At 41.2% G+C, this 72,089-nt stretch overlaps 1 protein-coding gene across 1 annotated transcript; it reads right to left on the reverse strand.

Annotated features, from left to right (window-relative positions):
* Positions 1-8,423: 8,423 nt before the first annotated feature.
* On the reverse strand, positions 8,424-53,033 carry LRIG3 (leucine rich repeats and immunoglobulin like domains 3). The gene is made up of 19 exons (XM_014844052.3): positions 52,653-53,033; positions 46,824-46,895; positions 46,546-46,620; positions 26,771-26,902; positions 26,092-26,235; positions 24,914-25,057; positions 24,451-24,594; positions 23,905-24,048; positions 22,882-22,962; positions 21,954-22,025; positions 19,386-19,457; positions 18,720-18,883; positions 16,455-16,775; positions 15,023-15,304; positions 13,352-13,804; positions 12,416-12,574; positions 10,632-10,775; positions 10,263-10,538; positions 8,424-9,078 (listed from the first exon to the last, which is right to left on the reverse strand). Exons 1-19 carry the CDS (start codon positions 52,895-52,897, stop codon positions 8,834-8,836), a joined length of 3,369 nt encoding a protein of 1,122 aa, XP_014699538.3. The 5' UTR covers positions 52,898-53,033; the 3' UTR covers positions 8,424-8,833.
* Between the last annotated feature and the right edge of the window lie 19,056 nt (positions 53,034-72,089).

Genomic DNA, 72,089 nt, shown 5'->3' on the forward strand with positions numbered 1-72,089 from the left:
TGTGGCTGAGTGGTTAAGTTCGTGCGCTCCTCTGCAGGCGGCCCAGTGTTTCATTGGTTTGAATCTTGGGCACAGACATGGCACTGCTCATCAAACCATGCTGATGCAGCATCCCACATGCCACAACTAGAAGGACCCACAGCGAAGAATATACAACTATTTACCGGGGGGCTTTGGGGAGAAAAAGGAAAAAATAAAATCCTTAAAAAAAAAAAAAAAAAGAAACAGAAGAAAGAAAGAGGAGAGAGAGAGAGGAGAGAGATAAATGTCTGTTAAAATTATAGTGGTAACTTCCTAAAGGCATAAAAATATAACCAATAGGTTCCAAATTCGCAAGGGTAAAGAAAAGTGAACAAGAAAAATTTCAGCAGTATAACACAAGTCAGGGACAAAAATTTAAAAAGCAAAGAAAAAGGATGGGGAACGGAACAAAATAAAATGGCAGAAATAATTCCAAATATATTAGCAATCTCAAATGGTAACAGCTTGAACTCCTCTATTAAAAACTAAAGACTACCTAAACCACAATCATTTCTCATGTGCACTTCTAACTAAATGGACCGACTTAACCAAAGTAATTTAGAATATCAGTGGCCATTGTGAAGAACTTTGAACTCCCCAAACTTACGTTTCTTAAAACTGAGTTGAACAACCATAGATCCGAAATCTCCAAAACTGAATGGAACGCCTATTTTGATTGGTATGTTGAGGAGTCTATGAGGAGTTATCAGGAGTCTAAAATCGCCTCTTTGCAAAATAAAATTTTAAGATTAACTGAGGCAAACAAACAATTGAGGAAAGCAAGTGGTTGGGGGGCGGTTACCACCCCTGCTGGACTCGCCCCACACTTTGCTGGGCTGAACGTGGAGCTGGGAAGGCGCCGAGACCTAGCTGCTCATGAAGGTCAACATTTACCATGTTGGGAAAAATTTCAGGAACATTCTGATTATAACATACACCTTTTTTTTGTTGTGGTAAAAAAGACACATAACCACCCATCTACTTTCTGTTTCTATGAATTTGATTACTCTAGATACTTCATTTATATAAAATTATACTTCAAAAATCACACCGAAAGATTGAAAATGACAGGATTGGAAAAAATCCATCAAGCAAATGAAAAATCAAGTTGGTGTAGGATGTATTGACATCAGACACTCCATGGGGTGAATCCCTTAGCAACACTGCTTTGTAAGGAATGGGCCGTGAAAGAAGCATCAATTAAGGACACTAAGGAAAAAGGATCAGTAAAACCTGAGTAGAACCAGAAGAATGCAGAGATTCAGAAAGAAAGGAGGATGCAAGAACATATTAGCCCAGTCTAAGGACTGTAAACACACAATCAAATTTGGAAGTTAGGAGTATTTCTGATCTCCAATGGCGATCTTGGCAAAAGCAATTTCAGTTGAATTTGAGCAAATTCTTATCTCCCAAGTTGAAGAGGAGTTATGCTTTCGAGAAGTTCGAATGAGAAAAATAGGAGAGAGGACAGTCTATAGGTGAGGTTAAGGGAAGACGAAGATTGCTTTATAGGACTCCTATAGCCATATTTATAGGTTGAGAACAAAAAGATTAAGACGGAGGGGCAGCAAATTTTCTCTCTAGCTACATCTCGTTAGTCCCCACATCAATCACATTCTCTTTTACGTGGGACCACTCAGTGCTCCCTGAATAAGCCCTACCTTCACCTCTCTTCAACTTTGTTTCCTGTTTCTAGGGCCTAGAATTCCCGTCCCTCTTTGGCTACCTCTTACTCATCCCTTTAGGCTCAGCTCAAATATGTCCTCCTCTGTTAAATCTTCTCTGACATCTCCTAGGAGAACCAAATCCTCATGCCATTGTATTCACTGAGTTTGTAAATACAGTGTGTACTTCTGTACCAAGACAAATGTGTTATTTATATATGGAATATAGTTATTATAAGTGTTTAAACATCGTGTCTACTAATTCTATCATCTGTGTCATTTCTAGGTATGTTTCTAGCTGTGGATTTCCTGCCTCATTATGAGTCATATTTTCCTGCTTCCTTGCATGTCTGGTAATCTTTTATTGTATATCAAATACTGTGAATTTGACCCTGTGGAGTGCTGCATATTTCTGTATTCCTATAAATATTCTTGAGCTTTGTTTTGAAAGACAGTTAAGTTACTGAGAAAGAGCTCGATCCTTTTGAGGTGTTTTTGAAGCCTTTCTAGATGGTTCCAGAGCAGTCTTCAGGGCTAATTTCACCCTACTGCTGAGGCAAAGTCCTCAGGACTCTACTAGTGGCCCCTGGAGCCGTGAGCTTCTCCACTCTGGTTCGTGGGAACAACTACTGCTCCTGTGTGAGCTTTGGGAATTTTAGATGGCTCTTCGCTCCCTGGCCTTGGGTAGTGGCCTCACACGCATGTGCTGATCGGTACTCAACTAAAGGCTCCAGGCGCAGATCTCTGGAATTCTCTGTCTGTGCAGTTCTCTCTTATGTAGCACCCTAGTGTCTTGGTCTTCCCAGATTCCCAGCTCTGTCTCCTTGCCTCAGATAGATAACTGGGCTCTATTTGGTTCCCCGTCCCTGTGCCACAGCCTGGCATCATAGGGCTCACCTGGCATCATAGGGCTCACCTATGGAATGACAGGGCTCACCTGGCATCATAGGACTCGCCTATGGCAGCATAGGACTCACCTGGCATCATAGGGCTCATCTGGAGTCATAGGGCTCACCTCATTTGTTTCCCTTTTCTTGGGGATCACTACCCTGTGATGCCTAATGTCTAATGTCTCAAAACCATTGTTTCAACAATAATTATGTTTAAGAGGAAAATAAGGAGAGGGCTAGGAGCTAGTAGTTTTCAGATTAAAAAAAATAAAGGTCAATAATACTCTTTTAAGTTATAAATGCATAGCTATAAAATTTAAACATTATTGAGTAAATTGTAACTTTTGATCAGAATGAGATTTTGCATAGATTTAATGGCTTTTCTTTTCCTATACTGCTGTTACCACTATTAGCGTAGAGCTTCTTGGATATTAGCATTCGTGTAATATGATATGTAAATTTATGAGGCCACTCAAAGGAGCTATGCTGTGTGGGCAACAGCTTTTTTTTCTGGTAATGATCAGCTTATAACCAGTTGTGTCCAAAGAAAGGCAAATCACATCCACGAATTAAATGACCACATTAATATCTACTTTTATGATGACTTTTACCATAGAAAATCATCACTGTTTCATCAGGGTGTGACTCCCTCAAGGGAAGAACCCTTCTGTGATCCAGGCCATGTCTCATTTGTTTTTGATATCCCGTCTATCACATTGCTGGTGCTCATGTGTTGTTAGGAGTAGAGAGTCCTTGAAACAGTTGTAAAAAGCTTAATGACCAAATATGCTTGGGAAGCCTCCTTTAAACCCGTACCCATGTTCAAGATGGAAATAGGATATTGTAATAGCTGCAGGATGTACTCCTTCAAGAGGGCATTCAGCAAATGCCAGTGAGTCAGCTGCTCAATGACCCGCCTCAACAGTGGAACCAGTGTTAGACATCAGTGTTAGGGCTGCTCACTGAGGCCAAGCTGTTCATTTTAAAAGGGAGCTTAATAAACTAAAAAAGAACAAAGTCAATGAGCATCTTGGGCAATTCTTCACATTAAAATTACTATTTTAAGTTGGGGCAGTACAAACTGTTATAATAAGTACACTTAAAATATAGTGTTCAAGTGCAATAAACACTTTTTCCTCTTTAAGCAAGTAAGGCTTCAAAGCAAATATTCCAGGTTAGTGGGGAGACCATATTCCATACAGTCATTCAGAGACGCAGGCTCTTCTACGGGTGAGTTCGAGGGAAGGTAGCTCTGGGCCATGGCTCTCCAATCAGAGAGCTGCAGGAAAAGGACACGGCGGGTTAGGGGTGGGGGTGGGGGTGGTGTGTGAAGGTTTTGGGGACCAGGCCTGAAAGTAGCCCCTAACACCTTGGTTCACATTCCACTGGGAAGAAACGTCAAACGGTTGCAGACATCCTTAACTGCAAAGTGGTTGAGAAATGAGTAGTAGCTAGGCAGCCATATGGCCCATTCCTACAGGAAAAAAAAGACTCTGTTGACACACCTGGCTACCTATTTGCCTTTAGTAAACTGAACAGGAGTTGATTTTCCTGCTGAGTGCTAGACCAAATCATCTGGTGACTGTTTCAAAAAAACCACAGATCTTTTAACTTCTTTATTTCTTCCTAGAAAATGTCCCATTGACATACAAGTTAACTGCTCTCAGTAGTTTTCATACCAACACATCACACCGGGCTTTGTAACTAATAGCCTCCCTGTGATTTTCTCACAGTGGCCCACATGAAAGGCTATGGGAAATTTGGGATGCTGGGGGTAAAAGGAAACGTTTCGTTTTGAAGTGGAACTGGATTCTACCAGAGGAGAAAAGGGAAAAAGTATTTCAGAGCAATAATTTAGTCACTTGTCCAGGAGTTTCTTGGGGGAAGAATATTTGTTTTAATGGTGTTGTAGCCCAAGCAGTTATGACAGCATCTAGCACAAGAGCCATCAAAAAATGTTTGCTTAACCGAAGACGAGAAAATATGCACAAGGACAACTGACAGTGGGTTGTCACCAAATTTCAACTCTGAGCTGTTCATAAGCCAAAATAAAGCCATAGAGGTGCCCAGGGGCTGGTCAAGGGCTACAGAAAAGCTGGGAGTGGGGCTGGGGAAGGAGTCTGCTTAGAAGGTGAGCTGGGGTCAATGTATGAAAGGTCTTATACACCGTAACTAGGATTTAAAGTTGAGCCATCAAAGGTTTTTAAACAGGAAAGTGACCGATTCTGATCTATTTTAGAAAAATAATGCTGGTCATAGTGAAACAATGAATTGGGTAAGAGACAGACAAGGGACAAGAAGACACTGCTTCAAGAGACAGATGAGGTGTGAACCTGTCTGTGGCAATGGGATAAGAGGGCAGGCACAAACAGCCTGAGAAAATTCAGGTGCAAAATCAACAGGAATGGTGATTACTGATGACTAAACTAGAAAGGGAGTACCAGAACTGGAACAGTTTTGGGATGTGGGTGGAAAAAACCAGAGAATCAGCTTGTTCTAGGACATGCTGAGTGAAGTGCACGTACCATTTCTGGGTCGTTCAGTTAGAATTAGAAACAAAAGGAGTGCCAGCTGCAGGGGCCCTACTAAGCTATGGCATTGAACACATCCTGTTAAGTATCCCCTTATGAATCTTCTGCCTGTCCCTCTGATAATCAGGACCAGGATCATTGTATTCATTTTCACATCACCTATGCAAAATACACAACTAAGTATTTAAAAAATGTTTGACAACCGACAGGGTGTTGTTACTAAATTTCTACTCTGAGCTGTAGGATAGTCAACATAAAGCCATATGCAGAAACATAAAACAACTATCAAAACGAGGACAAGATTCTCATAGAGATATTAGGTGTTATGTTCAAACTTGATTTAAGAAAAAAAAGTTAAAACTGTTAAAAGCCAAAACCAACCATGGAACCGAGCAAAGATGTATGAAAGAGAAAATAATTGTAGAAGAAATCTGAGAATGAATTCTAACAGTTGTGAATTGCTTCGCCTTATTCTTTAAAATGTATTCTCAAAAATTCTATAATTAAAAAAAAGTAATTCTAATAAGCTGCATGTAACATGGGTTATATTTTCTTATGTTCATGAATATCAATCATCATATGGGAGGATACAGAATTCGGAATATAGAATTCAGATCCTTGACATTAAACAGAATAGGAATGGAAAATGAACTTGCAATTCTGCAATAGTAAGACTGCATTTGATAAGCTGTCTATATTTCAATCTATAATTTTGATTTTCTTGTTTTATCTTGATAACATACCTCAAGTAACATCAAACATCTTTATTAAAAGACACTCCACCATTATCAGATTTCTTTAAAAAAACCCCACAAATGTACAAAAATATTGAGATAATTCAGTAAATATAATATGTGGGCAAACTCTCTTTTCTATTAAAAGAAAATACCAACTAAAGTACCTCTGTGCCATTTTAGGTCAAATCTGAAACCTCTTAAGATTGTTTCAGTCTCTTATTATCCATTAGTTTAAGAAATGCCTCATGGAAAAGATAGTTCTGGTAACTGGATATTTCTGGAATATTGAAATTATTCAATTCATGGAGAAACTGTACCCCTCTTTGAAGACTAATGGTTTTTTTGGCAGGACATCGTATCATTCAATGTGTTAATTGAACAGCATCTTAAAAAATAGTGAGTTCTAAATTATCCTATTACACAAGTCCAATTACTGCAGATTCCAAGAGTGGGAGGGAAAGAGAAGGCATTTTGCAATGACATTTGCTTCTCATTCTCTCTGAAAAACACCACTGCCACACATCTACTGTAATGCTGGTTATAAATTACTTCCTATCACACCAAATCTAAAGGACTAAAACCCCTCAAATGGGTACAAGTATCAAATCACTTCTTTTTTCTATCAATCTTTAAAAAATAGTGCCATTGCCTTTATTCTGAGAAATGACTCTTGCTTGCTTTCTACAGGGACACTGTGAAAATAAATCATAAATGTTCCACAGATATTTAACTTTTATAAAATGTTACCATAATTAAGGACTACTTCTTTCTTGATATCTTAAAAAACAGATTATATATACACAGTAACTATCTTATCATTAGTGTCAATAGTGGAATTAAGAAAAAAGATACAAAAGTTGCATGAACATCTATTAAGATACGTTGTACATGAATTGGTCTTGCATCAGAAAGCAGAGGAAGATTAAATTGAAATTTTTAAGCATTTCTCCTCATAAATAAGCCAAGCGATTTGACATTTATCCACATTTTTTTCTACGCTATTTTAGGATATCTTAATACTTACTAGATTTATTTTGCTAATTCAATATGGAGTCACAAATTCTATACACTCTTTTCATGCAAACGTCAAAGAGCAACTGAGCTCTTTCTCTAGACAGCTGAGATCATAAGCAACCCACAAGCTTCAGCACGTAAGCAGGGAAAAGGGGGAAAATCACGTTGACGTAGTGAATCTAAGTTTTGAATTTCAGGCATAAATGATTTAAACCTTTGTACTTAAATCTGGAAAAATTAAATCCTTCACAAGAAGTTCATAACCATTGAATGGGCCTCTATCGAGGCTTGCATCACATCTGGCAATCATGAAGACAAATTAACAAGATTTTGAAAATCTGGCGCTTTGATAAAGCCAAAGCATATGAAATCATTTCTCGGCACTTTGTCACTGGTGGTCCAAGGACGGATCAACTTCCTGTCTCGGACTCTGCTGTCTCAACTGGAGGAAAATCTTACTGCAATCTGGGTTCCAGGCTCCTGGCTCACAAAAAACAAAGCTGTAAACTCAAGAAGCGGAACCTTCCCCCAGCATATTGAATCCTCTGAGAAGGGTCTGCTTCTCTAAGAGCTGCTTTGAATTTAGTTCAAAGACCTGATCATGGCATAAATTCCCACCTTCACCAGGTTAGGAGATTTTAAAGTTTAATGTGCTGTGTTAACTCCTTTTATGCCAATTTATCTCGGGCAAAGAGTTTTTCTTTAAAGTACACATGTGAACAGGATTTACTAAAGAAAAAAGTCCAGTTTCATCATCTGAATTATTAAGCTTAAGTTTGCTTCATTTTATTACTTCACACTGTCACTTAGTTTTGAAAATATGATGATATTCATTTTTGTGTATGTATGTCAGCCATGTAATGGCATTTTCACCTAAACACTATTTAAAGCAAATATTTTAAATAGTTTTGTGTTTGAGTAACAGATTTGATACTCAGTTTTAAAGAAGTAGAACTATGATGACCAAATTAGAAAAATATTTTAATTCTTAATGAATGTTTCAGAACAGTTTAGAAGCATCTTTTCTGAAAGAACTGCTCATCGGCAGAAAATCAAGGACAGTCTATCAGCATCCCATTACACCTGAAGAACGGAGGAAAATCCACCTCTGCTGCAGCCATTCTAACTACAGAAATGGGCAATAAAACACTTTTGTTATAATTAAAGGGGTGGTGAAAGGGAAACGATTTGGAAAAGCACAATGCATGAGACCACGAGGTGTTATCGTAATTAAGGGAACATGGCTTGAGCAGTGACGTAAGCAATGGAGTTGTACCATATTACACCAGATGACAACAACAAATCTTTTTTGGTCGTAGAGTTAGAAATAAATTAACGTATCTTAAATCTCTGTAGCTCCTTCTCGATTACTATGCGCTTTCACAGACACTATCTGATTTGAATCTGCATTACGACAACCCTGGGAGGTAGGCGGAATGCTCCTGTTTTTACATATATTTTAATGCACTGAGTATAATTTTGATCAATTGAGACATGATAATATGAAATGAACCTAGAATGTGTTGAAAACAATAAAAATTGTTATTGTATAGATGGGGCTTGGGGTCAAAATGACATATTTTATTAAATGTAATGTGCAAAATAAAATGAAGTGATCTCTATTCAAAAAAGGTACAAGACAGGTATTATTTAAAATGCTTTAGTACTCGTTTTCAATAAAAAGAAATCTGGCATTATAAAAATACATAAAATAGTCATGAATTTATACTATTAATTTACATAAGATTTTTTTTGCATAAAACAAAGTTATAAAATAGTTTAAAAAGGTATTCTTATATGAAAGTTATTCCCAGTATAAAATTTTTTATAACTTTTTGTAATTTTGGTCCATCTGTATAAATAAGACATTTCCTCCTTTTAAAATTCATAACTCCATTTAAAAACATAGGATTCTCTCTTTTAAATATAAGTCCACTTGAGGTAGCATGTTAGAACTCTCTTTGGTCCCATTCAGTCTATGTGTCTAAGTCGTAAGACTGAAAATTTGGAGTCCTGTGGTGTTCTAAGGTCTGTTTATAGGTACACGTGTGATTTTCTTGCTGAAAATCTGTCCTTTCTTTCCCATCTTTCTCTGACTCAGAGTCCAAGTCCAGGGAAGAACGAGCTTTCAAGTGAAAGGCTCTCGGCTGACAATCCGATAGGTGACCGACACTTGAAAAGGCATCCAGGTGAGGTCTCCCCAGAGGCTTTCCAAATGTTCCTGAAAGAAAGAAACCCCCTGAGCAGACGGGTCCTTTTGCTGGCATGTAAACCAATCAAACACATTTCAAACGAAGGAGCATCTTACCCCATGAACATGAATCAGCATTTTCTACAAGTGCACACTACGGTACTCAGGTATATGTATAACTGTGTTATGGAGAGAGTACTCACAGAAAGGAGCTGAAGATATTTGCACCCCTCTTATTTGTTACCTACTGAATACAAGCTCCATTCTTTATCACTTCTCATGACCTAAAATAATATTAATCATTGAGCAACGACGTCCCCCAATATAAGCTCTCCCAAATCCTGGCTTTAGTATTTGAGATCCCTCAGTGCTCCATGAAGGGCATTTGGATAGTAACGTATGAGTAACTTGTGCTGGAATACAGAAAGTTTCCGCCCAAATATCCTTATGTCTTGCCCTTTCTTTAGTAGCAAAATATTCAATTGACTCAAATTCTTGCCTCAGTTATATAAAAGGTATTTCCACTTTTCAAGAAGGAATAACAGTAATTATACTACGACAAAACATAAAATTTCTTAAAAGCTGAGTAAAATATTTTAAAATTCTATTTTTTTATAAAAGCAAGACCAGTTGTGGTTCATTTTCTCATATCTTAAAGGATCTCCACCCCACTGTCCTCACGCGCTAGACTAAAAAACCCATGAAGGAATCTTAGTGCCAGCGAGTGTCTTCCACTGACGGTGTCCTTTCCGAACGAGGTTCAGCCTGGCTGACGAGCAGCGGTGGCCAGGTAGGACACCGTCCAGCCTCTGACGGCAGGTTCAGTTATGAGCCACCAGACATCCTAAACCACAATTACACAGTGCACACAACTCCAGCCCAAAGCCTGTTCTAGCCCCAAACCACTTTTTCCACACGGCTGGCAGACTGAGCTTCTAAGTCACCCCGAAACTCTCCTGGGTGATGCCACACACAGGGGTACCCAGAAAGCTCCCAAGGCTTATATGGATTAAATCCATAAGCCAGTAGAATCCCCCATGTCTGACTCTGCTTTTAGAAACATGTGTACAAACTAAGAGGATGTCATGACAGCATCATTCAAAACTAATGAACAAAAAACATTTTTTACCAGTTTGGTATTCCAAGCTCTCATCGCTCTCCCACAAGCAACTCAGAATACGAGTCCTGAGTATCTAATCATTTCCTAAACTTACCCAGGAAAGAATTACTCGAAGTAAGTGATGCTGGCTCTGGACCTGGACTGAAATCTACAGAGGACTTGTTCAGACGCACGTTTCTCACTCCGGGTCCTTCACCTTGAGAGCAGGTGGAGCTGACGAACTTCCTCACGTGGGAAGGCCATCCTGCGTCACCGACACCCTGCTCGCAGGACTCTTCTGACGGATGAGGACATGGGTAGCACTCCTTTTTCTTTATGTAACTGGGCTCATAGTGGTCCATTAAAGCTGTTCTCAGGTCAGCACCACAACCTTTTACATTTGGGGACAGCATCAGAAAGAGAGAGAGTTAGAGCTTCTAGGAGTCTGTCCAGGAAACAGAACTCAGAGAAGAGAGCCACATACCTGTAGGATAGGCTTCAAAAGGACCTGAGCCGTGTCCGCTCCCCTTCAAATACACAGGGCCCGAGGATCCCAGAAAGGGACACAGGAACGGGTCCGTGGCAACCTCCACATCAGCTTCACTGCTGTTGTCAACATGGCATGTCCCTTTAAAACAGACACCTCAGTCACTGAGCCCATTTTATTCAAGTACCATTCCATGTTCTCTCCACTTTTGGCATTTTCCATATTTACAGATGAAAATTTTGGATAGAATAACACATAAAAGAAAAAACTGCAGAAATTTATATTAGGGTTTTAAAAAAAATTGTTGAGGCCTATAGATTAGTAATTGAAGAAATTCGAGACCTCTAATAGACTTGAATAACCATTGTACTGGATGTGTGAACCCGGCTGCCGGCCCAAACTGGTTTCCAAGAGAAAATGAACTGTGTGCAAATACTACAGACAAAGCAGCCATGGTTTAAACCACATGATGCCATCAGCACTGCTCCCTTCCTCCACAATGTCACAGATGACCAGGACCAGGGATTGGCACTTAACCAAAAACCTCCTAATGCTCAGCTCATAGAGAAGCTCAGCCAAAAGAAAAACGTCCTATTGTGAGTATCCGAGCTGAACAACCGAGAAATGATAGGCCAGTTAGCAGTGGACACAGCAGGTGAAAGACAAGAGATACTGTAAGGGTTAGAGATGCCATGAGGAACCATGTGCCTCGCAAGCAGGAACTGGGCAGTCGGGGGCGGAGGGGGGGGGGGTCTCCGAGGGAAAGAAAGGTCCCGAATGAGACTTGGAGTGCTGCGGTCTCTAGAGCTGCTCCAAATGCTGACCATCTCCAGCCCAGCATCCGGGCGACACGGCACTATTATACTCCTGCTCTGTCCCTTTAGACTTTTGTAAAGGTCTTTTCAGTAAACCCTGCTACATCTGAACGAGCCTGGTTCTCTGCTCTTTGCAACCTAATGAATCTAACCAGAAGACCCACTTTTATGCTCAGATCTTCTCTTCTATCTCCACACCCTCCATCACTGCCTTACTAAGCACTTTGTAATCATTTATTGAAATTTTTTGTCTCACCACTGATGAAACTGTGAAACAGAAAACAAATATTCTTCCCGCCCAACTGTGGAGTCTGCCACACAGCAGACACTCAAGACATGCTCGTGGGAAAAGATGGCAACATGTTTGAAAATAACGTCAATAGCTTCCACCTGTTGAGCCCACAATGCGTGCCAAACACCAGGTAGTTCTCCATTATCATTTTATTTTTTACAACACCTAATAGGGAAGGACTGTAACTGCCCGAGGATGCGCAGGGAGTGAGTGTCAGAAGTGGTCTTGAACCAGGCCTGTGCTCCTGAATTGTGTCGCCTCTATTATTACTATTCTTAAAACCATACAGTTCTGAAAGCAAGAGTCAGAATTAGATTTCTCTAATAGAATGGTTTTAAATTATTTGACTTCTAAGACTATGCATGAAACCAGTTAATGTCCTTTAAGTAGAGATTGTTCAGGGACAAAGAACATTCACAGGGTAATGGAAATACTACATTGCATGGAGGAATTAAATTTTACTTAACCTACTTGTCTTCTTTTAGTGTCAGAAACAAAGATTTTTCTAGTATTTAAGAGACGTGCAAAAAACTATTTAATTTCAGCTTGGCTACTGATCTTGGGCCAGGTCCTATATATCAGTGTATCAATTTCTTGTGAAAACTAATATTATATTTGAGCCTCCCCTCGGATTATTTCAAAACAATACACCCATCTTCATTTTAAACACTTACCATTACTGTCATGTTGCGGCAAGAAAAATCCGCCTCCTGAAGAAGTGACGAACTGGTGGTGGCTTCCACTTTCGGAGGAGACGTACCCATCCTGTCTGTCAGCTAATGTCCCCTGCGATGATAAATAACTGGGGATATCTGCCGGCAAGTTGGTCTCATCTATAATCAAACAACGGCATTCTGTTAACAAGAAGGATCGTCAACGCCCCACAGCTTCCCTGATGAACGGTATATACTGTTTTGGTTTCCATATAAATCAAATAAATCCATTCCTGCAAAGCCAACTTGATGGGGCAGGATGCAGGTAAGGTGAACCAGGGCTCTGCTGCTCTGGGAAGCATGAGCTGGTTTTCTATTTTATTGCCTGTGAGATGCTCCTCCTGAATTTCAAAAATAACAAATGTTTAAAAAGATAAAGGCTTAGGAATTTTCCTGGCATAGTATATAAGCTCTTGACTTAAGCTTGATTTCGGCCCTGTGCCGACTTAGCATCATTCATCGATATAGGTGTTTGCACATATTAGTCAAGCCATAGCCCCTCTCCCACTAATACTAGCATCCTCTCTACATGCCTGCACACATCTATGCACACACAACAAAACAAAAACTATGGCAGAGGGTGCATCTCATGCCTGAGGGATGGCTCCTGGCTCTCCATCACCATCCTGTGAAGGAGTGTTTTACTCTGATTTGGACTATATCTTACAGCCAACATGATACTCTCATGAGGTTTTAACAAAAAGTATTAACTTTTAAATGTTAGCTTTATTCTGGGCTGGGCTGTTATTTTTAGCTAACCATATTTCTGCAGCTTGAAACAAATGAGTCACGCTTCTGACATGGCCTCAGACTGTGAGACACACATTCTAGAAGAAAATTACCACGAGACCACAAACACACGACTAGCGCACTCGTGCCAAGCTTCTGTTGACACACCTGTGTTGGTAATGCTGCAATCCTCGTTCCTCCGCCTAGTGTGGTAGATGATGACCACCCACACAAGCGAGGTGCCCACCACACAGCAAACCACCGCTATGATCACCACGCCCACAGTGGCCCATCCGTCATCATCTAACGCCGAGGCGGTCATCGGAGGGGAGTCGCAGGTGGGGGTGGGGATCACACTGAGGCGCACGCTGCCTCTCTCGGTGCCGAGCGTATTAGACATTTCACACGTGTATTTCCCAGCATCACTGACATCAGAGTCCACAATGATCAGCAGCTGATTGCCTGCTGCAAAAAAGTGCCTTTCAGTGACCACCAAAGGGCTGTCATCCTTGGTCCAGTTCAGTCTGGGAGGAGGGCTACCTCCCGCGATGCACTGCAGGACAGCCGTTTCTCCCTTGGTTACAGTGCGGTCTAGGAGGGGCCGCAAAAATGAAGGTGTTTCTGAAACGACAAGTTACATTTTGTCTTTTTTTGAGGAAGATTAGCCCTGAGCTAACATCTGCTGCCAATCCTCCTCTTTTTGCTGAGGAAGACTGGCCCTGACCTAACATCCGTGCCCATCTTGCTCTACTTGATATGTGGGATGCCCGCCACAGCATGGCTTGCCAAGCAGTGCCATGTCCACAGCTGGGATTCGAACCAGTGAACCCCAGGCCGCCGAAGTGGAACGTGCGAACTTAACTGCTGCGCCAGCAGGCCGGCCCACGACAAATTACATTTTTAATCTCCTAAATGAAATTAGGTTTTGCATATCACCAAATCTAGCCCCTGACCTTATTCAAACTGGAACTTAAAATTGTATTCTCCCACAATTTATGCACAGGCTTCTTTAAGAGCCTAAACAGGGACTCAACATTTGGGATTTCATTTCATTACCTGGCTGTCATTTACTTATAGTGCCCCTTAAGGATAATATTTACTATTTTTTATCTCAGTCTCCCTCACTCTTGACAAGGCTGGGGGTATGGAGGAAGGATGGCAAAGCAAAACATTTCAATTTTTAGAAATAGAAAATGCACAAAAATAATTTCAAGCACAAAGGTGGGTTGATGGATGAAAAAAAATCAGAACGTCTAAATTTTCAAGGGGAAACTTTCTAGTGTTAGATGACCAGGCCTATATTAAAACCCTGAAAATAATTCACTTTTATTATTTGGTATTCATAGGTTACTCTGATTAACTCTTTCAAAGATACATGTCTGATTAACACGTTCATGTTTTTTAAAAGCATCTGTTTAGGTAAAAGATAAAAGACGAACTCTGATTTTCAGAGTGGCATGGTAGACAAAAAAAGAGAGCAGCTCCCTCCTGCTTTGTTCATATGCTTATTTTCTTCCATATTCTTTATAGTGTCAGGACTATGGGGTAGAGACTGCACAAGGGGAAACACAGAGGACAGTGATTCCCGCAAAGGGAACCCTCAGAGCATCACCTCCCCTCTCTGCCGACGGGGCGGAGCAGAGTCATCTGACTGGACACACAGGAAGACGTAATGCCCTCCCGACTCAAAGCTTCTGAGAAGCCATTTGTTTTCTCCAGGAAACGGCAGTGTCCTACGAATCATCTCTCCCCATCACAGGGTGTGAAACTTAGGGCTCTCGGGTGAGCTAGGATCTTTAAGACAGATTTAGATCCCCGAATCTGAAATTATCCACGTACCCAGGACAGTCAGGGTTGCATTTGCAGAAATGCTTCCCGCGCTATTTTGAGCTGTGCAGCTATACACCCCGATGTCCTCTATCTTCACATCCACGATGAAGAACACGTCATCCTCAGGCATAACGTGCATGCGTCTCTCGCGAGCCGCAGGGAAGTCTGTGCCCCCGTCCTTCTGCCAGGCTATCTGTGGGGCTGGGTGTCCCAGGGCAGCGCACTCCAAGCGTGCCATGGCCCCCGCACGGATGGTAAGGTCCATGGGGGTCTTGGTGAACGAAGGCAGCACTGAAATCCGAAAACAATGTGGGTGTCAGCTATGGAGTTTCGGAGGTTCATTTTCATTCCTCTTTTTGATACTTACAAATGTCCCCGACACAGGTAAGGCAGGGGTCATTTCCGATCCCAAGACAAGGAATCTCACGTTGAGATGGAGAGATCAAGTGACTCCCTCAAGGTTACCCAGGTCCAGAAACGATGGAGTCGGGATGAAACCCAGGTCACCGGATCTGCAGACTGATGGGCTCTCTGCTATTTTCCAGCCACTTTTTAGCTTCCTCGATAATTATCTCTTAGACCCTGGGCAAATCAATTCATCTCTTTGCACCTTGACCATTCACTCCATCTTTTCTGTTTTAAAGTCCCTCCTGGCTCTATCATTCTGTGACTTTAGATATGGGTGCTGTCCTACAATTTTAAATTCAAAATTGTTCTCAGTGTCAGGCCTCAGCATCATTTGCTGAATGAATGCACCAACGAATCACATACAAAATCCTCCACCATGGAAGACACAAATGATTAAGCGATAAAGTGGCAAGGATCCTACTGTGTGGCCTACCTGCCACACAAAGCAAACGATGACATACTTTTATTAACAGTAGCTAACACTTAATGCATTTACTGAGCACTTACTATATGCCAGGCGAACGCCTGAATTCTGCTAAGTCCTTTACACAATTTATTTTACTTAATTATTATCGTACTTTTATAAGGTAGGTGCTACTATTCCTAGTCCTAACTGAATGTTGTGGAAATGGAGGCACAGAGAGGTTAAGTAACTTGCTGAGAGTCACAGAGCCTTGAGTGGAGTGGCAGAATTCAAACCCAGATGTCTGCATGGAGGCGGTGTGCTTTTGACACCATACTTCATGGCTTCCCACATCAGACCAGTACAGTGTGAACTCCCAGAGCTGAAAATATCTGGTTCATCTCTGGTTACGCACCACACTATCGATGGTGTCTTCAACACAGTAACTGCTTGCTTAGACACAAACAACCAAGAATCTTCATTTTGTGGAGTGTGAGGTAGGGAAAGGAAAGGTTAGGTAGAGAATGATGAGAGCAGAGGACGGGGTGAGGAGGAAGAGGAAGAGAGGAAACCAGCCTTCTGTTTCCTAAAGGTGTCTTTAAATGCAAAAGGAGAAGTCAGACCACGTACTATTTACTGTAAGCTTGGCTTTGACAGAGTAGGATGAACCGAAGTGATTGGAGATGACACACTGGTATTTCCCTTCACTGGTGAATTCCACGTTGCGTAGCCGCAGAATGGTGGTGTACTCCATCACCTCGCCGCCTTGGGCCCGGAGGTGTGCGTAGTTCTCCATTTCAGCATCATGCAGGAGCTCATTGTCTTTTTTCCAAGCAAAAGTCATCGGGGAGTCACTGCTGCTGGCAGCCGAGCAGATAAAACTCAAGTTGGAACCTTTTATTGCCGACTGTGTTTCTGGCTGAACCGTGATCTGGGGTTTAGGAAAATCATCTGTTCAAAATGGAGAGGAGGAAAGAAAACGACTTGAAGTCTTGAAAGTCCAAATGCTGCCCAGATTTGAACACCAAGAAACTCAAAACAAACAGCGGCTCAGGGTTTACCCTTGGGTATGTTTCACAGATGGGCCCACGGTCCCAACATTGAGATGATGGCCCCAGAGAGTGTTTATAAAGTAATCCATTCATTTCAAATAGACTGAGACCTACTTATCAATCGTTACCTGAGAGGGGACTATTGTTTTGGAATATAGTTTATTCCAGACCCCTTGTGCTTTTTTTTATATAAATACATGAGAAACCAGAAATTTCCACAAATAAGGAGCAGCAAAATTAAGAAAGAAACATCAGTAATGATAATCAATTATCATTAGGACAGCAATGAACACCCCCATTTCCCAAAAGCAGAAGCCATATTAAAGAGCAGTAATTTTTAGGTAGAGCAAAAAAATAACCCTGTAGTGAAAGAAAAACCATCTCCGAAACTCACAGTGAGCCCCTGGCTTCAGCCCGGAATTCAGAGCGGACAATCAATCAGGCCGCTGGGCTGCACTGTCAGAGCTGCAGTGTAATTAGAGCTTAGCAACTCTTTCATTCCAAACAGTTATTTTTGGTTCTCTGTTACTTTTTGGAAAAGTTACCTTTTTGAACTTCAGTTTCTCAGAGATGATCTAAACCCAGAAGGAAACATCGCAGATCTACTGCAGTGTACCATTTGCGTGCTCTGAAAAAGTGACGTGTGTGTGAACGGGCGTGGCGGATGCTCTGATAACTGCGACGCCAAGCCTGCATGTTACCAGCAACACAGCTGCTGCTTCTGTACGATTATTCTAAAATTCTCATCTGGTAAATCGTCGTTCAGATTCACAACGGAGGGACTGAAAAGTCTATAGATACTATACAAATGTCTCAAAGTTATAGAGTTCATATCTTGGGACCAGAAAACTAAAAGAAGGACCCTGGGAAAGACACAGCTCAGGCCCTTATAGATGGATGCCAAAAGCTTATTTAGATCCAAAAGCTACACCAGATGTTTTGTTTCCAGAAACCGTTGGCACTGTTTAATACTGCAATCTAAAAAAATATATTTTTCTTGTACTTACCAATTGTAGGCAAAACAGACTTAAATAAATTTTTTAAAGGCCAATGTAAAATTAGGTTCTGTAATATTTTAACACATATGCTTAAATTCAAGCATATTTTGATTTCACGTCCTAGATGCACATTTGTTTGTACAGCCGTCTCCACGGCGGTGACCAGGAAGCAGCAGGGTATGTACGAGACAGAAGGCTGCACCGGGAGGTGAGCGCTGGGGTTCAGTCCATGTCTGTTCACCAGCTGGGTGCAGGCTGGGTGAGCAGGTCTGAAATGCTGAGAGGCTTGGATGCTAAGATGATGGACCTTATATGTATTTATAATAAACTCAAACTCTTTATTACTTGTAATGCTTTACCCACCCATAGTAAAATTTTTAGCAGCCTATAAATCACCGGCTAGTAATTGTCTCTTTCTACTCCACATAAACAGCATGTGCACAGGGCTTTGTGAGGTCTCTTCACTGAGCTCACACGAGTCTCTCAACAACCTTCGGAGCTGGGAAGAGCGGAGAGCAGAGCTCCCATTTCACAGGAGCAGAGGCGGAGATTTCAGGGATTTAAGTAGAAGGGCTGGACTGTCCTTCAATCCTCCCAAGACCCAACATCATTCTCTTTCCAGCAAACCACCCTGATGCCAGAACAAAGACGAAAAAATCTTAGAAAACTCTCTTTCTCATCTGTAAAATTAAAACAGTCAGCCAACTACAGATCTATTTTCATCTACCTCTGCAGAAATAAAAGCTTTATTAAGAGAATATAAATTTATTCAAAACCATTATTTGTACAAATGGGAGAAAAAAAAAGAGGCCTTAATAAAAGGCAAAGGCAATAGTTATACTTACCACACACAAAGCCATCTGGGCTAACGGCAAAAATACTCCTTCCCTTCAGCAGCTGAGGATGGGCACAACTGGCACTCACAAAGCTCTGAAAGTTGTTTTCCGCCACCCACTGTGGGAGCCATTTTAGTTGGCAGTCGCACAAAAGGCTTGATGTATTTAAATGCCTGGGGAGAGTAATTACATTCAATTTGTTTTGTATGAAATGCAGATTTCTACAAGTAAACTAAAGTCAAGTAAATATTAACAAAGCAATGAATGTGGAAACCAAATACATACATCCCATGTAATGAATACGCTAGAGTCCATCTTAAAATGAAAGAAATGCAACTCGCACGGCTTGTTGCTGTGGTTCTTACCGACCTACTGAGCTGGAAGTGCTGACATAGCAAAAATACCTGTCTACTGAAAATGTGTCGCTAGGATTAGGCACCGCACTATACTAGGTCCCACAAATTCAAATTGCAAATTCATAACAGAAAGAAAAAGGAACTCCTCTTTTCAGCAAAGAGAGCAAATAACCAACTCCTTTTGCTTTCTGGCATAAAGATTAAGTAATGTTAAGAATATGTTAGACCCTTGTCGTAGATAATCTAGGATGACACACCCCATGATGGTTTCCCCCTCCATGCTTTATTTCAAACTCTTGGAAGGAAAAAAAGAGCTTACAATTGTTGAAGTTTCTTCATTTGTGAAAATGCATTGCCTTGTAATGACATGATTGCATTGTCACTCAGGTCTCTGAAAAACAACCAAATCAAATACATTAGAGCAAATTATGGTCATTGCGTGCCTTCAGGCAAAGCCTGGGCCCACACTGCCAAACCCATTCACCAAATACTCCATGTGCTGAAACACACAAATGGCGTGACTCTGCAAGAACCCATAAGGAAGCCTGGATTGACTGAAGAACAAGGATATCTGTACCCGAGGCTGGCTCTGCTACAGTGAGACGGATTCCCTTCTCATCACCATGGACAGGTTATTTGACGCATAAGGGCCTAAGGTGTTCTGCTGTATTATTTTATTGTATTTCTCATTATTCAAAATAGTAACCATTACTAACTTCTAAATATGCAAATAAAATTCCTCGTAATTATGCTTTTAAAAAACCATCATGTATAAATACCTTTTATGATATGCACTATGCTAAGTGATTCATATTTACATACATATTATTAAATTTAGTCCTCACAGCAACCCAAAAGAAGATGGTATTACTACCTTGCTTGACATGAAAGGAGCAACTAAGATTTGAACTCAATTACTTTCAATTTCAAAACTCATGGGGCCAGCCCAATGGCGTGGCGGTTAAGTTAGCACATTCCACTTTGGTGGCTGGCCTGGGGTTCACCAGTTCGGATCCCGGGTGCAGACATGGCACCACTTGTCAAGCCATGCTGTGGCAGGCGTCCCACATATAAAGTAGAGGAAGATGGGCATGGATGTTAGCTCAAGGCCAGTCTTCCTCAGCAAAAAGAGGAGGATGGGCAGCAGATATTAGCTCAAGGCTAATCTTCCTCAAAAAAAGAAAACCAAAAAACACGCCCTCAGTCACTACTCTATTCTGCCACACACAGGAGAGGCAGTAAGGTGTTCAGACAAGATGTACTTGTTAAAACAAACAAACACTTCAGGCAGGACATTTATAAAATGAGCGAATACTCTGGGCCAATTTTATTTTTAACTAGGAGTTAGAAGCAGTGTGAATGAAAGGACTCTCCACATGATTCCTGCTCTGCTCTTCCTTACCGGGGTCAGAGCACAGAAAGGGATTTTGAGTGAGACAAGTAGCAGAAGACAGAATGAGGTACCAAACGTGGGCAGGGAAAGAGGCTGCCAGAGTCGAGAAAGTTTAGAAAATTGAAGCAGAGGTTAATTCTCCACTGATACACTAATTCCACTTTCCCAGAAATGGAATGGGTCAGATGACAAACCCTTTTGGCTCGTTTCCCTTTGAAAATAATTTGTTTCAGAAAGTCCAGCAATACAGGTCCGCCCTGCCAGTTGCCGCTTTGTAGAGTCATCTCCCCAGCACCTGAACGGCGCACTGTCCGTATGTCTACAATCCCAGCCTCCCTCACACCGACAGGCATGGCAGAACACGACACGAGGGAGCCACAGCTCAGGAGACAACAGCTCAGGCCAGGGTACAAACCAAATACGTATTTTACATGAGACCTTCTTCATCCAAGTTAATAGATATTAAAATCTCTGGCTGCAAGTGTGCCTTAATACAGATGGCCTATGTTTTACATCACTCTGCACCTTCACTGTACAAGTGTAACACACATGCCCAGGGTTCTGAGCAGCTGGCTGGCTCGGTGCTCATGCAGGACTGACTCCTACCGAGGGCGGCTAGCTTGCTCTGCTAGGGGCTGAAAATATTTGAGCCCCTAAATGTCATTTCAAAAATGTGTGCCAGAGTTACCGAGGGGAGCAGGCAGGGCCTGTGAGACCTGAGCTCGCGTGAAGCAGGGACACTGTGAAAGCAGAGGCAGCCCTGGCTTCAGGCTGATCCGGCCAGTTGCTAACCAATGGGTTATCAGCAAAGAGAACAAGAAGAAGAACAAAGGGGTGAGGTTGGTTGTCTGTTTTATAAACAACAGCAACAAAGAACGAACAACAGTTCTCCAGGTAGTGTTAATACCCTCCTAATGTCACAGTCAAGGACTGTGGGAATTGCCTTTTTTTGATCTTTAAAATCTAAGTCTCCTTAAGTGTCCAATGGAATCAACGAACCCTCAGAACGTCCACTTCTTAACTTAAAATAAAGGTAATAATAGCTGTTGAATAGTTTTCTCATGAGGATTAAATGAGACAATACATATAAATACCTGGCATAATGCCTGACATGTGGTAGATGCACAGTAACTCACAGGGTTCTTTCTCAATATATCACTACTTGAGAAAAATAACTAAGGAAAACCCAATAATGCAATGTAGCGATGTCCTTAAATGCAAAGGAAAATATGTAGCTGTATCCTTCCATACAGATGTGGATAGATGGATGGATGGATAGATGGATGGATAGGTAGGTAGATGGATAGATGGATGGATGGGTAGGTAGGTAGGTAGGTAGGTAGGGAGCTAAGTAGGTAGAGGACAGGTAGACGTGTAAATATAATCTATGGTACTGAGAGGATACCAACAAAACTACATTCTAGTTTATCTTTTATCACACAAGTCGATAACAATCTCTAATAACGTTTAGGGTGACTAAATTCAGCTACTCACAGATGTTCCAATGCATCCAAACCAGTGAAGGCTTTTTTGGTAATAGATCGAATCCGGTTTCCCTGGAGGATTCTAGAAAAAAAAGAAAATTACATTGGAACAGTTAAAAAGCCACCCTGAGGTGGAATTCTCATGAAAAGCACTGCTTTTTAAATCCTTTGTGAATCACTTTATTTCCTTCAATTAAACGATACATCCTGTAAAAACGTACCCATGCCGTCCATTTCAGTCATACAGTGCAGCAGGGTTTTCAAAGCATTCAACAGAGAACGCAGCAAAAATAGGTATTCGATAAATTCCTCTGATGGCTAAACTAAGGCACTGATCTTCAGTCTTTTTAGGAGGAGGAAGAAACTTTATTCCAAGAAAGCTGTCTCAGAACTCTAAGAAACAGGCAGATCATGGTGGAGACTCTCTCCTTGCCCTCCCTCCCCCCCACAGGAGTTTAGGGCCATGTGTAACTCAATTGGAAGACCAGAATCCAGTCATCTACGAGGCCATTTTATGGCTAATATAAGCATATTTTTACCCTATATTGCTTGAACCCTACTGCAGTATTATCAGTGGACACTGGATCACCTCATTTAATAATTCCTCTGAGCAGAAGGCAACATCGAAAGTTTCAGAATGTTGAACTTAGTAGGTACATTAACTTTACAAAATGATAATCCCAACAGTCTAAGCACTCAGAACAATTTAAAATTCTCTCGCTATTAAAATAAGCTTAACCTAACCAAAGTGTTGCAGAAAACCACTGTACCCCAGGGAGAAAAGCCATCCTCCTAGACAACAGCTCTCATTTGGGGAAATGACAAAGGGTAGCACCCAGATTAAGCACCTATTTCTAAACTCTTCAAGACATCAACTTGTGGGACTGACTCCAATGACAAAACAAAACGTTTAGGTCAGGGAGTGAGGCCATACTCACAGCCGCCTCAGTTTGTCGAGCCCAGAGAAAGCACCGTTCATGTCTTCAATAGTCCAGGAGATTTCATTGTTCTTCAGGTCCCTAATTAAGAAGAGGAATGTTACTGAAACTAGTACCAGGTACTGAACACAAGACACAAGCCTTCTCTTTAGAGATACGCTCAGAAGCCTAAGATCACCACCCAGGTGGCATATAATTTGTAATAAATTCCTCCTAATTCCCCACATCGTTCCCACCCCTTTCAAAAGAATAGAAAACTCTTTCTCTCTCCAACATACCTCTTACACCCTTGCCCTCCTCCCCCCATAACATTTCAAGGTTTTACCCCAAATCAGGACAGTTGACTCTGGCCCTATTAATTCCTCTATCAACATGACTAAATTCTGAAAGACTTGAATAGTCTGAAAAGTACGTTAAACTTTAAAACCACTGCTCCAACCACACAAGCAGGAGTTGGCCAAAGCATACAGCATGTCCTTCAATTATGTAATGCTTCAAATAGGGAACAGAGCAAAAGTTTCTGACAGTGCAGAAATCAAGGGCCCATTGCACAATATTAAAACGAACATTGGAGAGATTTCTCCAAGGTCAATTAATCCAATTCCCTCTTCTTTCTCAGGACAGAGATCAAGTCTGGATATAACCAGTACGATCAACGGCCATCTTCCTCTGCTGCCCTTTGTATATCATTTCACTTGGGGTAATTTTTAATCTGCATTTTAGAAAGAAAAATTAGTGGATTTGAAACTGCTTCCCTCTTGAGCAGTTACCAACTTCCTGGAGATCCTGAGAAGGCCAACTGTAATCACCCAAACAATCTGATCACTGTCCTTTGTAATCCCTTTAAGAAACACATATGGATGAAATGGACGGATTTTAATCAAACTGATCTGGGAAAGATTAAGACACTACTTCTGAGGCTGCACACATTTCCTTCACAACAAAGGAAATCTGCTGGGAGAAAAGTGGGCACATTTAGGAACCAATTAGGTTCATGGATGGGGAGAAAAATGTGTAACTTACAAAGTCTTTAAACTGGAAAGGCCCCGGAAGGCACAATCAGCGATGTAGCTCACTTTGTTGTTTCCGATGTGCAGTGTATTTAGTAAGCTCAGGCCCAGGAAGCTAGAATCATCCAACCTCGACAAGTGATTGAAAGTTAGGTCCCTGTAAAGAAAAAAGGAACAAAAAACAAATAACAGCTTTTATTTTCCAGTGCAACATACTGGTTTGTTTTCCAAAAAACAGATAATATATGTAAACCACAATAATCCTTATTTTAAGACTGCCTTCTTAATAACACACAGGTAAACATTACTAATCCTGGTAATTAAATAAAAAACATTCTCTTTCTTTGAAAATAACCGTCATTGCTTTAGCCCATGTGCCACAGACCTGAAACAGCAGAGCTGGCTTCAACTTATCACAATAAAAATATGACTGGGTTGCATGTGAAAAGAGCTGTCACCTTGGAAACTTTGTTATGAAAATTTCACAGATTAGTGGCAAGAAGCTCATGCTCTGGCATGATCACAGCTCTCAAACGTGAAGAGAAGAAAGGCAACTCACAGCTCACTGAGTTTCTGGCAGAACTCCCAGGCATCGGGGCTGATCCTGCTGATGGCATTTTGGCTGAGATGAAGCTCCTGCAGCATCAGCAGGCCGTAAAGCCAGCCCTTGGTAACCTCCGTCAGGTTGTTATGGTCCAGCTGCCTACATTTACCATAAGAATCAAAAGCAGGATCAAAAGTTCATTATCCCTTCTCTTCAAAGGGGACACCTGATTACAACCTACTCCATATTCCCATTGTGACTGCTTAGCTTTTGTTACAGAAAGACATCAGCAAAAAAATACCAGGTGCTTATAAATTCTCAGTCACATTAAATAATGAAATAAAACTAAATATTAAATTATAAATAAGATGGTAAATGATGCGATTTTAACATAGAATTTCAAATAAAAGCTATTGAATGTTCACTGAGCCATCTACGATCATACGACCTGAGCAGGAACTGGGAGAACCCAACTTACAAGATTTCCATGTTGCTCAGCCCCCAAAAAGCACCATCCATCAGCTTTGTCACTCCATTTCTTTGCATTTTCAGAGACTTCAGAGCACCAAGCCCTTGGAACGTGAGTCCATCTATATTTTTAATCTTGTTTCGGTTCAGCTCCCTGCATTGAAAATTACAGTTAAACGGTCAGCTTATATGACAAATTCTGGAGGTTAATAAAATGTGACATTACTATAATATAGTTAAACCAGCCAGTGTTAAATTACACAGAATGTTTTGAATTTCTAAACTTTTTTACTGAGAAGCATTTCGATTTATTAGCAGTGTAAATTTCCTTCTGCAAAGTGTGACGTATTTTTGGAATAATAAAATATTGAAACCACACTTTAATTTCTACGCTTTAATTTCTAAACTGGTGTCCATCAGTATAGAAGCAAATGAATTAATATTTGTTTTTAAATTATCCAGCATGAGAATAGTGAAAGTCCCGTTAAAACATGAGGTCTATTCAAGAGTAGGGCTGTCAAGTTTATCCTGTTCCAGCTGCTTACAAAAGGTGGTTCCTCCTTTTCACAATCTTATGTTTAATACTTTCTCTTTAAGGCAGTCGTTCTCAACCTTGGTTGCACACTGGAATCACCTGGGGCATTTTAAAAATTACTGAAGCCTGGCTCTTACCCCCAGAAGGTCTAATATAATTGCTCTAGGGTGTGGCCTGGGCACTGGGATTTTTGAAAGCTCCCCAAGTGTCTGTAATGTGCAGCTGAGGTTGAAAACCACCATACTGCAGGAGCCTGTTCACAGATCATTCTACCATTATTAACGAGACAGTTCTTTACAGCCACTTAAGCTATCAGAGCCTCCTGGAGTTGTCAGTATTATTCTCATAAACCACAGCTGTTCAGAGTCCCCATAATTTCTTCAGTGCCACAATGACGCCTTTGTACGGAGACCGTTCAATGATTACACTGTTGACTCTTTCAGTAACAATCCAACGTGCCTCGTCAGGCAGGAGCCTGCACTAGGTGACTTTCAAAGCTCGTTCTGATTCGGAGATTCCACAACTCCAGCTCTCAAAGGGAAGCCGGCCACGTCCTTGCTTCTAAACTCCTTTTGCCACACTGTAGGTTTTTGGGGACAGACTCCAAATGTTTAGAGGAGGTGAGGAAACATCTAAGAGGGCATTTTACTCACAGGTGCTGCAGCTGGGGCAGTCTAAACATCTTGGGTGGGATGGCTGCGATTCGGTTCCTGTTCAGCTTCAACACCAGGAGCGTGTTGGCCAAATTATCAAAATACCCAGGTTCCATCGACGTGACTCGGTTGCTGTTGATATACCTGTTGGAAGTTTAAAGATGAGCGTCTCTTTCTGGTTTCCTTGGAAGTGGAAGCGCGTGCATTTTCTGTATTATAAAGAATCTCCAGAGAACCTATCATTTGTAACGATGGACACCTAAAATAATTACTCTTTAGGTCCTTGTGGACCAATACTGTATCATCCACACATACCGGAATATTTGAAGGTGACAAACATTTGTTAGAGATACGTATCCACTTTTTATGAAATTCATTTATTAATGAAACACAACTGGCTTAATTTTGATTACTTTTCAAGAAGATGCACTTTTCACCCTATAGTTTTTCTACCAAAGGATGTCTAATTTTTTTTAATTCAAAAGTGTAAGAATAAAATGAAGACTGTAGTTATTCAGGCTTACAGCAAATTACAAGTCAGTAAGATAAGAAAGTCACATTTTTGATCCATCAGCAGTAAAACAGGCAGAGTTTGATATATCTTAAAGTTGATTTTTCTTATTATAACATGGTATTTTCAGCATAGGTGAAAATTTTTGTTAAAGAAAACCTGACTTACAGATATTTGAGTTGTAAAGGTGGAAATGCAGTTTTAAGCTCTGAAATATTATTGCTGCTCAGGTCCAAAGTTTCGAGGGATTGAAATTGTTTCAGATGTTCAGGTAATATTTCGACAATCCTGTTTCCAGCTCTGGAATTGAAGGATAGCACAGGTCACAACAGGGTTCATGGTACAACAATCCAAAACATGAAAAATATTTTCTATTCCTCACTTGTTCTTCAGAAATACGGAAAACTGATTGCTCTAAACAGTACTTTTAAAAGTTAAATAGCAACTCTTTACTCACTTTGATTTTGCATTAAATAGTAAATAATTAGAATATGTGAAAAATATTCCTACATAAATATGGGTGTGTTGAACAGCTGTGGTTATTATAAACACTATGCACTTAAACGGTTTGATTTTTCTGTTATTTTGTTAACAGTCCCTCTTCCTTATCATTTTATTAAATAGTACGTGAAATGCCTAGTGCCAAGTTGGCATTCCAGGCACTGATGTGTTACTTCCCCATTCCTTCTTCTTGATTCCTAATCTATTTCTAATTCTTCTCTTGAAAAGTAACCACACTACAGGTGCCAATGAACTCAACATACTCATCAGATCGAGGCTTTTTTAAAGTAATGCTTTTTCTTTAAGAAATACGCAAATATTTCTTTCAGAAACAGAAAGCGCCAATGCATCGCCATAGTCTTCAAAACCAGTGGATACTCTCCAGGGCTCTGAACGTTATAAAAGTATTACATAAGAGCAGCCCAGTCTAAATAACCCCAGGAGTAACCAGATTTTAATAATTTTGACATTAACAGTCAAACACCAGACCATGATGTCCAACACTGTAGCCACATGTGGCTCTTTAAATTTAAATTAATTAAAATTAAGTTCCCGAGTCACAGTAGCTATACTTCAGGTTCTTAACAGCCACATATGCCTCATGGCTGTCAAACGGGACAGTGCAGATACAGAACATGTCCGCCATCGTGGAAGTCCTATTGGTGAGCACTCTACTAGACCACAGAGGAAAAAACAAAAAAGGGGCCATGTCAAGGTCCTTAAAAGGTCCATCAATACAACAGCTTCCAAGGGGAAATTCAGCATTAAATGAGCATCTTGCTAGCAAACAGGAATTAAACTGATATTAGTTTAATGTAACTAACCTTCATTTAATGAGAAAACTTAGAAAATAAATATATCTCCTACGTGTTTCCTTCCCTACCAATGTGGATTTCTATGGTGCGTTGAGTTTCTCCAGCTCGTCTGCCTTATGATAACTCTCAGGCCTCTCACCATCTCAGAGGTTCCTGAGTTAGGTACACTCTTAGGCTTTTCACAAAATCCTGTGCTGCATCCTGACACAGCACCCACCCTGGCAGTCTTCCCGCCACACTGGGAGCCCCTTCCAAGCAGGGAGAGGTCTCCGCCCCTCTGGCTCAGAATTTGTGTGGAATCTAATCAAGTTGAGGACAGATTAGACCCCAAGCCCTGTGCCCAGCATTTTTCCTAGATTATGCCATTTACTCAAGGACACTTCTCTGGTGTAGATAGTACAAAACACCAGGAAACTAGGGCTTCTAACCAAATGAGTCCAAGCATTCCCAAGCCACCTCGCAGAGTACCCATTTGGTCCCAAAGCAATCCACGAAGGCTGTTTCACAGCATTCCGTTTCAAACATACTTTGGAAATTAAGTTCTTCCATGGAGATGCACCTCCAGAAAGGCCTGCCACCTCCCGCCCTTGCAAGAACGCTGACCTTCTGGTTTCACACCAGCGTGGGAATACACAGTGGCTCACTGAGCCGTCAATATGCCAAAACTAAGGGCGCCCTGGAAACAGGGTCCCCCAGTCTGTGCTCACACGCCAGGTAGATAAGAGGGACCCTTAGGGCTTTGCACGTGTTTGGGATCCACCAGAGTAGAAGACTGACTTCCTAAACGTGTGCAAACGTCAGGCGCTGCTTTCCCCACAAGAACGAACAATGAGTGGAGAAAACAGGCTGTACGTTTTCTATTGAAACAACAACAAACTAACACAACTTCTCAAAATATTAAAAGCCTCCACAGGTTACTTTTAAGGACCATGGGGAATCATCTTTTTTGATGCAAATCATCCAAGAACCTTAACCCCATTTTTTGAAGTAATCCTACACGAGGTAACAAGCATAGGCGATATATATCTTAAGAGGCAAATTTGTCTGTGATAATAGTAAGGCTAAAAAAACAAAAAAGGGTTAGCAATCCTATGTACAAGTCACAAATATCAAGCCCCTCAGATTCCCATAAAGCCTTACAGACTTTGTTTAGAGTCAAGTCAGCCATGACCTCTGATTGTGACCATTTCCCACATCTGGATCCGCCAGTGTCTAAACTCCTTGATCTAGCTGTGAGGTACAGGGTAATGCAAGTGAGACAATTAGTCAATTTCTAGGTCCCGGAGATGGATTTAGTCCCAGAGACAAGCCACAAGGCCTTAGGGTCAGGGTGTGTGGGTTAAACAAAACCACACTCTCGGGGACAAAAATGTTCTCTTAACTACATAACCCAAATGTTTGCATTACCAGGATGTCCTCCCACAGACAGCAGAGTAACCCTGAAGTACCCCCCTCTCCAGCCCCCGCCCCCCGGCCCTAGCCACTACCTCCCATCAAACTCGGCATCTGGTTTGGGCCCCAAGGCTGTCTGGGGCAAGTACAGCTACACTTACATTTAACAACAACAAAAGAAAACGCTCAGCTATAGGTTTTGCAATAAATGGAGCAAATTGGTTTTTTGTGAGAGGGAGCCGGAGACCCACAGGTGTCTATCACGTTGGTCAAATAAGGCTACGAGTTAGATTACAGGCCATACAATCTTTGGTTTATATATTCGTTTGTTTATAAGGTAATTATGAACAAGGTATTAAAACTGCCAATTACTTGAGTGACGAATAAAATTTTCCTTGCAGTTAAAGTACGCTCCAGCCAAAGCCAGCAATTTCCTGAACTGCACACCTCCTAAATTGCAGTGTGAAAGTGCTCAGTTAGCGATGGAGCGTGGACACTGCCGTCTTTGTGAGCAATGCTTCCCAGCACAAAAATCCCTTACAACTGCCAGGAGAACAGTCCCTGTATCACAAAATGGTAACTCTGTCCTAATGGAACTGAATTAAACCCAATACCAGTCTCATATTAGCTCTCAGACTAAACTAGCATATAACCACCTGATACATACCAGTTTAAAAAAATTTGCTTTATATCAAAAGCAAACCCTTTAAAGAAGGGTTAAAAATAAAAGGATACAACTACATTAATAATTAGATAAAACAATCTTTTTAATCACCTAAAACCCTCAAAATAAACATATTTCATAACAGAATGGGTCATAAATAGCTACTTCTAGGAGACAAAGGTTCAATTCAACTCTAGCTTTCATTTTTCTCCAAATATGGATAAATGCCAAAATTGATGAATACATTAAAAGTATTGCACTTAATTAATGGTTTTGGCAGGAAATGTGCAATGCTTTAAAAAACAAAACAAAACTGTGTGAATACTTTTTTCCGTTACTTAAGTTAATGTGGAAAGGCCATCTTTCCATTGTTCAAACATCACAATATGGTACTGTATGTACTGGAAGGCGTTTCAGCCTTGTGCAAATCAATCTTAAGGACTACGAATATTTTGGTCATCTATGTTTGTTGACAGTACAAGGTGTTCCACGGTCAAATCATTGCTGAGGTCAAGCATAATTAGTCCCTTGTGGACTTGTCCCCAGGAGCTTGGTCAGTAGGAATGAAGATGGTTGCCCCAGGTTTCTATGAGGCCACAGAAAAAACAGGATTCCCAGGTATTTCAGCTTTGGCTTCTCAGGCCCAACAATAATGGTTTCACTTGGTTGCTAACTTCACTCTTCAGCCTTCTTTGCCAAATACCTTTAAAATGCAGCAGCAAACATGACTTGCCATTTCCGTACAACAATATTTGCTCTTTAGAGTGCTGAAGATCTAACAATGAACAAGAAGGATGTGGTCCCTGACCTCAGAGAGCTTAAATTCTAGTGGAGGAGAACCAGCCGGCAAATGGGAGCGGTCCCCAGAGTGTGAAGATAGCGTAGAGCTGGGAGGAGATGAGAGCAGGTCAAGTGGGGCCTTGTAAACCACGTTAGGCATCTGGCCTTTATCTCAAGATTAAGTAAGGGGAGGAGGATGGAGGATTTCAAATGGTGGGGTGCCTGTAGAGATGTGCATCTTAGAAAGGCTGCGGCAGTGAGGGGAAAGACTGGGAAGGGGGCAGGCAAGACCAGGTGCAGGAGCATCTGGGAGGCACAGAGGACAGACGATGGTGCGTCGGGGTAATGGTGACCATCTGCCTAGACGCCCACTTTGGGGTGAAGCACCACTCTTCTTCTGGTTTCCCAGGGCGCACACTGTGCTCTTCTCCTCCCAATATACAAGCTCAGTTTCCAGCTCTGCAGCCTCTCGGGACCCAGTTCAGCACTACTGGAGTCCCATTCCCTCTGTCACCACTGTGCTGTGTGTCGCTGGTACAGGAGGCCTTCCAAAGCGCGGAGCGCACACTAGGGTTCCCTCTTGCTCAGGAGTGAGATGGCTCCTGAGAACAGCTCAGTACTGACGATTTCATGTGTCTGTAACCAGTAGGAAAATGGACAAATGTGTTATTCCCATATACAAGAAATGTGCTTGTTTGTTCTGATACTCTGAACACCTGCACTAAATGTAAACCTGGGCTAAATTAATAATTTATGAGGTTAGTGACAGGACTGCTTGCTATGACAATGAGCGGTTCCACTTTTTGACTCACTGTGATCTCCAGAAAGCCTGAGAGTCTCAAAAGAACTTCATGCACTCTTAAGTGGATATATAAATGGTCTTAGTTTATTTCCAGAGTCTGGAAGGAGAGTCACAGAGTGAAATATTCTTTGTTAGTGAGGAACCAGAATATCAGGTTTTTTCACACTGGAATTCCTGAACCAATTAAACTGTAGCTTCTTGAAGAATAAGAAATACCTGTCAATAGTTTGCACTGTCTTCTACTTGTTGCACAAGATAACAGGTAGCTTAAGGCTTTGCAGCTGTGATGTGTGAAGACATGCAATCTTGGCTACTTAGAGAAGGAATGTGCATGTGGCATTTTCCGTGTAGAGATGGTGTGTGCAGTGAAATTTAATTTGAAACCATTTTTTAAATGTTGCAATGCCCTCTTTTCTCAGAATGCATTACTCTAACCACATCCCCTAAGTCAATTCAGCTGTTGCAGCTAACAAATTGCTGAATCCGTGGTCATTCCATACAACCCAAGAGCCGGCATATTAACCGTATTGACTGGGACCGTCGGCCGGGCCCCAAGGGAATACTGATTTCTAGATGTAACTTGCAAGCAACCAGTTGAGCACCACTTATAAAGGAATTAGAAGTTGTTAAAGAAAACACTGCATTTTGCAAACATGTTAAAGGTCGCTTACATTTCCAACAATAACCCACTCCCCCAAAAAAGCTTCCCTGAAAACCACCTTGGCTGGAATAACTAACACCCCATAATACTAGGCTTCTTTTAAGAGAGACTTGGCAAGCACAGAACCTCTCCCAAGCAGATAAAAATAAACTGTCTCTGCTCATCTTTTTTCTAAAAAGATAATTAAGAAGTTTCATTAAACGAACACATGTTTAGACTGGTCCACTGCTACTGTGGCATCAAAGAATAAAGCCAATTGGGGAATCTGTTGCAAGGAGAAAGATTCTTGATTAAGAATTAATGATACTAACTAAGCAGCAAATGAGCCACTGGAAGGGGCAATGAGTCAGTTCTTCTGGTAAAAGCCAGGTCAACATAAAATATGATGATCTTTTAGGATCAGAATCATGATAAAAATGGCCACAACGATTTAATACAGAGGTCCTACAAGAATCAGTCCCTATTTATGTGCCAATTATAACATGTTAAAAACACAAAAAGAAATATGGGCTAAAAATCCATTCATACCACATACAAAACAACCCTTTTTGATCCCCAAGTGTAAATTCAGTTTAGTCCTTTATGTAAAGAGAAATTTATGTGGAAGTCCCTTAATTTAGGACGCTAAAGAAGATCCTTACTGAACAATCCTTTTAATCTGAAATAATTAATTATTTACAAAAACTAACTCTACTCTAATTTAGTAAGATTTAAACATGTTCCCTGCCTCTCCTTCGAGGGAGAGCCTTCCAGGGCCGTTTTCACATGCCAGACAGCTGCTGTGGTGAAGCTGTGGGTTTGATTGTCCCCACTAGCTTGTGATTTACTGCGAGTGGAGAGAACTTCTAATTCACCTTAGGTCCCCCAGAACTCAGGATTCAATGAATGGGCTCAAGACCCTCAAGTGACTAAGGAATCCTGATTAGTCCCGGAACTCCAGGTCAAGCTTCAGATTGGCTCGTAAGGAGTTATCTGAACCGTGGCTCAAGACACACAGGTACATCAGAAAATGCTATGGTCATTAGAGCCGCCATCCAGAAAAGGCTACAAAAAACTGTGATTCCATTAATCTACCTGTTAAAAGTAGGATCCCTTTGAAGCAGCAATTCAAACCACAGCTCCCCAGCAAGGAGACTGTGATTCTGTTCCTGGTTCTCTGTCTTGATCTACCACACTTGGTGAATCTTGATTTTCTCATCTGTCAATGGGAGGAAATGGAATGGAATGATTTCTCAGCTCTAAGGAGTTGTGATTCTGGAACTGGATGACAAACACTGCGAGTGACCAGATTTGCTCCAGAGGCTTCATACAACCATCATGTAAAAACTACAGCCTCTTCCAGAACCTGGCCTCACTTTGGGAGGGATTTCACCTCTTTCTTCTGTTGGAGTCCCACTGCCTGGCTGCTCAGTCTTCCTCTTCCTTGGTTTACTCTCTCATTTCCCTGGAGCGTATCCTCCATTAGCTTTCCAAGAAACCAAGTGTGGAAGTGGGGTTTTTTTTTTTTCATGTTTGGAAATGTCTTTATAGGACTGACAGTTTGCGTGCATACAGAGTTTAGAAATGATTTTCCCCTGTGGTTCGCAGACATTGTTTCACTCTGTCACAGCACTCACAGGTGTAAGTTTGAGGAGGCAGAGGCCGTTCTGATTCTCCATTCCAGTGTTTCTCAAACTTCAGCTGGCATCAGAATTGAAGGGCAGGGGCTTCCTGAAGCACAGACTGTTAAGCCCCACCCTCAGGGTTCCTCGGTCAGCAGGTCTGGGTGGGACCTGAGAATCTGCATTTCTACCAGGTTCCCAGGTGATGCTGACACTGCTGGGGGCACACCTGGAGAAGCACGTCAATCTTTCCAGGGGACCTGCTTTGTGTTTTAATTTTTTCCTCCTCTCAGAGCTTCTCTTCGCTCCTGCTATTCTGAAGTTGCACAGTAGTCTGTCTTATCTTTTTTCATTTGCAGGCACTCCCTAGGGCCTTTCAACCTAGAAATGTGAGTTTCTTGGCTCTGGGAAATTTTTTGGTATCTTTGATCATTTTCTCCCTCTTAGTTCCACAGGTGTCTTTGTGGAATTCCAATTAGATGGCGCTAGACTTCCCACCTGATCGTCCTCTTTTCTCATTTTTTTCCTCTCCGGTTTTCCATCACTTTGTCTTCTGGTTCTTCTTTTGAGAGTTTTTCAACTTTCTTCCAACACTTCTTCTATGACCTTCTTGAAGTGTCTGTTGTTATATTTTTAACTTCCAAGAGTTCCTCCTTATTTTCTGAATATTCCTTTTTATTATCATTATTTTTCACCTTCCTTTTCTTATTTTGTAGCTACAACATCTCTCTTCTCTCTCCAGAGATATTAGGTGGTTCTGAAGTTCCTTCTCCTTCCGTTGGCTCTGGTTCCCTTTGCTCATGTTTCAGACTCTGACTTCACTGTTAGAAACTCCTTTAAAAGTCTGGCGATCACTGGCTATTTGTTCACAGTTAACAAAAAGCAGCCCTCAATAGCTGACTGAGGGCTGTGCATGGAACGGACGTGTTGCCTGGTGATTCTCATCCCAGGTGGTGAGCGGGGACCTGTTTCATGATGGGCTCTCTACATCTTCTCAGTCAAACCCTCCAATGTCCTGTCTAGCAGGGTCAGCGTAACTGCCGGTGTCTGGGAGGGCCAACGGGAAAATCAGCTGGGGGCAGGGGTGGCCCTCAGTATTCAGACCTGACTTAATTTCCCTGATGGCAGAATATGTTGCCCTCAATCCCTACCCCTTACCCAACTGGGCCTGTGGCCCAAATTCCAGGGGTTTTCCGTTTCAGCTCTCCAGGGAGTGACTCTCCAGTCTTCTGCCCGCCTCAGGGGAGGGGCAGTCACTGGGCTCGGAGCTGTGGAGGAGGAACCCGGTGGAGGAAGCTGGAGGTCTGACTGATCGTGCTGAAAGAGTTTTAACCCAGCCCCCATTTTCAGTCCTCCTCTGCTCCGTCACCCTTACAGGCCGTGAAGTCCCAAACTAGTCTGAGGGTCTGCAGCAAAACGCTGTTTGCTTCCTCTTCAATCCACTTCACTTTCCTCTCCTTCAAGTCAGTCACAATTTATCCGTTTGCTTGCAAAATTTTTATGACATCTTTCGTTTGGACTGTCTCCTCTCCTATTTCCTTTGTTCCTGTCAGTGTGCATTTTTTTGTTCCTTTACTTGTATTTTAAGGGGTTTTAGGGAGGAACAGAGTCAAATGAGTGCATTCAGTTCACCAAGCTTAATAAGAAGTCTTCAACAGAAATCGAATCAATGAATAAAATCAATTTTTCTCCAAAATCCATAATAAACCGCAAAACCTACCCTCAAAAAAGTTACTGTAATTTTTTTAATTGAAAAATCATCCAACTTAGATTTGTATATGAGATTTCAACCACAAATTAGCTTCCATAAAGAATTTTCACTTAAGGTGATAGTTTGAATCAGAAAACATGACATCATTATTCTGAACTTCAAATTAATAAATAGTAATCATACAGAGAATTACTTCTGTGTGAACACATCAGGCCAAATTAATGCCATTTTATTCTCCGATATGGTTCACAGACCAATGGGCTAAGAACCTCACAGACAGAGAATGTCTTGATTTCATCAAGTATTTAACTTCTCCTTGGGAATAAGACATAGAAAAGGTGGTGGTGATGGTCATACAGGCAAGTGAGTTCACATCCCTAGTCTTTATTCACAGCCTGGCACGGAACTTCAGGGAAGAAGCTGCTGCTGGGTCTGCCTGCGGCCCTGGGCTGTCAGCATTTGCAGGAATATGGATAGAGACACGAATAACCAAGTGCAGATGCCACAGAACTATAACTCATCCGTTAGATGAATCATGATCCCAACCCTCTCAACGTAAAATGATAGTCTAGAAGCAATCAGAAAAATTAAGCTGGGATAAGGCAGTGTTTTCAATTTTCAATCAATCATTTTAAAAGGCCTATTTGAAAGTAATTCTTATGAAAACGACAATAGACTTACGGATTTCAGCTGACCACAACTCAATATGAACCAGTAATACAACAGGGTCCTCAAAATGCTAATATAATCTTAAACTTCATTAATGTCCAAGCTTCTGGTCAAGAGAGATGACGCCTTCATATTCCGTATTAGACCACATCTCAAATATCTTGCTCTGGGCCCCATATTTTACACTGTCACGTTAGGCGAGGCGTGTGAGAGGAAGACTGAGGGTCTAGACCTTGCAGGGTCCAGGACAACAGCCACCAGGTGCATGTGGCTATTTACATTAAGTTAAAATTCAATTCCTCGGTCACACTAGCCACATTTCAAGGGTTCCATTTCCATCATCGCAGAAAGTACTGCTGGACTGCACTGGTCTAGACCCCATGTCACGTAAGAAATGGGATACGGAATTTGAGCCAGGAGAAGAGAAGGCTTTAAGAAAACCTTATATTTTAAGACTTGTAAGTATTATTATGCAGAAAATAGAAGGCACTGTTCTCCCCAGCACACAGATCTAGGACAACAGGGAGAAGATGCAGAAGGGCAGAGCTCAGTTTAACGGATTAAAAATCCCAGCAATTAGAACTCCTCACAGTGGAATGGCTCCTCCCCAAGAAGTGAGCTTCTGTCCCTGGAAGTGCTCAGGGGAGGCTGGATAACCTCTCTTCCAGAGATTTCTCCAGAGAGAAACATCTCTTCTGATTCTAAGTTACTAGGCTTGCATGCAGACAGTCAAAACTAACCAAAAGATGGGTTATGACCAGTTATATAATACAGCAAGCTGTTTCTAATTCCCCTCACCTTTTTCTTGATACTTACATGGGGATGGTGGTGAGGAAGAGAAAGCAAGAAAGACAGGAGGAGAAGAAGAGGAGAAAGAGGGGTTGATCAATCAATCAGCTACCCTCTCGATTCTGTGAAGATCCATTCACCTTTAAGGAAGACAGCTCTCTACTCCTAGGCCGATGCTGCGTGCAGGACCACATGGCAAACAGTGACTAACCTCAAGAAGTACCTTATTTTTCCTAAAAAATTATGCTCATTTTGACTCTACTCCATATGTTCATTTTATCATAAAAACATTTAAAACTGCTCATGTAGAGTAAAACTGACAGTCGAATGATATGCTTATCCTGCGCTGTACGGTACTTGCAGCATGCACATTACCTTACTATTTCATTGCGCCTTCAACCTCACTCCGGAGACTGCTCTGTCCACTGGCCAAAGCATCGCAGAGAGGGAGGGAGGCCGCCAGGCAGGTGACGTGAAGTGTTAGAAAGGAGGTGCTTATATTTATAATTGCCTATCCTTTCATGGTTTGAATTTAGTACCTAAGCAATTTTCAGCCAGAGAAAGAAGGGGTGGTACTGGTTAGAGGCCTGTTTCATTGTTTTTTGGTCTCTCTACCCAACTAGAGCCCTGAACCTCTGGTCTATGCAAGATAGGAGAGAGACTCAAACAAGGAAGAGAAGGAGGACAAGTAAGTAGGCCAGGACAGAGACACATGTTGAATCTTGCCACCCGGATCATGAAAAGCAACTGGCTGTAACTTTATTGCTTTGTCTGTCTTGGCAGCAGAAGCTTCACTTTGCACAGAGAAGTCTCTGGCAGAAGTTGTACCTGATACTTCAAAGGCTAGAACAAAGTTAAGGGAAAGGCTGAAAAATGGGGTCGGTTCAGAATAAACATTGGTAATGCAGGAGTTTTTGTGACAAGCGATCCTGCAAGTTCAAGTTCAAGGGATGAGGGTCAACTTTATGGGCTCCAAGAACCACCATGAAAAAAGCTGCCCAGTGCTCACTGAGTCAAATCTAAGAATGCTGTTACCTTGGAAAAAGCAAGTTTTATTAATGAAAATTTTAAGTGTGCCAGAAGGGGCAGGAGCAGAAAGGTTAGCTGAACAGTTTTTCCTACAATTAAATAAATACATTAATTTGGACTGGGCTATCCATGCGGTCATTCACCTAACAAACACGTATCCTGTGTCCACGATGTGCCAGGCTCTGTGCCACTGCTGGGGTTACAATGGGATAAAAACAGCCATGATGTCAGCTTTTATGAAGTTTCATTGCAGAGGGGAAAATGGACATTAAAGAATCACAAATATGCCACTGAAAAATGTGACTGCGTGTATGATAATAAGTAGATGACATAAATAAAGGACACATGAAAATGTCTGGGGGGAAAGCTAAGTTTGACTTAACAAAAGTTGGGGGAGTGAGAATTCCAGGCAAAGGGAAAAGCCTGCGCAAACGGACCCGAGGCAGGAACAAGCTGGCACATTCCTACCAGTGAGGACTGAGTCTGGAGAAGGCTCCACAGGAAAGGAACACTCAGATCACGCAGGGCATCACGTCTCGAGAAGGATTCTGTTCCTGATCTAACAGCAGTGGGAAATTCCTGACGGGTTCAAAGAGCTGTGACATGATCACAAATCTGTGTTTCGAATACAGTCATTATGAATGGAGAATTCAAAAGCCTCGCAAACTTGTATTCTGGGGACCGGTTTATGATTAAATGCGAAAATAAACTTAAGACGGTTTGTTTGTCACAAATACAGCTCTGTGTACAGTAAACTCTCTTTTATGTGCAAATCATATATAAACATTTTAAAATCCAACACAAGACGATAACTTATCATAGTAAGATGTTTACGAGTTTATTTTGTGAGACTCGCGCTTCACGAGAGTATTTCATTAAACAGAATAACATCTGGCTTGTTTGCACTGGTTAAGGCTGTAGCCCCTAATGCAACGTCCTTTGCGTCTGAAGACACTAGTGCATTTATCCACATCAGTTGAACATACATTCTGGGACAATTTTTTCAGTAAGGTGGTCAAGTTCCATGGGCACATCTATACCCAGATGTGGGTAAAGATGAGATATGGTCTGTGTCCACTTAATCAGAACAAAGCTCGCTGATTCCCCAGAAACGTTAGTTCCAATTTTGGAGAAAGCTTCTTCCCAACTTCCTTAATTAATATGACAAGCTGGTGACCTCCTTTCAAATAGTGACTTATATAGGCTGTGGTTTAAAAAAAAACAACTAACTGAGCTTTACTGCTTGGTTATGAAATTACTTGGCTACATCATCACTTGAAAACCTATGTAACAGTTGCCTTCCCTATGTGCAACTTTGTCTCCGAGCTGTGACCTATTAAAATATCAGTATATTTTAAAAGTTATAAATTGAGTTTGATGAGTTATTTAAATAAACTCTATGCCATGCAACAAGCAACAGTCTCTGAAATCACTATCTCCCAAACTTATTTTTTTAATAGTCTGATTTTTGGAATGTAATGAGAAATGTATGCTTAAGAATGCAATTCCCACTTAATAAGGTGCTGTGTTCAGTATCTAGGTAACAGAATACTGCAGATCCAATTTCTAACCACTAGTTCAACCCCACTCTTTTCATCATACCGAAGTCAACGCTCAGAGGACTACCACCCCACGGCCAGTTTCCTTTTGTGGAAAAAAGAGACGTGGCACTAACATACAGCAGGGCTCAGAGCACAGAACAGTTCTAAGGACGGATGGACAGCAGGTATGTGGCAAGCCAATAACTGTTAATTATCAAAATTACATTATCTGTTTGTCTTTATGGCACTTGATTTGGAAAATGAACACTGTTTAATGACTACTTGAAAAAAGGAGAGAAGCTGATGCTGTGCTTAATTGAAATGTAGTCATTTCATTCTCCTGCTTAAAGAAAAAGTCCTTTACTTCCCCAAACATGTAAACCTCCTAAGCTGATCCCTAGCAGCTTACCCAAGCCTCCTTCCTTCTCTTCACTCTCACACTCTACACACACTAAAACCACACCCATCCTCTGCACAGGACAGCCCCAGGCATCTCGCTAGCATCCAGAGCGCCACCCCACTGGGAGCATCTCTCCATGGCCTGTTTTCCCCTATTATTCTTTACTCAAAGCCCCTTGAGGGCAGAGGCCAAGTCCTATTTTAATCTGTTCCCCAGCACTTACCATAGTAGGTGGTCCATTGGGCACTGTGAGCAGCTCAAAATCCACTGTATAGGGTACACAAGCCCTCAGGCTAGAAAGGTTGTTCAGTTATTAATTATAAATGAGTGCTCACCAATTTTTTTGAACTATTTGCAGAGAGCAAAAGTCTTCCTAAAAATTCACCCCAACTGCAAAGTTCTCCTCCGTCCCTCATCTACTGCCGCCAGGATAATGTATCTGATTCCTGCAACCCTCCGGTTCAAGAATCCTCCTTGGCCCACTGCCTCCAGTCCTGGCTCCTCTGCTAAGCCCACGGCAAGTGTAACAGGAGCAGCTGCTGCTGCTCACACTTTTCAGAGCCCTTTCATGTACCTTATGCCATTTGATCCTTCACCGGAACCAGAGGAGATAGCCGGGCAGACATCTTACACTGTTTTTACAGATAAACAAAGGAGAGTTAATTAACTCTGCCTGAGGTCAGACAGGTCATTAGAGTGAGACAAGACACATCCCCAGCCCAGATCTCTCCACTAGCGCCCAAGGGCCCATGATCTCTCGTCCACTCAGATATTTAATGAGCACCTCCTATGTGCCAGAGACTGGCTGGGCTGCTGGGGGACCAAAAGCTCAGTAAGACAAGAGTCCTATCCTGGAACGAGACTTGTGACAAACGCCATGGGAGAACTATACACGCTGTACTTGAGGGAGTTTCAAAACCGAAGAAAGGAAAAGTCACCACCCTTCTCAGAATTTTACACTATTGTTCATGCCACGTGAATTGCCTACCACCCAGGATAATTCTCAGGAGCATACAAACCTCTGAGGGAAGAGCGTGACTCTCATACTTTCCTGCACCCACAAAGCATCTCCAGTACAGGAGGGCACATGGTATCACAGAACCACATCCCACACGGCATTAGGTTCCAAAGCCAGTGGATGGGGGAAAACCACCTATCATTAACACACCCTGGAAGAGCCATTAACACACTGGCAACATACTGTTATACGGACATACTCTCTCACCCCATCTCCTCCCCTCCCTCCCTCCCTCTCCCCCCTTCTCAATGAGTTCTATAGGGCCAGCTTTTCCTTCAGTGTTTTGTTGATGTTCTTGCTGTTTCGTATTTTGAATTTTTAGCTCAGGACCTGATGAAGTAGTTCACATGTGTACTGGGCACAAGGGTTATGAAAATCCTGTCTCCCTGAAGACCAAAGTCATCCTTGGTGGGCCGAGACATCCACGCTTAGAAAGGCAAATAGAAAAGGGGGCTTTTATTCCCCACACACTTTCATTTCCCACACACTCCGGGGCATGTGCTCGCTGGCTAGAGTGGAGAGCTGAATCCTGACGCTACTTAAACAACTTCTCTTGTTTTTTTTTCTTTCTTTTAATTATTATTATTGCTATTGTTATAATTATTTTTTTTACCAAGCACACACAGTTGAACACAAGTAAAACATAAGTATGCTTTGTCCCTACTGTAAATCTTTAGCCATTAGTTTAGATTCAGTTTATAGTCTGAATTATGCTAAGTGCACATGGCTGTTCCATAAATATTCTTTAATGCGTTCACTAATTGCACACCAACTGTATGCCATATACGTGCATTAAATGCCGGGGAGAAGAGGGCTCAGCCACAGAGGCCTCTAGTCTAGTTGGGAAGAAAAATACAAACAAAATCATTTCATGACCGTGTAACAGCTACGTGTACAAGGTAAGACGGGCCTGGACAGGGCTGGCGAGGCTTAAGGGGACGACCCCCTCCCCCACTTCAGGCCCTGATTCAAGCGTCGCCTTCCTAGTGCGTCCGTCCCTTGGCACAGTCCCACTGAAAACTGTCAACCGTCTCCCACCACACACAGCACTCTCTGCTTTCCTTTCCTCCCAGCACTTATCCCTCTGACCACAGCTCTTGCTTTACTTTTGTCTCTCTCCTTCCACGAGAGTGTCAGCACCACAAGGGCAGGGATTTCTGTCTGTTTCGTTGAACCTCGACTCTAAAACAGTACCCAGCACATGGCAGGATTTGCGAAATATTCAAAAAGCCTTTCCTGACGGCATCCAAGGCCCCTGTCAGACTGCTCTACCCCTCTGTCCATCCTTCTTCCCAGCATTTATCAACAAGCTCAAGTCTTCTCTCCTTTCCAAGTGTTTGCTCATTTGTCCTTCTCGTCCCTCAATGGAATGGAAGCTTCACGACAAGAGGGAGTTTGCCTGCTCTGTTCACTGCTGCGTTCCCAGCACTAAAACAGAGCTGGCCCTGTTCATTTATTCCTTAAGTTTTAGCTGAATGAACGATCGTCACCACCACGACCACGGCTCAGGGTCACCAAGTACTCAGTGTATCCTGGATGGTTTTACGTGTATTCTCTCTCCAGAGCCTCACAAGGACCCTATGAGTTGGTGCTACTATTATTCTCATTTTATAGGTGAGGAAACACAGACAGACAAACAGAAACTTGCCCAAGGTCACAAACCTAGCAAAAGGAAGAGCCAGCAATTGATTGCAAGCCATCTGACTTGAGTTTTGCTTCTGATCACCGTTGAGTAACATGACGGAGCTGCACTGAGGCGGGACAGTGCTGTCATCACTTCTGGTCTCCTCTTCATCTCCCCCCACAAACCACCCTCCTGACACCTCCAAGCCATTCTCCACACAAAAGCCAGAGTGACACATTCAAACAGCAAATCTGACACCCTCGCTGTGCTTTAAATGTCTTCAATGGCTTTCCACAGAGAGAACACACGTCAGTGCTTGGTCCCTCCAGCAAAGGTGACCAATATTTATAATAACTTCTTTAGAAGAATGATGATGTCATCTCTGGGAAAATGACAGCTTATGAAGAAAATGATGGACTTGAGAGAAATGCTATCCCTTTGAGATAAGAAATAGAAAAGGCTTATTTGATTATGATAAACTGGATCCTATCAGTAATTCCAGAAATATTTATGCAATCTGATCAGAATCAGCAGGGTAGATGTATTAAAATGGATATTCCTGGGCCCCACGCAAACCCATTAATTCAGAATCCCTAGGGATGGGTAAGGCAATCTACATTTTTAACAAGTACCCCTTTGACATTCACTGACCCAAACCTTCTCAACTCTAAGACACCAGGCAAGTATCTGCATGTTGGCAATACTGTATAAACCAGCAGTGTCAAGACTCAGACCCAGCTACCTCTGTTTAATGACCACTAATGGCTCTTGTTCAATAATAATGTTCTAGAACTCACAGATTCAAACCTGCCCAAACCCAGGTCATAGGTTTCAAAAAAAAACCCAATGCTTGGGCAGCTCATGCCAATCCCAGGAAGCCAGAACTACCACATCTGGTAAAATCAACTGAGTTAACGCCAGGTCAACAGTTTTACTACAAGACATGTTCATTCCAAAGATTATTCCATTTCTTCCCTTAAAATACACCTCCTGCCACAGCTGGGAAATTGTGAGAGAAAAATAAACAAAAAACACAAACCATGTCTCGCCCTTAGCATGCCAGTTGACTGCTCAGCTAGTGTTGCGTGGGATTCAAAGAAAAGCAAGTCTACGCAGGTCTTTTACATTCTGAAAGATCCTGAAAAACGCTAGAGAGGAGCCTTATTCCCAAGGAAGTCCAACACCCACCCAGCCATCAACCCAAGATACTGGCATTTTGCCAAGCTTCCCTGACATTATGAGGATGGGTGCCTAAATGAATTCATTTCTGGACATGAGGTGCCTTCTGACCCAATATTAGCTCTGGGCTCCTGCAGCTGCGGGAAGAGGAAGGTCTTACCAGATATTGTCTTCTCTGCGTCCAGCTCCTCCAGCTGGGAGTCCCTACTATAAAGAGCAGCAACAATATGGAGCACTGACATCAAATCTTATGCTCAAGACTCCAACTATTTCTTTTTTTTTTTTTTTTGCTGAGGAAGATTGGCCTGAGCTAACATCCACTGCCAATCTTTCTCTTTTTTTGCTTGAGGAAGATTAGCCCTGTGCTAACATCTGTGCCAGTCTTCCTCTATTTTGTATGTGGGTCACCACCACAGCATGGCTGATAAGTGGTGTAGGTCCACACCCAGGATCCAAACCTGCAAACCCAGGCCGCCAAAATGGAGCACATGGCACTTTAACCACTAGGCCATGGGGCTGGCCGTAATTTCTCCTTTTCTTTAACATGTTTTCAAGTTATTTAATTTATGCAAATTACTCAGAAAAATGTTTTCCTCCACAAAATGTAAAAAAAAAAAAAAAGGTCTTGATAGAATAAAAGTCAATCAGTCCTGAAAACTCCTTTGAAAGATACAAGACTTACTTGTGGTGCTACAGCACGCTTCTAATCCGAATCATATTATACCATTTAACAAATTTTTTTGAAATTTCAGAAATGTATTTAAGTACTGACTTTTAGCTCTGACGATTTTCAAGCACTTCTGTATAAAAGAAAATGTTCTGCCCTACACAGCACAAGACAGAAATTAACAATGCTTTGGAAACAATAACTGTGTATTGCAATATCCAAAGAAGTCTACAGAAGAAAACAAAATGAGTAGAAGAAAACAGCCAGAGAGTGAATTTTTCAAGACATTTCATAGGCATGCAAGCAATTTTTCACTATCCAGATTTAAGCAGGCCCATCACATAAATGACCCTTCCCAGATTCTATGTAAGGTAGGTAATAAATAGCATCTATTGTTACGTAAGATGAACAAAGCAATCCCTGGTTAGACGCACTGAAAGAAATTAAGGGGAAAGAAAGTGAGATGATTCAAGTTCGGTAAAGATAATTCAGCACTCGCTAGAGTGAAATACAGAAATATGGAGAAGAGTTCAAATTTCAAAGGTTTCTAACTTTCCAGATTTCATTTCAGTTTTCTAAGGACAAATTATAGCTTTAAAGTATAAAATAGCGAGGTCATTTATTTCCAAGAGAGCTTGCTAATTTCCTTACAAGTTCCCATGCTTCCAACTCTATACCATGCCAAAGAGAAGACTGCTCTCCCCACCCACTCAGATTCCCCAACGCCACTGCAGACCCTCTCAGCCGGGAAGCATGCAAGGACCCTCAAGGCTCTCTTGAACACGCTGACAGAATCTGCCAATACACAACGCAAGGACGGAAGGGTGAGGTAGTATTCCCCGGGGTGTAAAAAGGCCCCACTGGTCAAATTAGAACAGCTAAAGATGTTTAAGACACCAAAACCAGTACTCCATCTAGACTCCAAAATTTTAAGCAATTGTCAAAGACAAAGAAAACAGGTATTAATGCTAGCATAAAACTGTTTTTTACATTCAGTGTTTATTTGTCAAATACCAACTGCTTTTTCTTTCATTCCTTTCTGTTTCTGATCTTTGCAAAAACCACATCAGTATCAAATGTCACTTAGTTCTTATTCAAACAGAGGAGAGCAGACACAGCGGCTGCACCCATGACTTAGCTGACCTGGGCCCTCAGTAAAAACAAACCTCTATAAATCACCAGATGTAAGCAATTGGGTAGTGATCACTTTAATTAATTGAACAGCTTTCCTGAAATTTACTGTATAATTTCAACCCTCCCAACGCCTTCCCAGAAGCAACTAACAATGGTGGGTTTTTCCTTAAGTTGTTTACAAGATAAAAACATTTTTAACTTTAGTGGCTTAAACATACTTTTTAAGTATTCAAGATTAAGGTAAGCTACTTAATTTTAGAAATTAAAAACATGCACATTCTAAATACTACCTTTAAATGCTGGAAGTCAAAATTATTCCAAAACATCTCCAATGCATGAATATAAACATGTTATCTGCCCTAAAAATACAGAAAACTTAACACAATTTTAATTTTATTTGAAAGCTCCTATTTGCAAAATGCCATCAACGGTATTTCAAACTTCAATCACAAAATGTAATTTTAGCTGTATAAAGCTGCTATTTTGACTTGATCTTTCTGCACCTTGGCTTCCACTGCGGGCACCGCACTTAAGAGGATACTCCCAAGTCTTATTAGCAGCTCCCATTTCTCCTACAAAACAACTCCGCTCATTCTCCAGTAGGAACTCTGTCCTACCTAATCCACGGATTGCAGGCCAACCATTGAGTAACCCCAGAATTAAAGTCCTAGTCGACAGAATATAACCAAATACACGTCTCTAATGGGCAAGGGCGGCTTCTCTGAATCTTGGAGACCAGTTGGGCAATGATGGCAAAGTGTGAAAGCAGGCTGTTACAACGATACTTAAAATTGAGGAGAAAGAGAGAGCTGGAAAACAAGTCCACCCATTTAAAGAATGCTTCTCCGTTATCCACTGAAGGAAGCATTCATATTTTGCTCATAAGATCTTTGCTCTAGACCAGATGGAACTGCTACCCGCGGTCCTTGCAAACACACGTGAGAAATCCTGCCAACATTCACTTACAAGGAGAGAAGTGTAATATTTGCCGAGACTGGTCCTAGATTTGGAATGGTCTCCAATTCATTGTTGTTCAGTTTCCTATAAACGCCAAAAAAGGGAAAAAAAGCTGATTAGGTAATCTGTACTTCATAGAGGTGAAAAATTTATAAAATTATTTAAAGATACCTCCCAAGTTAAAAATTTTAAATAATTTATTACAATGCAAATGTTCTTTACAGTTAAACAGTGTGATGGGTTGTATATTTTATTCAAACCTCAAAGAGAAAATCACTAAGACTCACACTTCTCGAAGGCTCTGAAGGTGGCTCATGGAACTGGCCTTGATGGAAGACAATCTGTTGTGACTTAAATCCCTGTGAGAAAACAAAAATAAAATTATAAGCAGTTTCCAAAAATCACTAATAGTCCCTAATGATGCGCAGGACAGAGTGGGTTTACGAAACATCTCTATCAACACTAGTGACAACATAAGAAATAACCGGTCTATCCTGTTCCATAAACTTGATGGCAACCCAAACACCAAACTCAAAAATACAAACTCTGAGGACAAAATTAGTTTAGGAGGCTGGCAGATTCAAATGCTTTCAGCCCACAAACATTTTCGGAGATGTGTTTTGGCACAGGGTGAACAGATCTTTTGTGAACTGGCTGTTTCGCTTCACCCTCCCATCCCCTACCATCCCCTCACCTCCAACGTGATATGATGAAGTCATGGCTTACAAAAAGTGGCTAATTAGGCAGGCTGCTGAAACTAAAACCTCTAAAGAAACCTTTTCATTATCATGAAATTAAGCACCAGTGTCCTTATTACAGTCAAACAAAATAGAAATTGCTTTTCACAGATATTTATTTCCCTGGGTTAAGGCACCAAATTATTTAAAGTATCATTGTGCGTGCATGTGTGTGTATGTATGCATGTGTGCATGTGTGTGTGTGTGTGTGTGTGTGTGTGTTGAGAGCATTGAAAATAACCTGAACCCTCTGCTTTCCTGACTTTCCCAAATCTCACTATCTGGCAATGTAATGTATAATTTAAACCACATCAACCACCTAACAAAGTTAAGCAGAGTGTACAGAAACCTGTGATCAGATTTCTTTTCAATCATTAAAATAAATCTGCTTCTTACTCAAAGACTCAATCTAACTTAGTAACAATTTCCACAGGACATCATTTAAAACAGAAAAAGCAAAACAAAACTCCTACATGTGAAATAATCTAGGCTAGGAAAGTCATCTCATTCAGCATTTAAGATTCAAAATATGAAACAAAACCCAGCAAATAGTTTGTTATATTCCTTATGTGTCAGTCTACATACTGAATATGTACCTTCAAAATGGTGAATGAAATGAAATGGTTGAACAGCTACTGAAAAACAGGCCAACACACAGTATGTCTTAAAGCTCTCCCACTGAAAGAGATTAACTAACCCTTACTAATTTAAGTCTTTCAGTGTTTAGAAATGAAGATTTTTAAATAACCAAACTGGATCGGAGAAAAGCACGAACCATTTGTTATACACATAAGTATGCCCAAAAAAGAAGAGAGAAAGGCAGGGAAATCACATCCAGAGAGGCAGTATGCCTTAGTGCATGTCCATTAGTTAACAATTAGAAATAAGAGATCTTTCATCTTTGAATTTTCGTTTTGAGAATAAACCTGGATTTCTCTATTTCACCTAAAAAAAAATCTGCAAAGGTTTTATTTGAAACATGTTTGCCTAAAGACCTACCAGACAGTAACAGACATGAGTAGATTTGTTCTGGTAGAGTTATAACACGAAAAAAAATCTGGCACAGTCTTTAAACTATAAAAATCCTGCAATTACAACCACTGCTGTGCATGCTCACCACGCTGGAGCCAGACACTTTCCCTCACAGCCCAGCTCACGTCCATCTGGAGTTCATCAAGGAAGCCGTGAGCCCAACAACTCACGTTAGGATTCAAACAAAACCTGTGTGCTTTCTGCACCACAGACAGTCACAGATTTCCCACAGGGTTTAAAAAACAACCGAGGCAAAGAGTCCTTCACCTGGGAGGTGGCCTGAATCAACAGAAAGGCTCACTTGGACCCATTCAACTAAAGCACACTGAACCAACATGCCATGGCATCTCCCATTGTTTCAAGTTTTAAAAGGAAAGCAGGACCCGATCTGGCATTTACATTTAATACAGGTGATTTTCTTTTTAATTAGAAAAACTAAGACGGCACTCTCCACTTCATTTTAAGGATTATTTCACAGGGCAATCCTGTGAGAAAAGAGATTTGAGTGCTTAACTGTTTTTTCAAACAGTAATGGGATGAGAGCTCCAACAAAAGGCCTTTAACATGAGAAACCGCCTTGAGAGAACAGTGCACGTGCTGGGGGCCACTTATTTCGGATGCAGAAGCAGGAGCTGGCAACCTTAAATATTTCAGTTATTGCAACACACTTCCATTCCTGAGTTTTGTGTACTATTAAAACCACATTATATGTGGGAGAAAAAAAAAAATCACCCCTTAAGTGACTTTTACTGCTAAATACTTAAAGCCATGAAACTTTTAATGCACCTAAATTTAGATTTAATACAGTTTACGTTTCAGAAACGATTACTCTCCAGTTAAAGGATGTCACATTTTCCTAAATCTTCCTTATATTGTTTTTACGGCTAGACCATTAAAAACAAACTCAAGTTGGACAATATCGATGCTTTCTTAAACCCATAAGAACAGTCAATCAGGAAGGCAGAGTCTTCACTTTTAAATGTCCAACACTGACTATCTTCCCCAGAAAACCTTTTGAGAAGGTTTTCTGAAGTGAGCTTCATAAATGGGAAAGGAGGTGACGGAGGGAGGTGTTAACTGTTTACCCAGAACTCAGCTGGCCAAATACTTGAAAATCAAACTCTATGTGGGAGACAGCAGTCTCTCTTCCTGCATATTAGCAAGAGAACAAATATCTATGAAAATAATTCATTTACAACATTCGGTTCCAGCTCTCATTTTCTTCCTTTTAGCATTTGGAAATCTGACTTCCAAGTCCAATTGTAAAATGCAAATCCAGCCCAGCTTCTTAATCAATCCCAGTGGGGCCTGAGGAGCTGCTAATTCAGCAGAAATCTGGAAAGCTGAAAAACAAGACGGCAGGCTGTAGCTGTTTTAAGACATGGATCCAAAGTGACTCATAAATCAGCCTGCTATGTTCAAGTTTTAGTCTGGAAAATATAGAAAAGCAGCTGTGAAAACCATAAGGACTATTCCCCACCCCAGCCCCAGTTGGGGGACTGAACAGAGGATTTATAACATGCAGACACCAAAGAGCCACACCAGCAGTGTGTACCTTCCGCACTCTCGCCTGAGCTCAGCTCACTCAAACATTTCTATGTGATAAGATAAAGAATCCTGAAATTTCAGCGAGATTTTAATAATACTGAAATTCTCATTGGCAACTGAGTAACTTTTCCCTCTTTTGGCGAAGTCCCACATTCTCAGGACCACTAGATTCAGACCTCTTGGGAAGCACAAGCCATAACTCTAAACGTAAACTCAAGTCTGCCTTTAAAGGCAGTTGTAAGCAACACTTCACATAGTTGCTGTTTTAAGAGCCACTTTCCTTAAAGTACTAGAAGTTACTCTGAAGGGAGAACTAACTACAATGTTATTATTTTACAGCTCAAACTATTCAACTTTTCACACATGGGATTCCTATGGCAATAAACGACAACTGAATAAAGTGAAAGACACATACACACATGTATCATAGGTAGAGACACCGATTTTTTAACTTGCAAGTCAACAAATAGAACAAAAGATACACTTCTGTTTGTCTTTGGTAGCACAAAAGGTCTACCAAACTTTTTCTGAACAGTGCTCTCGTAAACTAATCGTAAGGCAAACTTTCACTATCTTCATTACCTAAGGAAAAGGAAGTTGAGATACGGCGAAGAACAATATGCATTTTTCTACTTATTTCTGAACTCGGAAACAGTCGACTTAAAAGCCTTTCTAACTATGCAAAATTAAGCAGCAGCTTTCTTATGTCTCCCGTTCCAGACACCAAGGAATAGAGAAGTTAAAGGTCAATTCCAGGTGTCTCACTTCTTCCCAAGGTGGAGAGACGAGACATCTAGAACTTGAGGCACAAACAGAAAAAACACTTACGATAAAGAATTTAGCCACATGGCTTGGTGACAACTACAAAGTTGGTTAAAAGTCACACAAGCACAAGACTGACAGAGCTGTCCGATGAGTGATCACAGTGGGGCTTCTGACAACAAACCTAGAGCTTATTTATACAAGTGGAACTTATTTTCACATACATTTAAGGAATGTGGCCTTGTATCAAGACAATTTACTGCTAGCGGAAATGTAATTAAAGATTGTGCTAACCAAATAAACTGTAATTTGTTTTTAGTGTGCCACCAAATTATCTGCAAAACAAAATCCTAATTAGGTCAGCTACTTTTAAGACAATGTTGAAATAGGTATCAAACCCCTTTTGGTTTAACTCAACTTCTAATCAAGAGCAATACAGTTATTTTTTAAAGACATCCAAATTCACAAAAAAAGGATACTGCATGCTGGCAGGACCCAGTATGCCACCTGATACTGAGAAACTACTGAATATAGGTAGATCTGCTGAATGATCCAGCATTTCTAAACACACCCCAGGAAGCACTAGATTCGTTTTCTTCTTCTCATCCCTCTATTACTCATAGGTGTTCACCTCCAATCATTCAAACGTTCAGTCCCATATGTTGTCAATAGAGCCATTCACATTTCATGAACAAGGCAGCATGACCTCCACTAGAGGCAGTTGAACAGAATTAGCCACAACTAATTGAAAGTCTTCCTGCTTTAGGTTAAAGCTCTTATCTCTTTCTTCAATTGTAATAAAAACTACTGAATGAGACATTCCATGACCGGAGATTAAACACCACTCTAAAACTCTCTAATTCTACCTTTCGATTAAACTAAAGTTTATTAACACGAAGAACACGCTTTTGGCGGCCAACAATCCTACAATTCACAAATAAAGATTCTGATTAGCACAACGATTTAAGAACACAGTTTCTTAAACTACCGACCAAACTTTCTATCCCTCTTATGAGGGCGTTAGGATAGTTGACCAGAATTATTTGAAGAACTTAGAATTTCCATTGCAATTCCGCCAGGCCCAAATCTAAGGATTAAAGATGGACTGCACTTTTATTGCTTTTAAACAGGGTAACTATTTAAAAAAAAAGAAAAAAGAAAAAAAGAAACACAAGTTTACACGAGTCCTCTAATTTTAACAAAACTAACTCTGGAAGAGAATAAGGAGACGACACTTGGAGAGAATCAGCCTTTTCAACTAAACTACACTTTCTTCCTTGTTCTTCCACGCAGTTGGCAGAGATCTCAGGTTTTCAGACTTCACAGTTGGCGTCCAAAAACTTGCATAACAGCACCCAGCGCTCTCTCCTAAACCGTCTGGGCGCGCTGAGAAGCTACAGAAATCACGCCCCTGGTTCGGAAAACTCCAACTCCTTCCCTTCCACACCTACTGATCAGTCCTCCCAACTCCTTACCAGAACGAGGAGGTGTCACAAAGCGGTCGAGGAGGGGGCTTTATGGAGTTTTCTAATGCGAAATGAAGCACACGGAAGGGAACAACAAAAGATGTCGACCATAGTTTGGAGAGTGACCGAACTCTGTTGAGGGGCCTTCCCAAAGCAAAGGAGAGCGTTTAATGACTAGCTCGGAGCAGGAAAGGGCCCTGAACCACTCAGGAAGTCTAGGGGAGCCAGCGGATCACCCTCAGAGGCAGAACTGCCAACGCCCGGAGTCCGCCGGCGACCACCTCTCCCGCCGCATCTAAACCCCCGGGGCGCGCTCCAGTCGCAGGATGTCGCCTCTCCGCTGGAGTTGTCAGGGGCTCCCTCTTCTCGCCCACCTGCGGCAAGGCGGGGCGCGCCAAGCGCCCACCGGCGCGGCCCGCAGGCCCCGGGGGAGGGAGCCTGGGGCCCCGACGGCTCCTTCTCCATCCCCACGGAGCGCCGCTCGAGGCCTGGGCCCGGACGAGGAGCTGCCCCGGAAAAGGCTGCCGCGCGCCCCGGCCCCTCGCCCCCCGCCCGCACCAGGAATACTTACAGCCGAGCGACCCAGGGCGGGAGCGGCTCGGGCAGGCGCGCCAGCCCCCGGCGGCTGCAGTCCAGCAGGTCCCCGAGGCAGCGGCAGGGAGCGGGGCACGGGCGCTCGGCCGCCCCGCCGGGAGGCTGCCCCAGCGGCCCGCGCCCGCCCCGGCGGCCTCCCTCGGCCGGGCCCGCGCGCCCCAGCGCCGCGCACAGCAGCAGCCCCAGCGCCGCCGCGGGCGCGCGGAGCCTCGGCGCGCCCATCGCGCTCCTGCGGCCTCGCGCTCGGCCCGGCGCTGCGCACTCGGGTCCCCAAGTCCCGCCGAGGGCGGCCGCCTCGCTCCGGGCCGCGTGCGCGCGCACTCCCAAGGCAGCTCCTGTCCCTCACTCCGAGCCGCGGGGCCCTTGCATGCCCCGGAGCAGCGAGACGGAAGCCAAAAGGATCGGCCGGCCGCGGCGGAGCTGCAGAGCGAGCGGCGCCGGCGCGCAGCCCCCTCCGGCCCGCAAAAGAAACTTTGTCGCCTCCTCCCCGCCGCGGAGCGCGCAGTCCCGGCGCGGCGAGGCTCGGGGCGGGGCGGCGAGGCCCGGCGCGCGCCCATTGGCCGCCAGCGTCCTCCCGGGCCACGTGACAATAACAAAGCTCCAGCCCCTGGGCGGGAGCGCGGGAGAAAGTGGAGCTGAGATTGTAGGAAATTCGGAGTTACATTTTCCAGCTTCTCTGGCCAGAAGTCTCCGCTACGTCCTGGGAAACATACATCAAATGGAGTTGAAGAGGAAAAGGGAGTGAAGAAACAAATGAGCAAATATTAGGCCAGCTCTCGGAGTTGGAGGTATTTAGGGGAACTTTAGGGGAGTCAAGTTAAATTAGCTCTGTGATCAGCAAACCTTTCAATTCCAAGTTTTAAAAATGTACGTTATCCTGCCACCCACAGATGAAACAATGGTTTCAATGAAAATATAGTTTTCTTTACATTAATGCTCATCATTTTTTCCCATATGTGTGCTCCATAATTAAAAACAATATTAAAATGTAAAAGTTACGGTATTGGAAATGGTATATTGTTACAAATGGCCAGCCGTAGTGCATTGATAGAGCTGGGGTGAAATTATGGGAAATGACCTTCTAATAAACCAGAATGGCAATCTAGATTGTATTCAATAGCTAGGGATAAAAGTAGTCACACTAGTATTTCAGAGCAAATGAAAACCAGGACCATGGAGGGAAAAATGAATATATGCACCATGGTCCACCTGGGCTTTGAGTGATGACAGATGTTGATTGAGAATGCTACAGGCTACAAGTACTCGTCTGCCTCCTCAGGCGGTGGTGGATTCAGGATTACAGGACTTCCCAGCGCAGTCTGTGCCTTGGCTTACTCCTGTGGGTGATTGGGGCCACAGGATTTTGGAACTGATGGAAACCTCAGATGATCTGCGAACGTCCCCGTCCTCTGGATGAGGAAACAGACCCAGAGAGGGTAACTCATTTGTATGTGGCAAAAACTGGAAGCTTATTTTAAACTTCCAGTTTTACAGTCATTGTTGCATGCTATGTGCCAGAACATTCCTTGGGGCTGCTTCAACTGCTCGTGATTGAGAAAAGGTGAAGGCTTGTAGAGTGGAGACTCTAACTCCGACTCTAATGCCCGTTGAATTCCACCATAGCAAATCACCCGTGTAAGCACGCCAATTCATGGGGGAGGGAAAAGATCACTTTGAAGTTGAAGCACGTTGCTTTAGATATGATATTCCAGCCTCTTCTTTCCAGCTAGCATTAGCTTCAACCCCGCCAGCTGTTTTGATGATGTGCAATTAGAAAATGTTTATGATGATGGTACCTCGGTTTTGAGTGATCAATTTGCTTGCTTAGAAGTGGTCAAGACATGCCACAGTCATGCTATGCATTTTCCAGCTCAGTCTCCCCCATCTATTTCATATAAGGAAAACCAGGCAATGCATTAGAGTTTCTAAAAAGAAGAACTATGCCATTATACGCCTGTCACATGACAGAGATAGTTAGACATTGGCTACCATTTTGGGGAGATTTGGCTCATTTTCTTTCCCCATTTTATACTCTCCTTATATTATTTCATCTTCTATGAATTCTATTTACACCCATATGTTGATATTTACCACATCCATATTTCTAGCCCAATCTTTCTCCTAAATTCTAGACCCATGTGTTCAACCACTCATAGGCCATCTCCAATTGGATGTTCAAATGTCACATGTCTAGAATTGGATTTCTTCATCCCTGAGGCTTGCTGCTCTACCTCCTGAGTTCACTCTCTCAGAGAGTGATACCTCCGCCTGTCCAGATGACCCCTGCCCCGGAAGCTTGATTCACCCTTGCGATTTCCTCATTCTCACCACCACCTCTGCATTCAATCAGTTAGCAAGTCCTGTGGAAGCTCCAGCAACTAAATGCATCTCCTTTCTCTCTCCGTGGACATTATGCAAACTCAGACCACCATCAGCTCTGCTTGGATTACTGCCACAGCCTCTTTCCTATCTGACATTCCAGTCCTTTCTCCACAATGAAGTCAAGTGATAGCTCCAAAGCTCACATCTGAGCCTGTAACTCAACACGCTCCTTCTTTGCACGGGCTTCTGTTGTCCTCAAACCAAAATTTAATTTCTGTAGGGTGACATATGCAACCTTTTATGTGTTTGGCCTCTACTTATCTCTTTAGTTCATTTTGTCTAATTATCTCCCTTTTACTCTAGGAACTACTTGCAATTTGCATCCCATGCTATGCTCTTTACCTTTGGTCTTCCTCCTTCACATGCTGGTCCCTCTGTCCACATCATACTCTGCCCCTCTTATGCCTGGTTGATCTGTGCTTCATGTTAAGCATCCCCTTTTTGGAGAAGGCTTCCCTGAGTCTTGCTTTAGCTATCCCTCCAGGGCACTCCCGGCACACCCAATATTCACTGGAATATAATTGGCCATTTTTACTCTACTGCTGCCTAGATAATGCTTAGAATTTGCACATAATCATGTATCCTTTAGGAGTTTTAGTGGCTATGTGATAGGTTACTTAAAATTTCAGTACCTCAATTTCTCCATCTGTAAATTGGGAATACAATAAAGACTTTCTTGTCTGATTTCCATTTATTAGTTCACTAGGTTAGCTGTCACTCTCTGTTCCCTCTGTAAGATTTATTGACTAATGCCCATGACTAGCTGAAATCTAGAGGCTACCAGCCCCTCCCTAGTACACCCTTTGCATGTTTGCTCCCAGCAGTCAGATGTGGATCCATAGTAGTTCCAAGTTCATATCTATAATTACACAATTAAGTTAAATATTGTGTAAATCAAATAAATACAAGCGCACCCAGAAAGTACTTCATTTCTGTAATAATGAATTTGAAGCTTGGGAAAGATTCTTTAATGCAATCACTAAAACACAATGCTACCAGATTAGATATGGGCAAGAGAATTGTAAAAACTGGGGAGAAATTATAAATTTAGGGGATTTCTTCACACAGAGTGCTTTGCAAGCGTCTTTCAGTTCTTGTTCCACTTTAAAGTAATCGTGATTGGGAATCAATCAGCAGAGGATGTTTTATGGTGTGGCTTATGCTTACTCAGAACTTCACGTGGTCATTGAGAGAGCAAACTAGGATGATGTGGAAAGGATGTAGCACACGTTAAATATGGCTATTCTCCATCTCAATATGTTCTCATCCAAGCAGTCCAGACAAAGAGGATCTAGTCTCACGTGGGGACTTTAACTCAGTGTAATATTTTCACAGACTTCTCAAACCCTTCATGAACCACAGGGCAGAACTTTCACTGGGTATTCACCTGAGCTGGCAGGGGCGGAAAGTCTTTGAGGTCCCTCAAAGCCCTGTGCAGCTTCTTTTGTAGTATGTAGACAGTAGGAAAGAAGGCAGAGTGCCAGGGAAGAGGGTCTGAACTGGAGGGAAAAAAGGAACATGAAATTCTGTTTCACTCTCCCCAAATTTGTCAGAGAATAGCAGTGACCCAGAAATAGTGTTGATGTGTCCCTGAATTCTCTGATCCTCTCATAATGTAGTTTTTCTGTGCGCACCCACAAACACACACACACACACACACACACAGAGAGTTCAGTAGTATCAAATGTTGATTCTTAGTTCTTGTGGCTAATCTCTCATAAATAAGGATTTAGTGCTAGGCAGTCAGATTCATTTTGACTGGAGGTCTTTTAACATTTGAATTAAAATGAAAGTGTTGAATTTCTCTCCTCCTCCAGAGGTTTACACTGGTTAACCAGGTAGTTGAAAATTGACTCTCCATTGGAAATCACCTACAGCACAGCAGACAGTTTCTCATTTATAACTTTGTCCCGGTGAATAGCAAGGCCTATCCATTTTCAAAACAGCGTCCTACCGTCCATTTTGTGGTTAGTATAACCTAGCCTAGTGCTCTTTTCAGTTTTCCTGGTTTCAGTTTTTTCTCCCTCTGGCAAGTGTGAGACTCTCTTATCTTGAGTGCTGGCAAGGGCAATGACTCACCGATAAAAAGTAATCGAGGTGCTAAGCTGTCAGTTTTAACATCCAAGGACAAGAATGAAAGCTAAACACTCAGGCCTTGCTTTATCATTACAATGAATGACACAGTTTGTGTAAGTGTGAACTGTGAAAAGGGAAAAGAGATAAGGCAAAGGAGGAAAAAAGCACAAAAATCCCCAGATAATGATGCCAAAAGCAAATGTTGCTGTGCTCTGTAAGCTAACCGTATCTTTGCCCATTCATTAAGGCATTTTAGAAGAAAGAGATAACCTCCTTTTCTCACAAAAAATGCAATGCTTCACTTAGACAGCAAGAGGGTAGAAACTTACTTTACAAAACCCCTGCTATGAACGTGTCTTAACGCTTTAGAAAATATTTAGAAAAATGAAGATAGCCACCCATCTGTTTCTCTCAAGTTGGCCAACTGTGCGATATTCCTTGAATTGAAAACAAACAGCCTTATCTGAACATTCACTTAACCACAAATTAAACATATGTTGTCTTTTATTTTACTCATTTCTCAAGTCAGTCTCTAAGGAATCATGTAGGCTCTGAGGAAAACTTGTATTGTGGATAAACGTGGGTCCTCCGGAAATCACCTGGGTGTGGCCTGGAGCTTCTGGGAGCTGGGAGCCCCCAGGTGGGGGTGGGGAATGGGTGAAGGCTCTGGGGCTCTGACCGCCACCAGATTCTTCTGAGTGGTGAGTTTCCTTCCCCAGCAACAGATCTTTTCAGCGATTTCCAGTTTCTCCACTCTTTCTCCTCTTATTCCAATCCCTGCTCAATTTTTTCTCTAGCCAGAAGCAATACTAAGACTCCACTGGGAATTTCGACACACAAAAAATAGCCTACGTGTCAGAAATGCGGACGTCCAAATGATTGAGAATTTGTTATAGAGGACGCCCGGTGGTCAGAAGTCTGACAGTGGGGTCATGAGCCCTGTAACTTTGGCTCATGGAACGACTCTGTACTACATTTTCCTTACCTGTAAAATGGGGTGAAGAATGATACATGGCTGCACAGTGGTATTGTGTCACTCTAAAGTCCCATATAGATTCTAGTTCCTGTTACTTACGTCTCAGATTGCTGTTTTCTTTTCATTATTCTGGGAGATAAAGTGAGTTAACTACAGAAACATTCTGCTGCTGGGATTATTGACCAATGGAATGTTGGAATTAAGTAAACACTCAACTATCAGTCCTGAATGAAATGAGAACAATAATACTTTATTTTAAAATAGAAAACAAAAAAAAACATTTTACAGCCTTAATATAAGACCTTTGAGCTCTGCGTGATGACAGCATCCTATACACATCCTGAGATTTTTTAGTAGGAATTTTATTATGCCCTCTCAAAAAGTTACTGCATAACTCAATTTGTTATGATTTATGCCGTGAGGTCAAAAAGAATCATTAGGCATGTTTTCTAAAAGGACTCGTGTATTCCTCCTGGGAACTTTTCTGCAGAATATTTTTCTCCTACTTCTTGGATGAACAGTTGGCCTATACACTATTTTAAGAATTAATTTGCATTTCCAAACCATAAGAGTGCTCATGAATGAGTTGTTCATTACTTTTATTTATAGTTTCATCCTCTTACACATTTGATATTTACCCAGGCCTGACTATCAAATTATTAAGGTGGTTTTGTCATGAATATTCTCAAAATCAAGTTCCCTGCATTAAAAACTCTGCTTCTGTTCCTAAGTATGAGGGTCACTGTCAAGCTACAGTGTTCACAACATCGTTCTGGGTAAGTATTTTCAAATAGAGAATAAAGAAGAATTTTGGTTATGAGGGATCAGTTTCAACATGACACTGTGCTCCTGTCTTAGTGAAGATGGAACAAATACTTTCCTGCTAAAATCTAAGTTTTTAGCCCAAAGCTTTTCACACTTCTATTATGTTCATACATTCATACAAAAAGATTTCCATGGAAATAATGACACAGAGCATGAAGGAGCTTCCAAGGGCACCTTGCTCATCCACTTGCCCCAGGCACAACCGTGTCTGCAGCAGCAGCCTCCACCACTCCCACGGCAGTTATCTCAGACGTGGACAAGTTTTCAGTGAGAGCATTCGCCTCTACAGCCCACATAAATAAGTTCCTCTTGCTCTTGCTGCCAATTGAGCTTTTCTGCTTTTTCTGGACAAAATAGAAGCTATTCCCAAAAATATTCCTTAGCTTTTCTCGTTGCAAAGTAAATGAATGCAATTCTTTTAACACTTTTTCACCAGCAGTCCTCTTTCCCTATCTAACATCCTCATGAGGATCAGGAATGTCTCTTGTCTGCTTATTTGCCTTGTGCAGATGAGTATGGTAAAGTGGAAGTGAGAGACTCTTGCAACTCCACAAATGATGCTATTCAACTTTGTCATGCTCTTACTATTCTCTGAATGTTTGATATGTATTAACTCATTGATTTCTCATGAGCACCCTGTAAAGTATCATCCCCAGGTTACCAGATAAGGAAACTGAGGTATGGAGATGCTAAAGAAGTTGCCTATGGTGAAGTTGGGATTCAAACCCAGTTAATCTGACTCTACAGCGCCCCCTCTTAGCCACTATGCTGCACTGCTTTCCAGTAGAGTCAGAAGAAGCAAGGTTTCTGAAGTCTTCCTTCATGCTCAAGAGAAGGGATTTCCGGTCACTAGATTGGATCAATGAGGAAAGTGTGGAACTTGCCTGGTAATTCTTGATGGTGGTGATTGCAGTCGCTCCTTCTCCGTTCCTTCCCTCCTTTTCCCCTTCTCTCTTCATTGATCCAAGTTTAGGGAAAAAGATTTGTCTTATGTGGATGTATGAACCAGTCCCTTTTTGCTTCTGATTTGTAACGTTGACATCCTTGCCTAGGTATCAGAGCGGTGCTTGAAATCTAACCATTAGAAATTACCTGTATGTGCTCAGGCATGACTGTCTCCCTAACGTTCTCTTCTGCAATGTCGATATATCCCTCTCTCCAGGAGCATTGCATAAGGTGTCACTGGCATGTTAGGGTTGGTGTTCTATAAAACTATATACAGCTTGCAGGAGAACCTAGGTGGTTGATAATCAGAGAGGAAAAAGATGCAGAAAGGGATACAGGCTTTGCTTTCATTACAATTTTGTCTAGGGCTGCACCTGATTAGGGGAGCCACGAATGGGATACATGTGAGCCAAGAAGCCCAGAGAAATGGAATACTAATACTAGAGATTATATTTCAACTGTTGAGATACTTTCTATGTGGTAGCAGAATTTTCTTTTAGCTTTTGGTTTATTACCTAATGCTAATTTTTGTGCTTTTCTAACGCTTGTAGAGTTTAAGGAGAAAATTTTTTTAAAGTGTCCCAAATTGCCTAGTTTTAAATTCTAGCTTCCCAGTCAGCTTTTTTTTAAGGCTACCCTCAAGTTTTTTGCCCCAGGAACATCTCTGAGGCTTCTCCTCTTTAGGGGACTCTACCCAAGTCCTCTCAATGATGCTGGAGGTTGAGTCTTTCTCACATTCAAAGACCCAACTCAAGTTAGAAGACAGTAACTTTCATTATCTTAATTTATACTTATTAAGCCGTTCATCATTATGACAAATAATTTCTATTATGAATAATATAGCAGACATCATGAAAGTGAACTTACTAGAATTCTGATAAAAATCTAGACTTTCTAATATTATAAAAGAAAGTGCTAGAGACACAAGCTCCCCTGTGTTAAAAGTTGTAAATTCATTTTTGAGTTTTTATTATCATCCAATATTAAGAGCTCTCATCTATGATTTTATGAGTCTGTACACAAAAATAATTCATATAAAAGTATTGATTTTTTCAGATATTTCTTAACTATCTTATTAAAAATAAAGCTTATTTGAACAGTTTGTCCTAGAACATTAAATTATTTAATGTAGTGGTAAAACTTTTAAAAGCCCAGGAATATCTTAAAAACAAGAATTTGGACCAAACTTTTATTTCACCTAATGGGAGTATACCACAGGAAGTTAATAGAAACATGAATAATTAATTATGTTAAATGTTGATGGGTCTGTCCCAAAAGGATTCTATAGCATTAGAAGTTGATGAGTGTTTTCCTGAAGTTTGTGATTATTCACTGAAATTGATATGCTTATGAAGGGAACAGTGAAATGTACTATAGTTTTTCCCTTGTAACTTTGGATATTTTCCTACAGTGTTAATGAGAGTACATGCTAACTGTCTGAAGGTGAGGGTAGAATTCTCCATCTTGTTAGTAATTATGCTTGACTTCTTGTGATCCAAGACGAGAATGTTGGAAACAAAATTATGCATAATTTGAACATACTGATTGCAGTCACAAAAGCTCTTTCTAAAAGTTTTGCCCTGGGCAAAAAAAGAAAATTTTTAATCAGCTTTTATGAAATCACTCCAATGTAGCATGCTTGCCTCCACTAAAAATAACTAAAATATCCTAAGGCAATCCATATTTGGTAACTATAGCTACTTCCTTAAGATGTGTTTTATATGTGACTAGATCTGAAATTAAGAGCAGTCAGCTTCTTAAAATTCCGATGTTTAAAAGACTAAAAGGAGGTTTAGGTCAGAGAATCTTTAAAATATCTCTCATCTTTCATCATCCTTAGTTCTAAAACTTTATACTGAATGTGATTCCTCTGTCTACTGTTTAGAAGGCACAGGATAAAGTGAAACAACTGAGAGATGATAGTGTTTCTCCAAGGGCGGTCAGTATAATTCTAGCGTCAGACACCGGGGAGGATTAATACATAAAAAAACTATTTGGCCCCTTTCCCAACTTACTGAATCAAGAATCCTACAGATGGGTGAGACGGAGGGTCTACAATTATCACACCCTCCAAACTTTGAGAATCTCCAAGTTGCTACTCTGGAACTGTAAGGGACTAATTTTCCTGTTACCATGTAGCCTTCCTTGTGGTTTCTTTCCATGGGTAATGAAAACCTCACATGAAACTCCTCTCTTTCCCCCTTGCTCTGTCAAATACAGACAAATCTTACGGAGTACAGAAAAAGACACTATGATTCTATCTTGAGTAATCACGGTTGCCTGGGTCCAGTGTGGAAATTTAAAATAAAGAGGAACACTCTCCCATATATTTACATAGACAAGGAGAATACATTCTGTGGTGAGAAGCAATAGACAGTTATAGGATATGTAACAATAAAGAATATGCTGCTGTACAAACAAATTTGTGCAATCAGCCAGCGCTGAAACACCAGGCATCTCAACAGGCCACACTATTCAGTTGTCTATTTATGCTAAAGGCAAAAGAAGAAGCACTTAGATAAAAGTTAAGGAAAATCTAGAGATTAGGAAATTCCTGAGTGTATTTCTATTACAACACTTGTCAGGAGTGTGTGTGTATGTGTGTGTGTGAGTGAGTGTGTGTTGGCTTCTTCCCCATGATGTGAGCTCCTTGACTCTTTGAGGCCAGGGACTGTCTTAGCGATCTGTGAATACCCGGCTCTCTAATGGCAGCATCTTTCACCTAGTTGCTTCCTCCACCTCCTAGACGTTATCCCTTACTCTTCTCTTTCCCTCACAGTTTACAAAATCCGCCTTCCACCTCAGCAAGTCCCGTCAGCTCTATTTTCAAAATATATCTGATTCTCACCAGTCTCAGCATTTCCGCTCCCACCGCCCTACTCCAGCTTCCATAATCTTTCACCTGGATTGATGGAAAAGCTAGTGACCCAATCTCTGACGCTTCTCTTGAACTCTTCTAATCGCTTCTCCACAAAGCAGCCCAAGTCTTCTTTTTAAACATAAACCAGATTCCTCTACTCTCCTGCTCAAAATCTTCCCGTGGTTTCTCTCACTGTTGCAATAAAATCCAAAGTTGTCACCGTGGTCTACTTGGCCCTCAGTGTCCGCTGACTTGCCCAACCTTGTCTCCCCCACTCTGCTCCCTCCCGTACCGCTCTCCTTCTGGCTGGCAGCACCACACTTGCTCCCTTCCATTTAATTTCTGGAGCTTCCCAAGGTTATTCCCACCTGAGACAGTTTCCGTTGCTGTTCATCTGGCCGGGGTCCTGGAACGAGCTTTCCTGATCACCCCGTAGCTCATCCTTGCCTCATTAAGGTCTCTGTTTCCATTTCACCTCCTAGAGAAACTTTCCTCACCACAGCTTCAAAATATCCTCCCTCTCCCCTCCCTCTCCCCTCCCTCTCCCCTCCCTGCCGGTCTCTGGCCCTTACCTTACTCATTTTTCTTCTTTGTAGTATCACTACCGGAAATCACATTAAAGTATTTTTAAAAATTCTTATGATTGCTATGTCCTCCATGAGAAGGTAAGCCCCCCGGCAGACTGTGAACTTGGTCCTGTTCCACTGAAACTTCATGCCTAGAACCGTGGCGTAGGAATCATGAAAGTTCACTAATTGTCTGAATCCCCAGAGCTGTCAGGTAATCAGAGGTTGTCCGAGTGGGCTGGAGTTCTAAATGAGCGCCTGTTGGGAGCTTTGTGTTTCTAGTTGCAAATATTCCCCTTGAGCAGAGTGTGCCCCTTGCAAACGTGCACTCTTTCCTAGCACTCCCCTTCCCTCTGCCTCCTTGATCATATTCTCCCACCGGAACATTTATGTTCTCCTATTTGGATGAAAGAAGTCAAGGAGAAGCCCAGTTCTTGTTAACTAAAAAGTAATTTGGGGCTTATTTCATTCTGTAAAATAATCAGAAAATTAATTTTGCCCAACCGAAGGCTATAGGGTGACATTCAAGTTATCAGGAAGCAAGTCAGTATCAGAGATAAGACAACAGAGACTTGGTAATGGGCCTTTTCCACTTGTTTCTTCCTTTCTGTGTACCTTTGAGAACCTAAATACCCCATAATAATCGACCTGTTCCTCGTATTCTTCCCATTACAATTTCAGAATCTTCATCAGATTCTCAGAGGACACCAATTTAGGTTTCAGGCACTCGCTGCCCCACTGTCACATATCTAAACAGAAAGGCTTTATGGAACAAGCACTTCAGAACATGCGTGGTTGAAAAGCTGAGGCGTCTCGGGCAGCACAGTGGTCTTACGGAAAGGTGTTTTCCTATTAATATCTTAAGAAGTATCTGAAAAATATTATCTGCTGTCATAGGAGGAGAAGTTATGGCTTCTGACAGTATTATACAAAATGTTTGGAAAATGACATTCGTGGTAAATGCAAACAAAATCGTAAAATTGCTGTACGTTACAGACCCCCTCCGCTCATTAGAGTCAGTCTGAGGATAATTTCGTATTGGTAGACAACTGCTTCCCACATGTGAATTATAGTTAAATTATACCAGTGATGTCATTGACGTGGAATAAAAAGTGCTGCGATTTTTAGTGACGGCTATTTCACCGCAGCTGTGAGCAATGTGTTCCATAAAGACTGGCCTAATTCTCCCAGGGGCCATGTTAAAACCTCACTCTTGCAACTCTTTAGCAACATAATAATGAGTAAAAATGGATGCAAGAGACGTTTACCCACAAGGTCAGTATTTGATGTATTTACTAGTTAATAAGTAAAAAAAAAAAAAAAAGGTTCTGATATTATTATACACATGATAAATTAGGCTAAAGTCCAGCCCATGCTTTATTATGAAGCGAATCTGCAAATTAAAGTAAAGGAGTGATCAGACACAATGAGGGCGATTTTCTGGTTTGATATAAAAGCACAAGCACGCAGTGCCTTTGAACTTCAAATATTTGAAGAAAAATAGCCGGGGTCAAAGGTAGCACTAGATTTCTTTTTCTTTAAAAGCTTTAAGATTGCCTGCTCTTATTTTGGTTGGATTAAAGCAAATCGTTAGCATTACTGTAACCTGGGTCAGAGCCTGCCTAGGGGGGATGGCTGTGTGCCCAGCAGACCCAGTCTGCGGGAACTGCCATGGTGGCCCTCTCCCCAGGTGTCCTCCACGGAGAACAACTCTCTGCTTGTGGGGTCTCGATGATTCACCCTTGAATTTTCATTGAAGAGAGTTTCCCAAAATGGAAAAAAAAAACAACACCCAGCCACTAAAAATAAGCAGCTATCTTTAGCATAGAGGAAGTGAAGTCATTCCTTATATTCTGAGTCCTTCACCTGTGTGCCCAGATCTGATGGGATGTGACTCCGAGCAGATTGTGGCCTTTGCCCAAGACATCTGTCTGGGTCTTCTTTGGCCACATTTTGCAGAAGGACTGTTTATTCGAGTCATTGCAAAAATAAAGCCTCCTGGGTTAGGGCTGGATGGGGAAGGATGGTCATCCAGGATGGCTGACGGCTCAAGAGTGAATGTGGATAAAGCCTTTGCCGTCTGTGTTCTGAGGTCATGGATTCGTGAGCTCTAAGAACGTATAAATTATTTCTAAATTAATTATCACAATGTCTGCTAAACCTAGCCGAGTGCCTGGCACCTACCACATTCTACGTGCTCAAAAGAGTTGTGTGTGTATTGAAATGAATAAAAGGACAAGGAAGAGACAAAGTGGGAAATGAAAATGATGCTGAGTATCAGGACTGAAAAGTCGTATGTGGCCCTTTTCAGAGAACGATACAGATCCCTGAACTGGAAGGACTAGGCGGTTAAACTCAGGACAGATCCGTGTGGGTGCTCAGGACTAAGATGGTGAACTCCACAAGGTAAGGACATTGGATGTCTTTCTAAAAGCTCCTCACAGTGTGGAAACAAGGCTAGCCTGACAGTTTACAGAAACTGTTCAGGACATGGACAAACCCCCAATGGCCACGTCTCCTCCCATGGTAACACCTGCCCCACGGCCTAGTGCCTTCTTTCCTTGATGTATCCCCTCCACATTCCCTACTACATAAATCTTAAGAGCACTGTGGATAGGCCTCTAGGCCTGGAAGATACAGAATGGTTTCCAAAGACACTTAATTTGTAATCAGGAAGTAGCTCAGACATCAAGCTATTTTGGCTTAATTAAGAAAAAAGATCTTTGACAGCTACAAGTGGAAAGTTCTCAGGATGGGACGAACTTAAATAGCCACAGACTTGGCAACCTTCAAAAGAAATGCTGCCAATTTTTAATTTTAAAACTAAGGCTATATTTATGCAGCATTTAAACAATGGGTTAATTCAGTGAAACGATCACCTCAATTTAATTTGATGACATGTAGATGAACAGACCTTTGATTAACTAATTCACCTTTCAATCACTTGTCAAGATGTTGAGGAAGTGGGCTGATTTCTATTTCACACAAGTGAGATTTATGATATCATTAAAGAGCTAAGGTCCAATGACTTTAAACTGAGCTTGCATCATGACTTAAAACAATGTCTCACATTAATAATGGTGGGGATGTGAAGATTTGCTTTCCAACTTAGTGTGACTCTTTTGGCTTTTCTTTTGGTGACATATTTATCAAGGACAAGTATATACTGAGTGTTCAAATACACATTTAACCATGCTTTTATCTTATCCTCTGAAAACCACAGCAACCTCTGTATTTTGCATTTTCTGGTGCTAATCTCGTTCCTCCAGTCTATCCTATATTGTTAAGGCAATCTCCTTAAATATTATTTTATAGTATAATTTTTATTCTCAAAAATCTTCAACACTATGTATGTGTACAAATCTCATTATACCCAATCTAATTGAATATATGAAAAATAATGAAAAATATGGACAAGTATACACAAAAGTAATGAATATGGAAAGTTTGATTGTATTGGAAAAAATCTTGTTCCTTATCTGTGTTTTCTTATTTTCTTCAATGAGTATAGTTTGCCTGTGTAAAAAATTTTTAAATTTCTTTCTGTTTTTTAAAGTTTCAATAATGCCCATTTCCCTGACTAAGAAAAAGAAATAGGAAAAGTAGAAATCCCATATAAAGAGTATAATAATCATCCAAATATGTTAGTATTCACAATCAATGTAAATCAACTGAACTCTCCAGTTAAAAACAATGTCAGATTGAATTTTAAAACAAATACAAAAGTCCAGCTATATTCTGTTCACAGGACATATGCTTAAAACTTTTGGATAAAGATTTAGAGTCAAAGGAAAAAATAAATTTGTTTACCCTTCAGTGGTAAATAAAACAAAGTTAGTGTAGTTATTTTATTATCAGAAAAAGTAAACTTTGTCAGGAGGCATTCTTAGAGATGAAGGATTCAAGTCACCCCTAAGATATAACAGATCTAGTGTTGTATGTACCTAATAGTGCAGTCTCAAATTTCAGTAGGAGATCTTCTAATACCTCTCTCAGGAGCTGCGAGGTCAAGCAGACAAAAGCATCAGCAAGGCTATAGACAATTTGAACAGTACAATTAACAAGTTTGATCTGTTTAACGTTCAGAGAATACTACACTCCACAATTGGAAAATAGTCTTTTCAAACACACAGGGAACATTATGAAAACTGACTACATTTGAGGGCATAAAGATACCCTCCACAAATTTCAAAAGATTGATATCATACAGCTCGTATATCTTAAACACAATTGAGTGAAGTTAGAAATTGAAAACAAGTATGAATCTAGGAGGATGAAACACTTAAAAATTCATTTTCAAAGAACTCATAGATTTAAAAAAAAATCGTAATTGAAATGTAAGTAGAGCTAAATGGTAACAAAAATGTTACATAACAAAACTTGTGGGGCCAACCCCATTGTCGAGTGGTTAAGGTCTCTCGCTACACTTCGGTAGCCCAGGGTTTCACTGGTTTGGATCGTGGGCATGGACGCGGCACAGCTCATCAGGCCATGCTGAGGTGGCGTCCCACACAGCACAACCAAAGGCACTCACAACTACAGTATACAACTATATACTGGGGGGCTTTGAAGAGAAGCAGAAAGAAAAAAAAAAAAGATTGGCAACAGATGTTAACTCAGGTGCCAAGCTTTAAAAAACAAAAACAAAAACAAAAAACAAAACTTGTGCATAGAAACTAAAGCAAACTTTGGGATGAATTTTGTAACCTTAGATGCTTTCATTAGAATAGGCTCAAAATCAATAAACTAGATTGTTTATCCTAGAAATACAAGGTGGTTTAATACTAGAAAATCAATTAGTATAATTTATTACACTAACAGATTAAAGAGAAAAAAGTTTAATTATATTAATAAATACAGTACAAAAAGCTTGACAAAATTCAACATTCATTCATGATAAACGGTTTTAGCAAGCTAGGAATAAAATGGAATTTCTTGAATCTGAAAAAGTCATACAGAGAAGTGAACAGTTAAGGTGATACCCAGTGTGAAATGTAAGAAGTATTTTTTTATAATCCAGAAAAAGCCAAAGATGCCCACTATCATTGCTTCTAACCAATGTTACATCAATAAGAGAGTTTTATAAGTTTGACGCCAAAATCAAAATATAAAACTCAATTCTATATTCATATTCCTGTAAAATCAGCAAATGTAATTAAAATAAAACATAAAAAGGCATTCTTTCTAGTATCTCCAAAGTCAACAATAACAATAACCACCACCAACAAAGAAAACCTATCAAAATACACATGGCTTTTATGAAAATTATAACATCTTATTGTAAAATATTAAATGAGACCTAAATAGAGACACATATGCCATGTGCTCAGGCCCTATATTACGAAGAAGTGAATTCTCTCAAATTTTACATAAAAATTCTAAGTAATTCCAACTTAGTAGGTCACGGACTTAAATAAACTAATTCTAAAATATATGTATATGGAAGACCATAGATGATCATTGGGGTGTTACTTGCCCCACCAGATGTTCTGACAGTGTGTGTTGTCATAGAGAAAGACAATTAGACTAACAGGACCAAATAAAGAACCTAGACACAGATCCTGTCTGAGTTGGAATTTGACTTTTGGAAGAACAGGCATTGTAAATCAATGGGAGAAGAAAGAACAATGTAATAACTGTTGCTGGGAAAAGTGATAATCTCTGTGGAAAAAGTGAAGTTGGAGCCCTGTGTCATCTCATACATAAAAATTCATTCTAGATGGATTAAAGACTTAAATGTGAAATGCAATATTTAAAACAAATACTTTGAGAAGACAATATAACAGAATATCTTTATATTCTGGTGTTGGGGTATGGAAGCCTCTCTTAAGATATTTAATATGCATCTAAGTTAAGTACTTCTGTTTAGCAAAAGACACATAAATAAAAGTAAAATCTAAGCCAGGAACCGGGACAAAATATTTCCAACATGGGTCACTGAAAAATGATTGCTAACTACTATATGCATAAAGAACTATGGCTGAAAAAGGCAGGAGGAAAACCCAACAAAAGCTAATAGAAAAATTGGCAAAAGGCATGAATAAACATTTCACAGAAGAGGAAACAGGAAAAGCTCCTAAGCATATGAAAAGATGGTAAACATCATTAGTAATTAAATCAAACTCAATTTAGTGTATTTACATGTTAGACCACAACAAGACCATTTCATATGCACCAAATTGGCAAAGATTTTAAAAGTCAGAAAATACCAAGTGTTTACAAGGATATAGAATAGAGACTGTCAAACCTTTTCTGTAAAGGGCCAGGTAGTAAATATTTTAGGCTTTGCAGGCCATAGGTCTCTTGTAACAACTCAGCTCCGCCCTTTTATCACAAAAGCAGCTGCAGACAATGTGCATCCAATTGGTGGCTGTGCTCCAGTAACCCTTTATTTACAAAAACAGGCAGCAGGCTTCCTTTGGCCAATGGGCTGTACTTTGCTGACCCCTGATGCAGTGGAAAGAGAAATCACGTGGGAGCATAAGTTGATATAAACCTTTGGGAATTATCTCCTAGAACAGTCCTTGCACAATCCGTGCTTTCACATGTAGAACTCCAGCACGTGTACCCCTGCCTGTGTACACGTGCCTGTGTGAGAATTTTCCTAATAGCAAAACACTAGAATCATCTCAAATGTATATCATCAATAACACGGATGTTTCTTTTGAAGTATTCATACAAAGAAATACTAGACAATAGAGAATATGGATGCACAGCTAGAGGCAGTCGCATGGAGGCATCTCAAAAACATAGTGTTCAGAAAAAGGAGCAGCTACCGAGGAATACATAGAGTATGAACCCCTTTGAATAAACTTCAAAAGAGGCAACACTAAAACAATATTGCTTTTAGAATCACATACAGGTGACAAAACTAGATTGAGTAGCAATAGAATGATTGATACAAAATACAGGACAATGTTCACCGCTTGGGGGACGGACAGAATGTGATCCGGGAAGGCCACACAAGGGCGTCCAAGGTACTGAAGCTCTTCTCCTCCTTAACCCAATTGATGGATCCTCGGGTGTTGGTTTTGCTTTATTCTTTAAATGCTAACTATGTATTTTATAGACCTTTGTCCATGTGATATTTGTAATAAAATATCAATTCAACTACAGTGTGTGATTAAGTTAAGTAATTGGGAAGATTACTCTGGTACGGGTATGCGGGACTAAGCAGAGAGGAGGAGAGAAGCATCAGGCAGACTAATTAGGAGAGCATTAGTTTAGTCCAAGCACAAGGAGCATGGGTCATGTGATTCGAGAGAAAAGAGTGAACTTGAGAGACTTTTTGAGGTACAGATGTGAAGGTCTTGGGTAGAGGTGATGGGAAGGATGGATGAGCCTAGCGAATACCTTTGGTGTTGATGTTGTTGACAATTTGAGTCTCTTTTTTATTTTCTAAGCACTTGGTGAAAATAAGAAAGTGAGGAAAAAACTATTGAAGAACTTTTGAGTGATCTAATCATGCAATTTGGCCCCCAGAAGAGCCTAAATGAAGTGTTTACTGGAACAAACACAAAATAGAAAAAACCCAAAAATTTGTTGTAAAAATTCCCAAGGAAAGTTGAGCAACATTCATTTTGACATAAAGTAATGAAAGAATAGATCACGCTAGCATTATTTAATGAATAATGACCAAATGCCTGGCACCATGCAAAGAAGAGCTGCTTAGAATATGAAAAGGTAGGGAGGAATGTGATCCACTTACCACGGTGGTTAAGATCGTGAGTTCAAATCCTGAGTGATGGTTGGCAATCGTTTTAATATTTCTACGGCTCAGTTTCTGATCTGTGAAGTGGGTATAATGATTTCTATTTCAGATAGTTTTTGTGGGAATTAAACAGTGTTTTTAATGTGGTGACTGTATTGCATAGCACGCAATAAAAACTTGGTAAATGACAGATAGGTAGAATATAATGATATAAAATATAATTAGGAACAATTGTGTCTTTTTAAGAAATAACTAAGGTTTTTTTTTCTAATTATCTTGATCTATTTACGCTTATGTTTTTACAAGTAGAACTATCAACCGCCTGGCTTTGCTCTTTGCTGTTTTCCTCCATCACTTTAAAGAAACATTGACTGATACAATTGGTTATTTTAGCTCATACTTTGATACATTTGCTTTTCTCTCAATGACTTTGGAAAAGGCAAATTCACTGAGTAAGGCTAGTTATGCTCTCATAGAGCTCATCTCACTTTTCCGTAATTTGGGGTGTGTCCTTAGAGAAAAAAATTGAACATACCTACCTCACCCCTAACCAATTGCAAGAGCTAAATGCGTAAAAGCTGGGCTTACGTGCATTTAAATTCTGAGTTCTGAGCTTCCCTTTCCTGTGGGGAGCTCAGTTATAATAAACGATAGAGGGAGTAAATGAAAAGAAAGTGAGAGCCCTTATGAAGGAAAGAAGACTTGCTGTTTGGAGTAAACAATTTAAATCGTTTGCCTGTAATTGATTGATAATTACCTATCGGTTCAACTCAAATTGAACCGATAATAGTTGAATTTCTTCCTTCATTTTTTATTGGGTACATTAAACCCTTAATGGTTCAAAAATCCCCCTTCTCCCCCCCCCCCGATTAATAGTAAGAACAATAGTCATGTCTTAACTACATGAATGGATTTTAAAAATACTCCTTGCCTTGGGAGACATACAGCCATCAAGGTGAAACCTGAAATATTGCCTTTAAATTATTAATTATATTTTATGGAGATACTATTTCAATCTTACTTGACTTTTGAATTAGATTGTTTAACGCTTGGGGCTATACACAGCTACTATA

The sequence above is a fragment of the Equus asinus genome, chromosome 22 (assembly GCF_041296235.1).
Source record: "Equus asinus isolate D_3611 breed Donkey chromosome 22, EquAss-T2T_v2, whole genome shotgun sequence".
NCBI classification, from domain to species: domain Eukaryota; kingdom Metazoa; phylum Chordata; class Mammalia; order Perissodactyla; family Equidae; genus Equus; species Equus asinus.

Bases quoted from the DNA above. Each gene is read 5' to 3' on its own strand.
- LRIG3 (XM_014844052.3), bottom strand. From the start codon at position 52,897: ATGGGCGCGCCGAGGCTCCGCGCGCCCGCGGCGGCGCTGGGGCTGCTG. The intron at 46,621-46,823 runs GTGAGTCTTAGT...TGGCGTTTATAG, and splicing joins CTTCAGAGCCTTCGAGAAGT to GAAACTGAACAACAATGAAT. The intron at 24,049-24,450 runs GTGAGTTGCCTT...TTTTCTTTACAG, and splicing joins TGCCAGAAACTCAGTGAGCT to GGACCTAACTTTCAATCACT.